At 41.0% G+C, this 72,089-nt stretch overlaps 1 protein-coding gene and 1 long non-coding RNA gene across 3 annotated transcripts; one reads left to right on the forward strand and one right to left on the reverse strand.

The window, feature by feature from the left end:
- Nucleotides 1–642: 642 nt before the first annotated feature.
- On the reverse strand, nt 643–38,252 carry CXADR (CXADR Ig-like cell adhesion molecule). Of its 2 annotated transcripts, XM_052794476.1 has the most exons (8): nt 38,122–38,252; nt 19,854–20,023; nt 18,974–19,178; nt 18,453–18,608; nt 15,070–15,192; nt 14,590–14,728; nt 14,028–14,214; nt 643–1,218 (listed from the first exon to the last, which is right to left on the reverse strand). In XM_052794476.1, the coding sequence occupies exons 1-8, from the start codon at nt 38,168–38,170 to the stop codon at nt 1,177–1,179; spliced, it is 1,071 nt and encodes a 356-aa protein (XP_052650436.1). In that variant the 5' UTR covers nt 38,171–38,252; the 3' UTR covers nt 643–1,176. The 2 variants fall into 2 exon arrangements, with proteins under 2 accessions (XP_052650436.1, XP_052650435.1); XM_052794475.1 differs by lacking the exon at nt 643–1,218 and having other exon boundaries at nt 9,931–14,214.
- Nucleotides 38,160–40,179, forward strand: LOC128144968 (uncharacterized). Its single transcript, XR_008236277.1, has 2 exons — nt 38,160–38,264; nt 38,780–40,179. It is a non-coding gene; the product is annotated as an uncharacterized LOC128144968 (long non-coding RNA).
- The last annotated feature ends 31,910 nt before the right edge of the window (nt 40,180–72,089 follow it).

A 72,089-nucleotide genomic window follows, 5' to 3' on the forward strand; every position in this document is an offset into this window, starting at 1 on the left:
CTCCTCTCAAATACAGAAGCAAAAATAATTTAGTAAGTAACATATTTTTTCAGCATTATAACCACCAGTTTCACCAATGGATTATATGGTTGTCTTCAGACCACTGCATAACAGATATCCCTAGATTAAGGTTTAAATTAGTATCTACATATTTACAATAGTAAAAAACCAGCACATGCACATACACCCAGTATTTCTCAAGAGCACAGAAAGACGTAGTTAATCAAAGATGGGTTTAAGTTTGCACATGCTCCCTGTTACTTCCTAAATGGTGGGGTGTCCTTCAGTGTGCTCTGATTTATGTGGACTGTGACAGATGACAAGTTATCAGAAATGCCCGAGTCCCAGCAGGGTACCAGGCTCCAGCAATGAATTACTATGCTCCCATCCACAAGATCAGTCCACAGTGGTCTCATGCTTACAACCTGGTTAGGTAGACTAGTATTTTCATTATGAAGTCAATACCCAAAGTCTCCACACAGCAGGAGGCAACAAGGACCCTGTAACTAGCCTGGTTTAAAGACCGTGCTCTTCTTCCCTCTGGTCTCCTGCAGGGTAAACTGGGGAGCAGAAGGAATCAGGCAGTCTACAGACATGAATTACCACAACACCTGCATTAACAGATTATGCTGAAGCGTGTGCTAACTGTAACGTTCAAGTACATTTTATTAAGTGTTATAAATACACAATTTTAAAATACAGCACATTTCACACACAGGTTGTAAGACCTCATTGGTATCCCTACAGCATTGAATAGATGATACACTTCCTATCAAATCAGCAGACCAGAAAGCTAAGAAAAAACAAAACTACTTTCAGATTACAATCTCTTTCAACGCCCCACTGCTTAAGGCTATATTTCTACTACCTGAGTTGATTTTGTTAACTTCACAATTTTTTGAACCTCCGGGGAGGTGGGGGGGAAGGCAGAGAGGAGTGATTGTGCATGCTTTTCAAAATACAACTAGCAAGAAAAATGTTGGTAGTCACTTTGTAAACTTTGCATTAAAAATATGTAAAAGAAAAAATTTGGTACTTACAAAACTGAATACAGCCTACTTAATAATCTTGAATCTAAAGTGAGATCAAGTAAAAAAACAGCACTTCATTTCATAATGTACTTCAGTTTCACCACACTTGAAAGTCATGCAAAAAATGATGCCTGTTTCTTCATGTTTATACCACTGTTATGTCACCAATCTTGTGTGCGATGTCATACTATAAAAAGAAAGAATATCATTAATCTATATTAACAAGAGGCTAGATACTGTAATATACAGCAATTAAATGTACGATTCCAATCATCACCCAATTTATGGCCATTCAGATTAGAGTTTATACCAGTGTCTTGCAGAAAACCAGTGCAGTGGTGTAGGAAATTGACTCCATTTTTCAGTGGACTTTAAATGACTATAAACTTAACTTCATAGCAAATTTTCAGTATCTTCACTTAGGTTATCTGAAAATCCTTGTTGATGTCCCAGTGCCTACCTACTGCCATCAATTTTTAAAGTATCTGTCAAAGTCTGCTTAGATGTCTCTCTCCTCAGTTTCATATCAGTAACTTGAATTATCAAAGAACCACACATTTTTGTTGTTTACTGCTATAAACGCTCAGTTGTCTCAAAGAATCCACTGACTGATCCCAATCTGCATACTTGGTTCTTTCACCATTTCCTTAGAAGTCAGTTCTACCTCCTTGGCTATTTTTGTTGACTTTTTCTGGGGACACTTTTTTTCACAAACATAGTAGAAAATAATTCTTTGTTCCAGTTACAGTTCTTTATCAGCTCTGTATTCTTTGACTTAATATTCCAAGACTGATATTGTAAGAAAAATAACTAAGCATTTTTGCTACCACTCCATGCTGCAAAACTGCCTTTTCTATCTATATGCTGCCTGTACTCAAACTCTGCTGACAGTCACCAATATTAATTTTCCAAACATGATATTCTAACAGAAAACAACTCTTCCTAATTAATAATCCACACGTGTATATGGATATATTACATTTACTGGAAACATCTCTCTCTCTTACTCCACCATTTCAGCTTATTACAGGCTTTTGTATTATTATACCAGTCCTCACAGATTTTTAAAACATGCCTCAATGCCACAAGTTTCTCCATAAGACCAGTAATTAAAAAAACTGACTCAGGCTACCTCTGTAACATCTCACTTTCTTCCTTGCAAACTGTCACATTGCAATTAGAATTACACATCAACTAAAATCTTCTAGTTGCACATGACAGTAAAAGTAATTGAGTACCTTCACAAAACCTTGCTTGGAAGCATAACTCAAATCAGTACAAAGTACTGCTTGGCATTGAATCACCACATTTGCCTTCTTTCTATTTAAAGCTACTACCTAGCATGAGAATCTGTTTTACAACTTCATTCTGGCTATTGTTTATATACTTATTCTTTTAAGGAATATTAGAGGCATATTAATTGGGACTGAACACTGAGGCAAGAAGTGTCCTGTCTGTATTCCTGTCTTCGCACCACAGCTAACACAACACTCCTATTTCCCACCTCTTGCATTAATAACTCTCAAACTGGTAACTAGATAATAATTAATAAACATATGCCTTCTAAATAAAGATTAAGCTGCTTCCCACACAGTTCCTCCTATCCCACTGTATTGGAAAAGCCTGAAGAAACAGAGCTCTTACATGCCAAACCGTTTATAAATCTGGCTATTCTCAGGGATTAGGCAGGGGTGTGAGTAAGGGCTCACGTAACAACAGCTCTCCATGAAGCATGTCCTGTTTGCCCCCTTTCATGAATGAGTCAAGAGACAATTAACACACCCTGCTTATGAAGAAAAAAATCTGCTATATGGCACACAGAGATGAGCTGGGATGGGGTGAGAGCTTTTGATCCCCCAGTTGTTTGGAAAAGCAAAAGGGGTTAAAAAATAGTTACTTAAATGAGCTAGAAGGGCAAAAGGGAACAAATACAACATAATCTGTTCTCCTTTGCCTGCACTGTCCTGATACTTTCAGTCTTGATTTTCTTCTTTCCTTCTCATCTAAGTAAATCCCTACCAACAAACAACAAAACAAAAAAAAAAGAAAAAGAAAAACGCAGTCTAGCAAGGGAACCTTAGCATGCAGCTAGAGGTTATTCATGAAACTGTGACAAAGCAAAAAAGAAACACCAAAATTAACCACCCACTGGTGTTGTAACTTATAAACAAGGTGTGGTAACTCTTTCGGATCTTGCAAGGAAAAATATCAATTAATGAGAAACTGCTGGCTGCCCAGGTACTTGCAATCATAACTTTATTACATGTAAGCTGGAAAAACAGGGGCCAGTCTAAAGTACAATACATGTTGTATTTAAAGTGTCTAATGCCTAAACCAGAGACAAATGAGTGAAACCGGTTAGGAACAAAAACTACGATAAAAAAGATCAGTAAAAGGAATGACCTTCCACAAAAGCATATTCAATAGCAACATACTACACTCAGAAAAGGGAAAAACTGTCTAAAAATCCATCCTGCTTCAGTGGTGAAATAAATCCAGCAATCAGAAATAAATAGGTGGCATGTAATGGAAAGAGGAAGGTCAGCCACCAGTGTAAGTGGGGAGCTGTAGGCAGAGGAAAGTTGTATAAAGAGCCAAACACAAAGAGTAATTTGTTGCTGGCAGGGCCAATGCAATGACGACAAGAAGGAGCTTTACGTCTCTACGTATCTCAGCCTGGCAGTTTAAGTATACATGGCTAGATACTTCCAGTATCAGTAACGATGAAGAGGAGTACTCAAGACACCTTGATTCTGTATTTGCAAAATAAATGGGATGAACTACTTTATCCTGAGAATACTTTCCATCACACTAGTAAGCGAGCAGCAGGGAAAAGGGTGGTGAGGGACTGCCAAGTGACCCAGCTGAGTGATGAGGGACCCCAGCCCAAGTGAATACTCTCCTACACGCTGTTGAGTGGAAGGAGAGAGAAGCCGCCTCCTTTGGAGGCAATGCCAAGCAGGCATCCAAGCTGGGATCTCTGACAAAGCCTCCAGAGGAAACATGTTTCCCCTTGCATTGGCAATGGGCTTTGGGGGATCTTTCACCCTCAAGAAGCTGCCTAATGAGATCTACCTTACTATCATTTTTACTACAACTTGAAGTACCCAGGTAGCGCTAGAAGTACTGGAAGACTGACTGTTGTCAGGACAGAATTAAAAAACAGCGAACAGCAGGAGACAGAGACAACCACAGATGTTCTGACCAACGGAACCATCTTTAAATACATATATTTGAAAATTTTCTGTCATTAGGAAAGAAGTTAAAATAAGCACTAGATAGGCAGCTGCTGAAGACGGGAAAGATTTGTCAAGAATAACTTTAAAAAAATGACAGCGCGATGGCAAACCTGAGTTCCAAAAGTCCCTAAAAGTCCACAGAACTATCTCCATTCTAACAGATATGGAAGCTAAGGAATGAGATGTCAACACTTAAAAAAAAAAAAACAAAAAACAAAAAACAAACAACACATGGTTAAGTCATGACAGAGGACATCAACCCTAACCCTCCAGTTCGTTAATCAGACTCCCTTGCCTTAGGATTCTTTTATTATTGTTATTACTGCAGGTGAGTGAGCTTCTATTAGCCATGTCAAGCATTAAGCACGTCCTAAGCTTCCTTGCACATTCAGCAATTTCCCCCCCATGTACAAACCATACAGCCAGCAGCAAGTTAACTAGTTAATAAGGTTGGCAGAGACACAAGATGTTGTCAGAATAAAATTCACATGTGTAATACAATGACCCAATTTTCACTGTCAGCTGGATACCCCACTCAGAGTGCTGATTAAAATCCTAGCTTGCCCAGGTAACGCCAGGGGTAGGGAAATTATTCTAATTCAGGCAACAAAAAGGCTGTTGACCATAAAGGCTCTAAGGCTCCTTCCAGCTCTTTCATCCAGGAATAAAGGATTTTAGTGGGTTTTCTGAGATTCCTGCCTGCCCACCCAGTTCATGCACTATTAAAAAAATCACATTGATATGCATATATCATTTAAATAATACACCAAAAATACTTCAAGTAGCAACATAACCTTGATTTTAAAAACATGTAATTGATGTTTAGAACTTCAATGCCTTTTCAAGTATGCACGTCTAGCGTGATCAGAACTGTACGTTATCTGTACAAAACCAACAATTTTCATTGTCTTGCTCCTAAAAGAAAACTGACAGATACAATTACGGTGTGTCAAAGGAATTTTTTTTTCCTGAATGAGCTGCAAATGAAGAAACATCATTGGTGACCTTAACTTCAGTCTGAGGAAAACAGACATTTTAATGATTAGCTCTAAGCTCTGGTCCATGCTAGTCAGTCAGGCTTCAGTTACGCTTTTTTTTTGGTAAATAAAAGGGATGTAGAGGTATGTACTTCCAGCCTAGCAACAGAGTGTGTAAAGGTAACGCAAATACAGCGTTTCTCACCGCAAATGTTAAAACCTATCATAAACTACATTCATACCTCAGCTGTACATTTCCTTTTAATAATCTCTGTACAGTTACAGCTTTTTGTCAGAGCTTACACAGAAAAACAAAATGTCTTAACTGATGCGGATTACAATAACCGTTTTCTTACCTAAATTATTTTCCTGAATAAGCAGTAAGAAAATAACTTTCCTGCACCTAAGAAGGTTATTTTGCTTTCTGTTGGAAAATGTAACATTTCTCAGCAAGTCACCACAAACCACGGCAGAGCTGTACAGTCCCATTTAGCTGCAGAGAGGGAGGGATGCAGGCTACCCAAGCATCAGCTGCAAGGGGACATTCAGTATTCCCAAACACACAATTTATCACTTTGTTTCAATACAAAGCACTCATATTTAGCCATAAAATGTTGGGGTTTTGGTTTTTTTTTTTTCCAAGTGCGCTGAAGATGTTATGGGAGACCACGGCTTTTTTTTTTTTTTTTTAGTTCTGTGTTTTAAACACAGTGGGTTTTCCCACCTTAAATAGGGATACAAGGTCATTAAATTAAATAGGTTACTTAAAGAGGTCACCCAAACCATAACTCAAGTCTGAAGCAAGAGAAAAAGATATTGCAATTCCTAAGCCATTTCACACTGAATTACAGAATACAAGGATGAAACCAGTGCAAGACCAAACAGTTCATTTGAAGCTGTGCCCTTTTAGTAAGTTGTAATTTTTCTTGTGTACTAAGAAGAAACAGGGAAGAATATATTAAAATAAAGTCATTCAAGCTTTATTTTGTATTTTACAGCTCTTACGGCTGAGATGAACTGTTTCTGGTCTTGACAGTTACAGGATTAGAAGTGACATGGAAGGGCATTTTATTTATCCAGATAAGAAGTTCGGTGCTAGCAGCCACAACATAAGCTTTTTGACATGTTCCACAAACCACCAGCTGTGTCCCAGAGTTGTCATCTTCTTTAGCAGTCACAAGCAATTCAGCAGCTTTATGTGTTACCACCAGTTGTCTCTATTTCTGGTCTAAGGGCATCAGTATCCCTCCCACATGAGCTATTCTACTAGTAAATGGAAATCTTAAGTAACAATTTTATCTTGATCTCCTACAATTAAGTAAGGCACAGCACAAATGTTTTGATTTCATCAAGCATTGTCTTAGAAACATCACCCATTCAGACGACTAGCAAGATGCTGTGAGCTGATGCTGCTCCTGGTTGCAATTAGAGACCTTAAACACCGAGAATGGATGCTCTGCTGCATGCTTTCACAAGTAAAACATGTCAAGTGATATGAAATCGGGAGATTCAGATTCCTGTATGGGATAATAGTTTCCCTTACAAATCATGGAGCAGGCCAAATCATAAGCTATGAAAAGGTGTTACTTCACTTGTACAGCACTGACTGGCCAATCAAAATCCAAGTTTCTTTACTATTCACGTAGAACGTAATTTGCAAAACTGACATAATTGAAAACTATTATACTAAAGGTACTAAATTACTTTTATAGCTCTTTACCATCTGCTTTAGTATTCCGTGATACCACATTCTGAATGAGTTGCTACCTAATCTGAGTGACCACAGCACACACCCCTGGAGATGTTTGTGCCCAGAGCACCAAGAAGCTGTGCTGTCACCATTTGCTCTGTCTGGAGTGTTCAGGAGACTCTAGTCTACAGTTTTTTCTGACTGTTTCTTTATACAGTATTACTAGTAATAATATAACCAAAAACATCACATACAGAAATTATGCGTGGAAGGAAGAGTACAGGACTCTGCAATTTAAGTAATGAAGATATGCTGGCTATACAAGCAACTCAAAATGCAAAAAGGTTTTGCAGACTGTCTGAAAACACCTAAATCAGATGCTGCTGGAAACCAGAGCAGGGAAAGGCTTCAAGAAGTTGGACAGTTCATTTGTGCTTCCAGAATTCGGATCCCTCCTACAAAACTTCACCCACACTGATCAGGCTCGCTGCTTTCCTCTCTCCATTTTGCAATTAGGAAAAATACACCGGGAAAAGAGTCCAACACCCTTCAGGTACAGCACTCAACTTTCATCCTGCCTGTCTGCAGCTCACAGAACCACAGCATCCAGCCCGGAGAAGTGGGACAACTGTCATTGCATCACACAGCCTTCTCTGCTTCCCAACAGACATACTGCCTCCCGAGGTTTTTCCCTGAAGAAAAAATTAGATTACTGAAAGTAAAATGATGTGCTTTCAGATGTTAATGTCTCTTCTAATATTGCCATGTTTTAAAATTGTTACATAATCAAGTTGCGTAACCAACATGCTCAACTTCTTTATAAAGCTACTCCCCGCCCGCCATCTAGCAATCCTGGCATCATACAAGGTTCCTGTATGAGTTGCACAACTTTCTTAATGCTTCCTGAATAATATGGTAGAATTGTCCTTCGTGTGTTTTTTCAGATAGCATTGACCAAAGGAAATTTCAATGACTGTGCTAATGCACTAAAAGTGAGGACCCAGCTAGCAGCTGCTGCCACTTAAATGCTATAGACTTTGCATATTCAAAGCAACTTCACCAGTAGTCCACAGCTGAAAGTTGAAGTCTTCAAAACTCCAGCTTATGAGGGTGAAACTAACATTGACCTACAACAATATGGGGGGGGGATATCAAAGGATCCTTAAAGGATCCCAATTTTCAGAAACTTGACTTTGAATGGAAGTCAGAAGCAGGAACAGTGCAATCCTCCAGGCCAGTTTTCTGCCAGGGCAGTTATTTTATAAAATTAAAGGTTCATATTCTTCTCCTGATAGCTGAGCCTGTACCATTCCGCAAAAAGCCTACAGCAAGTCAAAAAAGCAACAGAATCATCGTAGCTCAAGTACACGCATTTTTCTGTTAAGATGCAAGTCTTCATATTGTGAGCAATCACCTACAGTCACCCCACAAGTGAAAGATAATTTCAGAATAAGCTGAGACTTGGAAAGGTAGGCAACATTCATAGCATTCTTTCACTCTACTCTTGCTTTTGCTCCTTGATCAGCTGTTTTCTTCACAAGCTCTTTTGTTTTATGGATTTTACACACAAGAAAGCAAGGCTAAGTCATTGTCATTAACTGTTTTCTGAAACAGTCTAACAATTAACTGCCTATCAGCATTATCCTAGAGCCTGAAAGAACCCAAGCTTCTCCATCTGAGAAGTAAATTTTAAAGAGTAAGCTCAAAGTACACAGTCAGTCTAAGATGTTCAGAGGGAAAAAAAAAAAACCAAACAAAAACAACAACAGCAAGAGAGACCTTTCAAGAAACTTTATCCAAGGCATTGTCTAATACATATATAAGGACCACAAAGGTTTTGTACAACTACCACATGACAAGTGCCCTCTATTCTTTCAGGACACACTGGGGAAAGCACTAGCTGCTTTGCTGGAATTCCCACAGACAAGCTGGAGGTACACAGCTTCTCTGATTCACAATCACCTCATCTCCAAATAAAAGACCTGGGGCAGCTGAGGCATGCAAGTGCCATCTGTGACAAAACTGCCACCTTAGGAAAGGACTGAAGTCTTGAACTTAAGTCTTGAGGTTAAGGTTAAAAGGGTGTAGAAAGGTTTCTTAGAGCTCTTCAAATAGAGACAAATATGAACCTTCATTTTTATTAGGTTTCCTTTTGTATTTAAGCACAAATCTTAATTTGAAATAGAAAAAGTTCCTGAAGGTTTTTCCACCAGTACTCCATTTAACTTCATATGCTTGTGCACACATGTATCGGGTTTTTTATATATGCACAAAGAAGTGACTGAAACATCTGGCATGGCACAGGTACACATTTACATATGAAGATATGCATACATTATGAACAAATGTAAGCTAATAGGCCTCCAATGATATAAACATAATACATGCCATTAATGCAAACAGAGCCCATGCCAGACTTTTCATTTCCTAAAACTAAATATGTGCCCAAGACGACACTGGAGAAATTGCATTCATCTTAGGTAAAATTACAAGGACAGTAACCAGTTGGTTTACAAGGCCAAGAGGTGGGGAATATCCCAAGTCAACTTCCTTTGAATCAAAAAAGATGCATGTTAACTGACAATATAAAACACGCTTTGAGTGCTGTAAACCTGCTTGTTTGAATTTTAAAAGACAAGAATTTATCAGTTTCAGGAATTTTTGGTTCTACCTAAAATAAAGAGGGAGGAAATTTAAGCTAACATTCTTTTCCAGTGTCATGTTTCAGCGTTAACTGTTGAGATTGCTCCCGTGTGTTTTTAGAGTTGATCACTACATCTGTGTATCTACCATTAGAAACCACAAATAAGTGCATGTTTTAAAATATCTGAAGTTTTACTTCCCTTATAAATTAATCGGGGGAAAAAGCAAGAAATAAAATGATTAATGCTAGTGTGGTATACACAGCCATATTTATTAGTTCACTTCCAATTACATAAAGAGAAAGCTGAAGCCATACACAAGTGCTGCTTTAAAATAAAGACAGACTACTGTTTTCTCCAACAGTTTTATTTCAAAAAGTACACAAGTCTGTCATGGAACTACAGCATTTTAAAATTTTGGATTTCGTTTTTACAAATTCACTCACAATAATTCTATTTTAAAATACCACTCCCCCAAAAGTGTGAATATAAAACCTCATACTGAAATTCATATCAATATTCAAGTCCATGCTTTGTGCATGAGAAGTGTGATGTAACATCATAACATTTTGGATCCCAGGAAATATTATTGCTCCAATTTCAATTGAGCTATGCCTCAATGCTAGAGGACCAATAATCAAAGGGTCCCATAAAGCACCTATCAAGTGTATAAAACAAGGTTTAAGTGACACAAATAGTATTATGTCTTTAGACTGGAACAAAGATCTAAAGTGATCCAGAACAGTACACTGTTAAGAACAAAACCAAAAGCTTATCATGGAAACCAGTAATATACAATATTCAGCATTACAGAAAAACTTGCAATTAATCTTACTTGTACTATTAAGCAGGAAGCATACATCTAACATGAATGCGACTATCAGAGTTGATAAAGATGTATGCATGTACATTTCTATCAAAAGTCATGTTTTATCCGTCCAACAAGGCATTTCTGTGCACTACACAGTTTTGGAAGAAGTATTCATTTTTAGGTAAGAAAGTTTCAAACAAATATCTTTAAATATGCATTTCAGAAAGTTTATGAAAATGTTTGTAATGTATGGACAAGTGTTACGTAACCTCTACAGTATTACAAGTCTAACACTTTATTCACACCATACTAAATTGAGGGTTTTCTCCTATATATAGTAGTCCTCAACAGGCAAGTTTACAGTCATAACATTAACTAGGTTTCTTGAGTTCACTTAGAGTATTTACATAATGGTACCCCCCCCCCCTTTTTTTTTTTTAATAAAATGAGACATTAAAAATGCCACCTTAACTGATATTTCAGCTGCCATTACTTCCTAAAAGAGTTCTGTTAGCAGTTATCTGTAAGATCGGACACCTCGTGTGTTTAACCAGTTCACCACCTACACAGCTAGAAATCATTGCTAAACTACACTAGCTGCTTTTGAGAATCATAATCCAGTGTAAGTGAACAATCTATTGACAAAAGAAATAATTTATAATAGCAGTATTATGTTTTCATAGTAGTGTTCTATCCATTCAAAAAGGCATGATGATAGCAACTTGAGGCAAAGTTTACCCCAAGTCAGAGGTTCTTTATTTCAGATAAGGACTATGTCAGATTCTATTTCTTTTATTTTCCATGCAATTACATAAATAGACAGACACTGTCAAGGCTGCTAAGCCTAACAGCTAGGCTCTGAGGGCACATCACACTGTCTTTCTGTTCTGTCCATTTATTATTTTGTACAAGCTGACAGAGCATTAAGCATGTGTAAACTCTGCTCTGTATGCTTTAGTGAGATAGGTTTCTGTTCTTGAGTGTCCTAGGGCTTACCTGACTGTAAGTGCAGGGTCTCAGGCCAAACAAAAAAAAAACCAAAACCAAAAGCAAACAAACAAAAAAACAAAAACCACATCTCATCTCACATATGTCCACAGAAGGCCAAGAACCAAATTCAGTAGGTTTGTTGCCTGGTTGCTTAGGTTTATAGCTATCTCTCAGTCTGTGATTCAGTTTAGTTTTGTACTCAACTTGTATCTATAACTATAACCTTTTCATTAAGGAAGGCCTTAGTTTCAAGGTAAACAATCAGTGTATGATTAAAATCTCAGAAGTCTCTTCTATCACAATAAGTGGATGCAAGAAGATGTCTCCTCATCTGTTGTTCTTCATAAGCGTATGTTTGGCACAGTTACTAAACCTATTATTTACCACACAAGTAAAAGTCAATCATCCATCTCATTGGTACAACAACTGAGCAGTTTTCAGGAACATAAACATTTAGATCATAATTAGCAATTAAAGGAGTAACTGACATTTTGAAATACAGAACAATACAGAGAGAGACACTGAAGTCACATCCAAAAATAGGCATGAAGAGGTATAAATAGTACAGAAGAATCGAGAAATCAGATCACAGTGTCATGTTTTAAGAACTGTACCATCATCTAAGCACCTGTTCAAACAGTAAGTTTAGGCACCAGAAATTTCATAAAAACTGAAGTTACAATCAGGCAAAGTTTATTGACAAGGCACACATGAAAGATAAAAAAACCTGATCTATAACAGTATCAGTTTACAATCTAAAAAAGTCCCAAATGTGTAAAACTAAGTCTAGAATACTTAATAGTCATTCAAGTTTCTAAATTCAGTATGAAGGGTATGTTCCTTATGTTAATAGTGCCAGCCAAAAATTGTGCACCTAACTACAGGACAAACATTTAGTAGTAAGCCAAAGAATTTATCACAGATCTATAAGCAGCTACAAAAAAGCAGACACTAAACCTAGTAGTTTGGGGAAATGTTTTCTCTCACACTGTTGCTACATACAAATAATCCTAACATCTTTCAACAGGCTGTTCAGGTATTTACTTCATCAACATCAGTGCCACATACTATATGCCTTTAGAGTTTTCCAAAATACCTTGCAGTTTAACATCTATAGCTAGAATAAGCTGAAGGGACTCCCCTGCTCCCACCCCCCAGCACAGGATGAAGAAGAAAGCAGAAAATAGGAAGGAAGAAAAAATATCCACAAAGATTCAAACTGTACTAAGATTTAAATCCAGCTTCCACTGGTATATAGTATCAGTCATCAGAAGCTATCAGAAGTCCTTAAGTATGTGTGAAGGTAAGATAAGGAATTGTTCTGTTCCTCCTGTAATGCTTTAAGTTTGCAAAACTGGGAAGAAGAGTTTTTAATCTTGAAACACAAGATTTGTATCAACAATTCTGGATAACTATTTCCTCTCGGATTCTGGCTGCATGAAACACTTGCTCTTTAAAGTCTAAATGTCTGTTCATAATATTTAGGGCTGTTGAAGAGGCAAGGAGAAATTAGCTTTAAACTCCTTGCAAATTCATACAGAAAGATATTAGCATCTTAAGTAAAGGCTAACTACTGCTTACATGTGTATGGGAAAAGATGTTTCCACAGTGATGCTAGAGCAAGAGACAGATATCACATACCAGTTACTTAACAGCTTTCATTAAAACACCATGGAGCTTTTAGGTAATCAGTTTGGAAAAAAGTAAGAGCACTGCCTTAGAATCTAAACAGGCTTTGGAAAATGCAAGGTACAATTAACTTAAGACCTGTACAAAGACACATATTCATTCTTACTGTGACAGTAACATTTGATCTATAGATTTTAAAGCTTAGATACCACTACCAACAACGTGATAGGACCTCTTGCATCAGATAACATATTAAGTTATCTGACATGACTAGAACTACTTATTACAGAAAAATTCATCTTTCTAAGAGCTTGCAAGATCTCCTGTCACATTTCCACTCACTGAAATTTTAAATTCAGAACAGATTCAATAAATTAATTGAACCAATCAAATAACTGGTAGCCCCTGAAATAAGAGCTCAAGAAGTGCTCCAGACAAACACTACCAGGTTAAAGAACTGCATAAATACTCAGTTTGAACAGAATTCAAAGTCATCCTCAGTATTTCAGCCCCCTGCAACTACATCAGACAGTGGCCAAGTTCAAATATTTCTGTTATTCCAAAATTGAGGATAAAGTTTCAGGAACTCTGATAACTTCACGGTCTACATATGAAATGCTTTTGTTACTTCTCACTTGTATCTCACTGTTACATATTCAGAACTGCACATTAGCTGACAGTCTCTCTTCAACAACCTACCAGAGGTCCAAATACCTTCAGTGTCCGACATGTATTTAGGAACCTCAATGCTTTTAGCAAATAGTTCAACTGTCATATGCTAAAAAGTTTAAAATTAAAAATAAGAATTGGTGGCTTTTCAAACTTGTTCATCAAGGAAAACTGCATGCCATTTTTTAAATGAGGGATGAAACACGGTAGTTTTCTCTAATACTTACAATGAACACTTAAAAAAAGCAGCATTTAAATTAATAATATTTTATACTATGGACCCATCTTTGCTTTGTGCTGGAATCATCACAGGAACAGCTCCCATTCTACTTAAATTAGGTGCAGCTACCTTTGAAGGTGCAAAGGTTGGGTTTTGACCAGGAGTGCGTTCAAAGTCTTCACTTGGGACTTGGCTATATGGAGTTTTGGTATATCCTTCCATATTTGAGGGAGACATTGAACCCAGAGAAGAACGATTGCTGCCTATGTAGCTGCGGGCTGTTGAACTGCGACTTTTTGGAGGCGGAACATCTTCTCTGAAATAAACAGAAAAACAGTTCCAGAACAAGAGTTCAGTCACCGTTACCACGTAGGAGCTTACAAAACAAGCCTTCAGTTTGTTTCTTTCTATTCTGACACAGTAGCCAGAAGAGGCTCACACATTAAGTTAAAAAAAAAAAAATTAAAAAAAAAAATCAAGTATTCATTGCTTTTAAGATCTTTACTGAAATTAGACATGACTACCTACACGGTATTCAAAACAAAAAGTTCTCTGACAAGCTGTTAGTATCTTAATAAGCTTTCCAGATTAAGACAGAAATCTCAACTGTTAAGTATCTTACTTGCAGAAATACACATTTAAAAGTTAATCTTCAAATAATACCACTCAGAAACAAGACATACGTCATTACCTGATATCATGATGTACTTCTTTCTCATATTTCTTCTCTCTATGTTTCTTACAGCAACAGAAGATGAGAAAACCCAGTACACAAAGACCCAGCAGAGTTCCTATAATAGCTCCAGCAATTATACCAGCTGTATTTATAGCTAGAATAGATAAATAACAATACTGTTTGTTAAGTGTCAAGTTTCTATGACCAACTTTTTTCTTTTAACTCAACATTAAAAACAGTATGTTTCCACATGATCCAGGTTAATAGCATATCACTGAATCACAGAGGGCACGCTTCAATCGTGCATTTAAAACAACAGTAAGAGTTATGGCTTTCTGCATAAAAAGTAACATTTTGGGAAGTAAAGACTTGAAGTGGCAACCATCAGTTACACAACAGGGTTGGGTTTTTTAACCTTTTAGGAATTTAGAGAAACAAGATTATTCAGTTTTAATACGCAAAGTGCTATGTGACCATTACACAGCAAACACTTACGAGGGGTGACATTCAGCTCAACAGAACATTCATCCGTGCCAACTCTGTTTGAGGCAACACAATTGTATGTACCAGAATAGTCTTGAGAGGCGTTTTTCAAGAGAAGTTCCCCTGTATTTTTATCTACAAACAACAAAAGGTAGAGGTTTACCATTTTCCAAAATTTAATTCCATATTCAGTATTATAGAATTATTAATCCAGCACATAGATGAAATCTTAACTAAAAAATGCCATATTAAAAATATCCAAATAAAAACAAAAGTATATCATGCTGCAAAATACTATTATTTGTAACAAGGTAGAAGACTTTTACCTTAAATTTTATTGCACAGCATTTGACTTTAATATTAAGCCTACAGTCTAACTGCTCCATCAATGGATAGGAACAGATGCTTAGAACGGCCAATTCTCTCATCCTAACATAGAATTCTAAAATACAAAAGATTAACTGCATCCCAGAAGTACCTCCTTCTCTTCTTTCTGTCTAACCAATTCTACACAACCAGTTCAGATGCCTGCAGAACCCATGCTCAACATGAGGTGGATCTAACCTGAACACCGCACTCCAATGGGTGACCAATTAAATCTAGTTATGCTGACAGTGTAGGAGACAATCCATGAAAACAAAGAGTATTTCCCCAGGGCTTTCAACGCCATTGACAGCTACCTTTGTGAGATTCTACTATATGAACTTCAGTTGGCTTGCATGCTTTAATTGCCAATAGATTTGCCATCAGCACTGCCAAGAGACTACATCACAGGAACAAAGCACCACACAAATACTTAGCTCTTCCTCCTGAAGAAGTTAGGTAGTGTCTAGATTCTTGAGAACATGTTCAGTGTCCCCAAACCTACATTCACAAGTCCAAAACAAACATTGTTTTATCAAGTTACATGCCACTTCTGCATACTTCCTCACTAATTCTTGTCCAGCACTGATATTGTCAATTGATTTTTTTTGTTACCATGAAACAAAATTTGGGATGTGGAGAAAGAAGGGGCCTAACAACAGAAGCTTAAGGTCTTGACTGCTACAGAGAAGGACATTAGTGATCAACTGTTCACTGTCAAAACAAGAAATAAGACATATCAAACAGCACTACCAGGAAGCAAGTTCAAAATGAAGAACAGTATGAGGTTCTTCATATGTAGCTGATTTTGAGGGATCTGTGTTCAAATATACTACAGATTCTAATAGACTACAAAAGTTTAAAGGAAACTGGAGATGTTCACAGATGTCATTTTTTGTTTGTTTTAAATCAATTAAACTGAAGCCACATCTGAATTTCCTGAGGCATAAATTACAGGATAGGAGACGCTTATGAGGAACAACCACACAACTTATTCTCTCTACCCTAGACATCCACTTTGGCTACTCTTAGACACATGATACCACTTTGTCCTGTATGTCCTACACAACCCGAGTTAAAATACGTGTATTTGTAAGCAGATTCTTAAACTGCTTCAACTGCATGGAAACCCACCATCTCAAGGTTTAAGGTTTTCGTAACTACAAAGAAGATCAAAAAGAACCTGTACTGAGCAGTACTCTTCCAAAACATATTTCAGAATAACTTTTACAAAGCCAAAACTCATAAATTAACCTTCTACAATGAAGTTCTCACAATAAAAATCCAATACCACCACTATAATAATTTGGAAGCCATCTGTCAAAATTCAAAATATGTAACTCTTTCCTGTATGTCAGTGTATTGGCTTTGTGTGGCAAGGTTTTGGTAGCGGGGGGGGTTACAGAGGTGGCTTCCGTAAGAAGCTGCTGGAAGCTTCTCCTGTGTTTGGGAGAGCCCATACCAGCCAGCTCTAAGACGAACCCGCCGCCGGCCAAGGCCGAGCCAATCAGTGATAGTGGTAACGCCTCTGTGATAACATTTTTAAGAAGGGAAAAAAGTTGGGACAGACAGAAACGGCAGCTGGAGAGAGGAGTGAGAACATGTAAGAGAAACAACCCTGCAGACACCAAGGTCAGTGAAGAAGGAGGGGGAGGAGATGCTCCAGGTGCCGGAGCAGAGATTCCCCTGCGGCCTGTGGGGAAGACCATGGTGAGGCAGGCTGTCCCCCTGCAGCCTAGGGAGGTCCACGGTGGAGCAGATATCCACCTGCAGCCCGGGGAGGACCCCACGTCGGAGCAGGTGGGTTCCCGAAGGAGGCTGTGACCCCATGGGAACCCCGCGCTGGAGCAGGCTCCTGGCAGGACCTGCGGATCTGTGGAGAGAGAAGCCCACGGAGCAGGTTTTCTGGCAGGACTTGTGACCCCGTGGGGGACCCACGCTGGAGCAGTCTGTGCCTGAAGGACTGCACACCGTGGAAAGGACCCATGCTGGAGCAGTTTGTGAAGAACTGCAGCTCGTGGGAAAGACCCACGTTGGAGAAGTTCATGGAGGACTGTCTCCCGTGGGAGGGACCCCACGCTGGAGCAGGGGAAGAGTGTGATGAGTCCTCCCCCTGAGGAGGATGAAGCGGCAGAAAATAATGTGTGATGAACTGACCGTAAACCCCATCCCCAACCCCTGTGCCGCTGGGGGCGGTTGGTAGACAGTCCGGGAGTGAAGTTGTGCCTGGGAAGAAGGGAGGGGTGTAGGGAAGGTGTTCTGAGATTTGGTTTTATTTCTCATTACCCTACTCTGGTTGATTTGTAATAAATTGAGTTCATTTTCCCCAAGCTGAGTCTCTTTTGCCCGTGACAGTAGTTGGTGAGTGATCTGTCCTGTCCTTATCTCGACCCACAAGCTCTTTGTTATATTTTCTCTCCCCTGTCCAGCTGAGGAGGGGGAGTGATAGAACGGCTTTTGTGGGCGCCTGGCGTCCAGCCAGGGTCAACCCACCACAGTCAGCTCTTGTAAGAAGAGGGTAAGCCTTCTCTGTTACTCGACAACTTTTCTTCTAAAGACACGTACCCTTTTTTAAGCAAGAAGTTCTGTCACTTGATCAGGAAGCGAAGACCTCAGTTCAATCTCTAATAAAATTCAAGCTTTTATCTCCACTACCCTGAAGACAGCTCTAACCACTAGTCTAGACTCTGTCCTGACTCTTCCCTACTGTCCATTTGAGCACAAAAGCAGCCAACACCAGCAAACAAGAGAACTCGCAACACTCAGGCATGAGCAAGCATAATTCTGCAGCCTAATGGTAAGAATCGCAACTTAAAGCTTGAAACATTTCCCGTATGAATAAAAAAAAATAAAAACCAACTTGTTTCAAAGTCAGTTACTCACTGTTACTCAGTGAGAGGGCAGAAGTGACACCTATCTTGACTACTCTATACTAATATTAAGCAGGAGATGCTCACAAGTCAAGATAAGCCAAAAATACCAATGCAATCTTCCTTAAATATTTCAGAGTAATAAATAAAGTTTGACAGTACTCAGCATGGAAGTGGCAGGAAGTTCCTGTGTGCCAGATACTCTCCTCCAGTCATAAGACAAAAGTGGGGATCCTTCTTGTGATGCACATTTCAAGATAACGTCTTTTCCAATCTCTTGTGATCCTTCAATGGAACATTTAGTTCTTGCTGGCTTTACTAATAAACAAAGTATCGTTGAATTAATAACAGTCACAATCAAAATGCTTACTAGTTGTGTTCTAGTAGGTCAGCCCATTTTGCTAAAGACAAAGCTTGTACAACAAACAATTTCTATGCATGGAAAGATTTTCTACGAAATACAAGCCAGGCATAGAACTTTTAAAAATTGCTCATTATTCTGAATATTATTCCCTTCATCCCCCAGAACAGAATGATGTCCACCCCTCCCAAAGCCTCAATAATGGATGCATCATCATAGATTCAGTATGACTTTGCCCAACAGAAGTTTTAATTTTAGACATCAAAGATAGGATAAACACATTAAAAATGTCACTGAAAATTCAAGCAAAGCATTATCTTACCAAGTACAGTCAACTGTATTTTTTGGCTTTGAACTCCAGGAGCCTTCTTCACTTTGCACTGGTATGTGCCAGTGTCTGCTGACTTTAAATTCAGGATATCCAACGAACCATCACCAGATCTGGGATCAGGATTAGTAAACTGCATCCGCCCAGTCATAGCAGCATAATAATGATTATAAATCCTGTCTACAGCATACATAATTATCTATTAAAAAAAGAAATATGATTCAGAAATCCACTTCACATGTAAACATTCAAAATAATTTGGTACCTTCAGATTCTTGACAGTTTCTTTCTACTGTTTTAAATAATCCCAGAAGTATGACATAGCCAAATATCTCAATCTTCAAAATACCACCACACACAGTACTCTACTGAATACTCCAACCAAACGCCTGCCCAAGTAGCAATATGTCAGCACTGACCTCTAACTGAAAGAAAACTGTTTAAAATTGCTCTAATTTCACCCTGTAAAACCTGTCTACTAAAAGGAGTCATCTCATTGATAAGGCTTTGAAAGAAAGGGAAGAGTTAATAACTAAAAGAATTAGTATCTTTAAAAGTAAATCCTCATAAATCAGTTTTCAATCAGGAAAATAATGCAGGTACAGAAGCATAGTTCGTTTTCTGGAACTGAAACGTATTTGAGAGTTCTTCTTTAAAAGACAAGTTTATAGTGAGAAATTTCTTGACATTTCATACTTAATCTGCTATTCCAAAACTTCCACAATATTTCAGACGACTGGTGCTTCAAAGTAATTTGAGATCACAAGCATCCCAACTTGAAAAGGTAGAAGTTTATAAAAGTCAGTAACAGAGTTCATACATTGACCTACTCAAACAACTGAATTAACACTGTCCAAAAAAAGTCTCTACTTACTATTTGTTCCTTCTTTTGATTATCTGCTGGTATCAATACCCACTCAATATCTAGTGGGCCTTCATCTTCTTCTGAGAGTACAAAAGTACATGGCAACGTAACTTTCTCTCCTTGTGCTTTTTCAAATGTTGAATGCCCAACTGAAGTTATACTTAGGCTTCTTGTTAGACCTATAAAAATATATATTCATGTTTTAAAAACACTTCACATGCATTTGTCATCATAAGCGTTCTATTATATATTAGTATATATTCAAGTCCATCACATACTTTTCCTGTACAGAAATCATGCCATTAGTCAGACTTGTCACCGCTTAAGAGATCCTGTGCAAGTACAGCACTGAACACAATGCAAATTCATGTACTGCTCATTTGGAATCATATCCAACATGCCATTACATCTTTCAAACCATACAATTTTTTTGTACAATTCAAGTCCCATACAAAGCTAAACCAAAAATTTTCAGCAGCAGGTTTTTCAAGTTATTAGATAATCACCTTACCACTACTCCCTCACTGTAAAACAAAAGCATGGAACAGCGATGAAGTCTGCTAAGATGGACAGAATTGTTGTGAAGTCCTGAGTTAGATCAAGTTAAGTTATTCTGCCTTGAGGTATAAGGGCTCTTCTATCTACAGTGAGTAGACAAATGAATCCTTTCCAAAAATCTCAATGAGTTTTTTAGATTCGTTCGCCCTTTCTGCTTGTCTTGCTCCTCAAAAAAGTCTATGAAATCCTTATCTGCATGCCTCTAAGCAAAACACGTTTCCAAACCACAAATTTTCCTCAATTCAGCCCTGAAAAAGGCTCTATGCAGTGACACAAACAGACTTACTCAAAAGGCCCGAAGCAAGATTCCCCCTATTTTACAACAAACATAGGCTTCCCTCATCAAGCATATAGACCCATGCATCACAGTCAGGAAGTGGAAAGCTCCCTTTGCTCGTTATGGAAACAGGTTTGGCATTTGTACATCCACTGTTTTGTCCACCTTGCTGGGTACCATGCTCAGATTTTCACAGGCATTTAATGTGCGTAGGTTGCTGCCTATCATAGCTAGACAGTCACACCGATGTTACCGCAACCACAACAGATGCAAGGGCACAAGAAGAGCGGGCAGTGTGAAGAAGATAGATTGTTTTGGTGCTTCTGTAGAATCATAGCCTCAGATGAAATAAAATTAAAAATTATTATAAACAGTGCATTTGTGCCTTAACTTGCACTTCTGCGCTAGCTCAAGTTATTATCTAACTATTTCTCCATATAGTAGAGAAGCTGTAGTGCATTTCTGCAGTAGATCAGGCTGCAACAGCTATCCTTCTACCTTACTAAAATTCTGCTCTGCATCAAGTCTTTGGATTCTCTTCCTGATGTCAAAACAAAGGGATCTTTAACAGCTATTTAAAAAAACATAAAATCATTCAGAAAGAGAAAGCACCTGACATACTAAATTCCAGACAATAGCCTACAAGAAAAGACCTTCACAATTGTTAATTACAAACATACAGTAACAAATTAGGTAGGATTATTTCTCTTCCTACCATTCATGGTATTACTTTGCATGGTATTACCTTCATTCCAGAAAAAAAAACCAAAAACAAAACCAAAAACCCCCAAGAAACATCAATTTGAAGTACGAAAGAGATTTAGGTGCAATGTTTCTTACCAACCCATGTACATCTTTTTAAAGATAATTCTAACAGGTTCTATCACCTCTTTTTTGACCACAGTAAACATAGCTGAGCAATTAATTCTCTGCTACTAGGTTGAATTGATACTATTTCCTAAATGATACTGATCTCCATGAATACTGGTTGACTTGCCACAGATGCTATCCCCTTCTAAAGGATCCTTTCAGGCTTCCAAGTGTAAAACTAGCCATTCTAAACCTCTTAAGAAGGTCATCTGACTAGTGAAATATATTACAATGTAATCCTTAAGTTTGGTCAGCTTTGCATAAACAAAGGCAATATTACTACTAGCCATCCTCTCTAGAAATGGGTGGTATCAGAGTGCATTCATGTTTCCATAAAGCACAGTAGCAAAGAACACAAATTCCTAATCTGTTTTTCAGTGACTACCATACACTTCTGTTCCCCTCTCCCCCACTGCCTCATTAGGGAACTGTAATACAATATTCTCAAGTTCATCTCCAAATTGCATTTCTGCATTTTCATTTTATTATATTAAAGAAATGAGACGGGATGTCAATATGGGATGATAATGAAATTAATGATGTTACCTCCTTAAAAGCCTCAAATCTAACCCAGGAAATTAAAAGCTTTCATTCTGAAGTAAGAGTTAATCACTGAAACAGTACTTCTGCTCTGTGACAGCATTTCCAATAACAGCTACTTTGCCATGTGAAGTTCCACAACAGATAACCACAGAACACACATTTGCTTTCCCCTCTCCACGAGGGGACCTGCTGAGGATTTCACAAAGTGTTCAGTAATTCGGGTAAGAGGAACACAATGACATCTGCCTCTTCACAGTGGGTAGTGGGTAACAGAATTCATACTTTGGGGATACTACGACACACCTGTACTACTAAAAAGTATAAAACCTCTGATTTACACACAACATGGCCAAAACAAACTGGACAGATGAGTATTCATATGTTGACTTTTGACTAATTTTCTAAACAAACAGGACTTGTACAATCAATGTTTTATTTCTCTCCTTCTTCTACCGTTACTTATTCATCTCTTTGACAATTTCAAACAAATACAAAAGCAGAAATAGCAGTCCAGTGCAACCAGAAGTCCCTGAAGTTATTCATTTGTTCTGACATAGCTAAGAAGCATTAGATTCTTCAACTATCCCTTGCCTCTTCATTGCCAGACAACTCCATGTGAGTATAATTTCAAAGTGGACATTATACAAACTGTTTCTCATTCAAATGGCAGAACACTGAGAAAGGAACACTGGGAATAGGGAAGAAAAATAATGTTAAAAGCTGGAAGTACTACATTTCAGAGACACACTCCTAAGAAACTAGACTCCAATAGTCCTGCCTATGACATGGCAGCTTGCTTAAAGTGCTTTAAAAGCCACAATTAGCAAGCAGTTCAGTGTCAGCTTCTACTCCTGCACTCATTTCTCTGATCCAAAACATATGAAACAACATAGCAGCCATAAACCAAATAAAAGCAGAACCCAACAGCCTAAAGTGACTTGCTGGAAATTTATCCCGCACAGAAGATTGTTACAAAAATTGAAGTGTGAGTACTATGTTCATGCACATTGACTGCACGTAAACATGTCAATGGAAAATGAAGCACATGAACCTCAGGATAGCTCTCAACAATCATTACTGCATGTGAAGCTTGCAGCACAGATTAGCTAATATGAGAGGTACCCAAACATTGGTCTGAGCCTTCTAAGTCTCAGAGGTTTTTCATAAGTCTCAATTCCTTTCTTACTGCACATCTCCCAACACCTCATTTTTATTATACTAGGGCTCCACAGTCTCTTTCTTACGCTAAGAACACAAGCATATAAAGCTTTTTCCACATTCTCCTTTTTTTTTTTGTCAACATCAGAATGACAGGCAGAAGCAGCAAGCATCTCAATTAAGATAGGTGTCAGAGCTGGCTGGGTTTGACCTAAGCATTAGTAATATGAGGGAGTGGCAGGTAATACTAGTTGGAGATTCCCTTCTGCAGAGGAGACACACACAACTGCTGCCAGATATGCTGGTGAAGGAGGTTTGGCCAGAGTCAGCATGTTAGAGAGATTGCCAAGAGTCCTCCGACCTTTGGACTATTAACTATTAAACTACTACCCCTTATTATTATTATTACCACTATTGCCTCCCCCCCCGCCGCCCCCCAACTACTACTATTACCTACTCACACAGGCACCCAGGCTATTAACAAAGGAGACCTGGAGCACATCAAGAGTGACTAGAAAACTCCAGGGGCAAAGAAGGACATGGGACCCCAGGTGACATTTGTTCTCCTTGCTCTTTTGTGTACAGGGGAAAAGGCTTGTGAAGACACATCCTGCAAGTTAACAACTCACCACAGGACTGGCACTGCAGGCAGTGTTTTAATTTTGATGGCCACAAATCGCCCTGAGAAATGAGGGTTGCTAAGTTAGAGATAGGATCCACTTGACAAAGTGGGTTAGGAACATCCTTATCAAAACTGGTAACAAGCACTTTAAATGAGAGGTCTATCAAGGAACAGTGATGGAAATTTGCAGTTAAGGGAGGGAATAGAGATTCAGACATGTTAAGTACACGGGTCAGGTTGGTGGGAGGAAGAGAGGCCTTGGCAAGGATTAAACATGTTGGAAGAGGAACTACGTCAAGTACCTGTACACAGAACTATGACATCAGAGTAACCGAGACACGTGGGATAGCTCACACGACTGGAGCTTTGTCATGGATGCATACAAGCTTTTTAAGAAAGCCAGGAAGGAAAGCACAGCAGGTGAATTGCCCTCTACCTGAAGGAGCAGCTGGAACACAAAACACTGTTCTAGAGGACAGACAACAGGGCTGGTTAAGAGCTTGTGGGCTAGGATTAAAGGAGAGGTCTGTACGGGCCAGTCAAGTTTTTCATCACAGTCAAGTTTGTTACAAATCACCTGATCGGGGTAAGAAAGCAGATGAAGTCTGTTGCAGCAATTCCAGAAGTTCTCTAAAATCACAGAGACTGGTTATGGTGGGATGCTTTAGCCTCCCTGACATCTACTGGAAGGGCAACACAGCAGGACACAAACAATCTAGGAGGCTTCTGGAATATTTCAAGGAAAAAGAGATGCTAAATGGGTCAACCCCTTTGACACTTTCTTGGAATTGCTTTCAACAAAAAAAGGAAGAACGTGCTGGGGATAGGATCAGCAGCAGCCCTGACTGTAGTGACAATGAAATAGCAGAGTTTAAAATCCTGAGAGGAGGGAGGAAGGCACATCCAGTACAGACCCTACACTTCAGAAGGGAAGGCTGACTTATTCAGTAGGTAGAATTCTGTGGGACCCAGTTGCGAAAGGCAAAAGAGCTCAAGGAAGTTGGCGGGTATTTAAGGACAAGTGCTTCTAACCACACAAAAAGTACACCCCAGCACTTGGGAAAACAAGCAGATCAATCAGCAGCTCGGCCTACGGAGGAGGAAGCAAGAACAGTCTACCAAGGGGGGAATACAGAAATACTGCCCAGGCATGCAGTGCCCCTGCTAGGGAAGCATTAAAGTATGTAATTCTTAGTTGCAGCAAACAAATCACTGCAAAGCTTAGACTCAGAAGCATGCAACAGATTCTCAAAAAACTACTGAAAACAATCAACATAGAAGTGCAATTGGTCCAAATGCATGTATATTGTTCTCCAAATATGTTGCAAGGACAACACGTGTCATATGCAGTTGGGCCAAAGAAAAGAATGAACCTTTGTGACTGGGTGAGAAGAGACAAGTACCATACTTTGATAAAGAATAATCAGTATTATCCCTTATAAAAGTTTATATCTGAAGAAGGTAAGAGCTCAACACACATTTTGGTTTCTAAGCATTCAGATTTAAGTTTCTTAATGTGGAATAAAATACTCTTTCTCTGGGAAACTGACCCTAAAGAGCATTGCAAACTATATCTGCATGACTGAACAAGTTTTTTTGCATGATTTCTGAAGGGGTGCGAACCAGTATACCATCTTTTGAGAAACTGTATTTCCTTTTGAATATCTGGACATACCTTCAAATACCACTCAAGTAGAACACAGCTTAGCGAACTACGTTAATATTTTTAAGAATAATCTAGGGGAAATGAAATGTTTGATAGAATTTGATGGAAACTGTTTTCTACTATAAAAAGAATCTTCTACACAGAAAGCAGACAAAAAATTAAAACGGAGCAAAGCTTTCTCCATTTCAACACAGATACAAGCAGAGTTGTGATATACACTAACAAGTAACAGAAAGCAAAATTTTCATTAGATTAATTACTTATGCACTTAGTATTTTCCTATTTTAAATGAAAAAGGTTCAGGATACACTGAAATTCTGGACTGCTGGCTTACACAAATTTAAGTGTAAATTTAAACTTGGCATGAATGTTTCTGGCATCAGATAGCGCTACATTACAGAAGTGTTAGGTAACCCAATAGACACAGTCATTCCCTAAATGGGTAACACAGGGGAGGAATACAAACAGCTAGAACAGCAAAGTATGGCAGCTAACATACACCGAGGGTCAGGAGTAGGGGATATGTACCATGAAGGCGGGACTGCTGCCAGGTTCAAACTGAAGTCTGAAATGGCAATCACTAAGGAGCACAACTGCAAAGAAGCACAGACTGCTTCTATATGGGTAAGAGTTGAGTTCAGAGATGTTGCTGTACTTAAAGCCATACGTGATCTATCCTCAATCTGCATTTGCACAGTACCTCAACTTTACCAGCAGGCTCTCCAAAAACCATCCTGTTTGCCAATACCTCCTTGTAAACAAGGAATGCCTGCAAGTACATAAATGCTTTTCTTCACAGAATGAGGCCTTAAGAAGTAACAATGACAGCCAGAAATGCACGTTAATGCTTTGAGATATGAGCTGTAAAATTCACTTGAGACAATTCAGCTTAAACTCCTTTCAAATACAGATTATAGACGTCTCTGTGATCAAATCTTTTCACTTGACAGACTTCAGTCTCAAGAACCACCTCCCCACCATCCCCATTTTACTTCTGAATATGCCTCTCATCCACAGTTCATCTCCTGCTTTTTATTATAAAGCAAAGTTCCCCAACTCTCCCCTTTCCCACCTCCACTCAGACAGAATTTCTACGTCTTATTTCAAAACCACATTTCTGAAATAAGGCCCTGCAGAACTGAGGGAGTCAACTTAAATTTACACCCTTGGCAAGTAAGGAATACACACCAAGGTAGGTACACACTGAGGAGTGCCTAGCCAAGGGAGACTTCCCAGTGTTTACCGGCACAATCTAAGACAAACATAAGTCTCCTTCATGGCTGAAATCGCCACAAGAAGCCACCATCTCACAATCTTCTCCTGCTTCCTCACTACACAAAACTTCAGCATCCCTCAAGTGATGCCAAAACAAGCCTCTGCAAGGCAGGGTGCTGCTAATGAAGTAACCAGATTAAAAGTTGCCTTCGCAAAGATAAAGGGAAGAGAATATTAGACATTACTCATTTTGGTGATTTTTACAGCATCCAGGAGCTCAGTCACATCAGCACAGCCAAGACGGCCACAAGCTGCAGAGTTTCCTTATGCTCTATTGCCACAGTTTATTGTAACTGACTGCACCACAAACTGAATCCTAGCCTTACCAGCAAGACCCCCCAAAAGCCAAAAAAGCCTAGCTTCAGATTTGGGTTCTCACGGTTTCCAGTATCTCAGCTCCCACAGCAAGAGCAAGGCCCCATTACACTCATAGCCTTCAGGAACTTGGACCCAAAATGCTATGAAGCTCTGATGCATCTAACTTTCCACATGTCATAAGCCCTACAACTTCTGGCAAGCATCACCATACCGCAAAAGATCCTGAAAACATGGTGTCCCTGGTCCTGATGAGGTCTAACACAGATTAAGGCAGAGTTAACCCCACTTCAGTTTCTGTAGAAGTTCTATCAGGAATTCAGGCTGAGCAACTTGGGCGGACAGAGAGCAAAGGGAAGAGAGTCAATTCCAGTTTTTCAACCAGCTCATCATACTTACTTTCTCAAGTTCACTGTTTTTCCATGGGACACGTGACATGGAACAACATACAGAAAGGTCACTGAAGAGTCGTCTTTAACTTAGTAAACATTGAAGGAACAATGGCAACACAGAAGAAAAGCAGAAGTTTAATAGGATAAAAAAATTGTCTTCTCTTTAGAAAGCAAATTCAACACATCTGTGGACTTTTGAGGTGAGAATGAAACTCTTAAATTGTCTTTTACAGCCAAAGTACACAGATACTCTCATCAAATGTTTCAGGACAGAATAAAAAATACCTATTAGCTCAATACACGTCCTATTACTTTAGTCAGGCACCTAGGCACCGAAGAACGCTTAACATTCACAGCAACCTCACCTGAGGTAAGAATAAACAAGAGACGAGGGAAAGGAACAGGCAAGCAACAGGCAATGAACTTCCAAAAGCCAGATAATCATGCAGCAGTGAATAAAACAAGAAAAGAAAAAACAGCACAGCGTTACTGCACCTGAATCTATAGTGGATATGCATGCAAAGAGCAGGTTCGGTTTTAGTATGTAATAATTGCAAAACTCTGCAGAGAATTCAGATTTTTAGGATAATCCACTGCTGATAAAGGCAAATTGCAAAGCTTTTTCTGACAAAGTACTGTCCTGCTAGTACCAAAAAGCATTAAAGAATTAATGTTTAATATGCTCCACAGACCACATTTTTCCCATGCTTGACACTGTGGTAATCATACAATGCTACAATACAAATTTCATAGAAAAGCACAGTTCACAGTAAGTAGTAAAATATCCACACACCATCTTAGCAAAAGCATCAAGCACTTCTAAACCTAACATTTCCAAAGCTATTCACATTAACATACTACATATCCCTCTACTTAAACCTCAAAAAGGCCCAATCCAAAAAGGTTAAAGAGAAGATAAAAACTTGCCTCTGTACTAGCCTAAATCCACTAGGCAGAACACTGATTAATCCCTGGAGAGATTGAACATTCAGACAAAAGATGTTCACACCTGCATTTCCTACCTCCCAGGATAGTGCTCTCTAAGCTAATCAGAGTCACAGATCTTAGTGAAGCCCTTCTACTGTGCAGAAAAGATGCAGTTTATGGAGCCAGAGAAAGTAAAAGACAACCCAGGAATAAAAGCAGTCACCTAGAAAAAAAAGACATTTGGCTCCTAGTCCTTGCTCCAAGCACTGTCTCCTGCTTCCTAGTCCATGTAGTCCCAGACTAAATATAAAAATAGTTCAGGAAACTAAATCCACAAAGCAATTTCTGAAGAAATTCTGAAGCCTGAGTTTTATATGGAAACTCAGTGTTAGTAGAGGCAGGATCTTAAACCCCTCTCTTTCACATTTCATCTCAGCTGCCTTACCAATAGCATGATGAAGCTGAGTGACGAAACTCCCAGAGCTCTGGTCTGGTTAAGTTTCCAGGACACTTTTTCCACAGGTGATGCAACTAAAAGACTTATGTGCATGGAGAAAGGTTCTGCCATAAGCTACAAAGAGAAGACTGATGAAACAGCAGGAGCACTTAAAGCAAAATACAGAAAAAAACCTGCATGTCAGAATAAGCCTGGCAAAGTTCTACCACTTGGATAGTCAACTCTGCTGCTGGATCTCAAAACAATGCGCTTTTATTTCCAAACTTCACTTCCTTTGAGCAACAGGGCTGGGGGGAAGCACCACTCTTCTGAGGCACATTTACTGGGCAAAGTCTCCCAGTTGTACTTACCCTTAAAGTAACCAGAGAGACATTACTTCTTCAAATCACGGATTTACTTTCTCCCTGCCTATTTCTGACTTTTCTTTTTTCATCTGCTTCCACAATTAGAGAGGACTCCACTACTAAGTCTTATATTCCTTTCTACTGTCAGATCCCCAGACTCACAAAAGAAACATGGTCTTCAGCAACCACTGAAATCTGACCAGTTCCAAAAATGGAAGTTACGCCACTCTAAGCTCACAATTTCTGCAGAACAGCTTAAAAAGACCTATTCCCCTTAGGAATACCACAAACACCACCTTAAGGTGATCTGCTTTGAACAGAAGCCAAAGCTGAAGCAATCCTGCATTGGTCTAGCCTGAAAAATCTGACAAAATACATCAATTCAACAATAACTGTTAAGTTATGAGTATCTACCAGAGTTCACCTGAATCCACAAATCCTCTCAAATCACAGGAAAAAAAAACCAACCAAAAAACCTAAAACAACAGGAAACCTGCTAAGCATACTTCTTCAAAGACAGAAAAAAAAAATGCTCTTTCAGTCTGGATGTCCTCAGACAGCATTAAACAAATAACTACCTCTAATTCATGTAGTGTTGCATACCCATGCCCCAGTTCAAAACGTACCGCACAATTAAGTTAGAATCTAACAAAAAAATTCCTAAGACTCATATAAACAGAAGTACAAATAACCTCAACCCTGAAAATACATAGCATGAATGAACTTAATTTCATTCACAGTCGCGATTCACTGAGATCAGCTAGAATAGTTATGCATCTAAGAAAACCTACAAATCACTGGCTAAAGCTTTACTGATCTTTTATTCCCCCCCCCGTAACTTTCACTTTTTCCCTGACATCCCCTTTGCTTTCAGATTCTATCCAACATCCCTTTCCTTTTACAACTGTCCTTGTGCTCCTTACTTGTTCAGCACATTCTTGAAGCTTTTTTGTTGCTAAACCCAAGTCACCAGCCGAGTATCCTAGCAACTGCAGCAGTTGATGACCTTACTCGAGAGGGACCTGCTCATCAAGTTGAGAGGGAACATTTGTATCTCATTACTGAAGGAAAGGATATGCTTTTGGAGAAGGGCAGCATAAAGGGGGAGGGGATATTGTAATGCAAACTGGGATTAAGATTAATTTTAAGCACCAGACTACTGTAGATGTTTAGCCCAACATCTACAGAAGATCACCGTGAGTTCTGAGTTTTAACGCTTGGTCACATTTAAATGATCCGGCATGACCTAATTCAACCTGCAATATTAAGGGAATGACAACTAGAACAGTTTGGACTTGCAGAGGTCCTGCCTTCTCGTCCTCAGGTTTGATCCCATCACCTCCCTTCACACCAGTATAACACTTCATACAAAAAGGCAGAAAGCCAGAATGAAGAGTTGAGTCCACTAAAAACTGTCACTGCACGAGAAGTTTTGCTTTTTCTCTCCTGGTGGGGTTCTCCAAACGTGGGTCCCCCAAGCACAAGCTACGTGGTGGGAGCAGGAGGCCAGAAACAAGAAAAGCTGTGAGGCTGCCCTAGCCTCGATAAGGGCATGCTTACATTGCCAGGGAGTCCCACCCACAGACAGCAATTTCACCTCACACCTACACCAGCCACGCTGCTGCCAGCTCCCACAGCGAGCAGCGCTGCGCAGCCACAAAGTGGTTTGAACTGGTGAACTCGCCCAATAGGAAAACAACCTACTCCAAAAAAACAAGTTCTCTTTTGTATCAGCTGAAGGGACTCACGCAGCAGCTGCATGACGCTGCTCTGACGTGAGGAGGGAAGAAGGAACCCGACACCATCGCTGGAAGTAGGAACAACCTTGACGGACACATGAAGTTACACCAGAGGTAACCGCATCACATCTGTAATGCGGCTAGGTGTAACGTGAAACTGTACCTTCAGACTGCACTTAAGAGCCATTAAAGAACCATCTAGAATAGTATTAAGAAGCGTAAAATGAAATGAGGGCCAACCATTACAAAGACTTTTTTTCAGCCACAGCAAAAAAAAAAAAAAAAAAATCAGAACCCAAATCCTGACAACTTACACAAAAGCCTGCCTCTTCTCTACCATGTCTACATCAACTGCACAGGTTGTTTTTGCTTTTAGCCCTGCAAGCCACTTATTTTTCAGTTATAAACTGATATTGAAGGTTTATACAGTCACTAAGCAATCAAGACACATGATTCGATTTTTTTTTTTCCTGCCACTTTGATAGCATTTAAAAGGAAACTGAATGAAGCAGCTCTTTTGCAGTGTGAATGCATTAGGCACATCTGTCAGTCAATGCATCAGGGAGTTAAGTACAATTAAACACTTAACTGAGCAGCCATATTATTTTCACTTGAGTAAAGGGGTTTTGGCTCTTCCAAGCTACTGAACAAGCAATGCTTTTTCCTAGCACATGCAAGTTTTGCATTAAGATTGAAAAATATTTCATTCAGTAGTGCAGGGTTGGGTTTTTTGGTCTTGGGTTGTTTTGGTGTTGCTGGTGGTTGTTGGTGGGGTTTTTTTTTTAAATAAAAAGGTGAAGCATCACAATGACGGAAACAAGTGGCTGTCTGCCCACTTTTGCTTCCCTCTCTGCCCCCCACCACGTAAGAAACAGCCAGAAAGGAATAAGCTCAAAGAATTAGGATACCCACCCTAAATAGCCACAAAGTTTACTAGCCATTTAAAAATGTAGGGAGGCTTTAAAATATATATGCACACACATTATTTTTACATGCCTTAAAACAACTGAGATGAAACATTCCTTGTAGCTTATGCTGTTATTACATCTAAAAGGAAGAACTGAAAATGCAGGCTCAGTGAATATATGAAATTTTAATTCCCTATACAAACTTACTCTGCTCAAGTTAGAAGAGTTGTCAATTTATGAAATTCTCATCCTTCCTTCTACACACACCAAATATTTCTTGTTGATTAATCATCTTTCAACATACTAAGCGTAAGTTTTAGCTATAGGGCATGAAAAACATCACCTATTAAAAAAAGGTAGCAGCAAGTGGAACTGCAAAACTTGTGACCATCAAGTACCTCAGATGCTTCTTAACAGTAGCTAAAGGACATCACAGGACTGGTGAATGGCTCCAGCCTACAGCCAACAAAGCTCCAAATCTTGCCTCTCTATCACATTACAAGTTTTGAATATATGATCCAAAAAATAAGTGACATTAAAAAAAAAAAGAATCGATAGTAATGTACTCCAGTCACGTGGGTTTGAGGTTCCAGCTGACTCCCTTTTGTTATAACTCAGACTTGATCTCATTGAGTTGGATCAGGAAAAGGAAGGCAGAAAACTGACCTTACAAAAATTTAGTATTTTTCTGACTTTGAAACTCCCTGAACTGTCTTGCCACAGAGCCAGATGAATGCCAAGTACAACATGAAATGGGATGCAAAAATAATCTTGGAGGTAACATCCAGCCATTGATTGCCTGATGTAGCGATGTAGTCAGACTCCCCAACTAAGCTCCCCCCAGGCCAAGTTTATACAGCCATTTCTCTCCTATGGGAGAATATTGATCAAGCAGAATGGGTTTTCCTTCTAATGCTCTTCTGCCACCCTTCTTGTCACTCATTCCTGCTCTGTACCAGGACAAGTTGTCAGCAAAACTCTTTCTTGTTTCAAATCATGCAATCTAACCAGTTAAAAAAAATAACAAAAGTTTTAAGCAGCCTTAGCTCAGACCCATTCACCACCCACTGACACAATCAAGGCAGTTGTGCAGTAAAGGAAATGACCAGCAAGGGTGCAGGGGCTGCTGATGTTCAAGCTGCTACTGAAACATGCTTCCACAGAACTATAGCTTCACTGCCACTTACTTCCATGGCAACAGGCTGAAGTGGCTCTTCTTATAACCATCCCCTGAAAGATGCAAACTAGTAAAAAGAGGAATTCACTAAAAAGGAAGAAAGAAAGAAAAAAAAAAAGCAACTAAATTGATGTAATGGGAGGTGGTGGGGGCATTCTTACAGGCTGGTGAGCCACAAAATTTGTTGAAATTTCTCCATATTTATAATGTTTCACACAGCACCTAAAAGCTCCACGAAATGAACCAGAAGTTGCAACAAGAGCAAAAAGAGAATCCCTGCCATTAAGAGCTTATGAATGCATGCAATCAACAAATGATTAAATTAGTTAGGAAGTATGATGAAACAATACTGGCCCCAAAACCAAGTTACCTAGTCTGTACAAATCTCTGTGGGCACTGTGGCAAATGAGTTTTAAAACGCTCCAATACTGAGGCAGATTCAAAGACATTTACAAGGAACTTCTTGAAGCATGAATGGAATCAGTAGCAAAGCATACAAGTGCTCATATGAAAATGTATTTTTTATAAAGCAGCAATAGAAGCTAAACCAGCCATTTAGAAGTGGCAGTTTCATCTCTGTATTAAGCAGACTTGGCTTTGCAAGAGGCTGTGACAAGCACTGGAAGTGAAGAAAGGCAGGCAGCTGAACTTTGAGGCAACACCGGGGAAGCCAGTATGGTGGGGTGCAGTCAGAGGAGACCAAAGTGACAGCTATAATAATCTCTGCAGTGGCATTCTGAATGCATTAAATACCTTCTAATAAACACAGATTAGTTAAGGCAGAATTACTAATTCAAATCTCATGGTCAATGTCACAGCAGTAACTAGTTGACTAAGTCATCTCTGGTTAAAGTTTTTCATACTTCTCAAAACACTAAGGTCCGGGAAACCTAGGAAAGGAGTCCTGAACTTCAGGTAACTTTTCATGTCAACAGGCACTTAAGAAGAACTTGAACCCTGCAACTTGTTACAATTACTCCGCAATGGATGAAGCATACCAGGATTAGCGATTAAGAGACTGGGATAGGAACTATCATTTAACTCCTGTGGTAGTCAAATTTATCCTAATTTAAGATCCTGTTGCATGCATAAAAACCTGAACAGGCTTAAGTTCCTTATTATACGTATTTGACAAAGTGCACTAGCCACCAAATGCTGACTTACCACATATGCATTAGGTTCTGCTCCTGCATGCATATTATTGGAAATACTTTTGCAAGTTTAATGAAAGGGCAATAACCACAGACTTTTCTCAAAGCTTACCTGAACTTTATTTTTATTTAAAAGCTCAATATTCTAATAATAAAGCATCCCACATTGCAGAATTTCAGTATAGTACAAAAGTACCTCCTACTACTATTGAAAAAAAAAAAAAACCCCACACAACAACAAAAAAACACTGCCACAAGAGCAACAATAAGAGATATCATTACAGACTAAAGAAATTCCTGCCTAGTTGTTTGCCTTAAAACTCTACTCAAACCCTTATCCTCAATTTGAGCATTTGGGTGCACAGCATTACTATTTTGTATAACATACCTTCTAAAGGCTAAATGGATCACCGCATATGTAATCACTTTTTTATACCCATACAAAGATAGATACTAATCTGGCTATGTTAACATTTCATAGTTATTGAAAATTTGTGTTCTGCCATCACGCATTTTTAGAAGTTTAACAGCCAGAGGTCACTATCTTATTTGTTAAATGAGGATCACAAGTTAGGCACCTATATTTATTCTCAGTCTCCTAAAACCCTACATAAACTTGAATTTGTTCCAAACGGAATGAGATGATTTCCCTAACACTGTATAGCCAGGAGAAGGTTACCAGTATGTACACAGTCCCCCTGAAGTCACAGCACAGGCAAACATGTGCTCGGTGCCATGGACAATGAGAAACAATAGACTTTCTTTATATTAGCTCTTGAGATGACCACGCATTCTGGAAAGCTTAGAATTAATCAAAAAACCCACATACACCAGTTTACACATCTGTAAGACCTAACAAAATGAACAGCCAGCACTTAACATCATGACTGAGCTTTCCTCTTCAAACCAGAATTCTGTATTGCCCTTTGGAAAACAGTTTAATATCAGTTATCTGAATAAAATATTTCAAGATCTGAAGAGGTACATAATTTCTATTACCCTAGTCCAGGATTTGTTGATGCCAGCTAAGTTAAACAGAATTTGCACATTTTGGGAATCCCCAACTACTTAAAATGACTGGTCATGCGCAACTACAATACATCCCAACAGACCCTTCAAATGGCCATCAAGTTCTCCCTCACCACAGACTCGGAGTGCCTTTTTAGACAGAGAAGAATTAGTACAATTAGAAGAGCTGTTACGAGTGCAGAAATAGCCATCCAAATGTAAATTCATACCACAAGTCTGCAGACAGCAGAAGATTTAATTTCACTACACCAACTTGTTTTGTGGCCATCTTCCAAAAGTACCAATGCGAGGAGAAACTGCCACAAGTTATTTATCAGTTGCACAGTCATGTAATACCAAGGCAGCCACTAGAATTAATTCATTAGTAATTACAAAGATAAAACAGAAAAGAAACATTCTCCCCTAGTACCCTGAAATGCTCAAGGACTAACTCTTCCCTTCCTGCATGGGAAAGGGAAGTTCCCAATTTATTTATGACTGTGAAATTGACCTTAACAGAGGGATTAAACCCCTGAGCAGGGTTCAGGGACAGCTTAAATCCAAACACTTTCCTATTTCAACACAATGTTATAGCCCCATTGCCTGCTGAGGGTGTATTTTGTACAGTCAAGATAAGCCTTCTTATTTATACAAAACCAGTTATTTTGAATCCTCTACTTTTAGTGATAGTGAAACAAGGAAAATGAGGCTTGGGGGGGCGGGGGGGGGCGAAGCTGTGAAAATAGCACATAGTGCAAGTCTTAAAACAACACAACAAATTATTCCAGCACCACAAACCCAAGTAAATACTTCAGCACCTAGACAATTCTCCACTGCCAACAGCTTTCACTCAACTGCACAAAAATTAGCTTCCTGTAAGTTTGGTCCACATGGAGAACAGCAACTTACACACATCCATTCCCTCAGTGAAGGAAGTAATGTCTATCTGGAACACAGACCCAGAAATACTAACTCAATCTGATGGGGGAAAAACCACAAGCAAGCTCAGAGGATGTATCAACTCCTATGATACATAGATTATTAAATTATTTCCTTCAGAGGACTGTGTCAGGGTACAGTCACCCAAATAACCGTCCAAAAGCTATTCCTAATCAAAACACAAATATATTACTTTCTTTATGAAGTCATCCAATTTCACAGTGAAGTCTGAAGACACCTGTATACTTCAGTAGAGCTAAAGTGTAAAATTTTGTTCTGGTTTTACATTTCCTCATACATTAATTATTCCTAGCTTTATAGTATCACAGCCTTTTATATCCCAGCTCATTTGCAGTACATATAATAATTCTACTCACAACAAACTTTAGTTACATGAAGCATTTAAATATAAATCTTAATCACTAAGCCTGTCAACTAAATACTAGTAACCCATAGTTCTTAAACAGCATCTATCTTGTTTCTAACTCTGCTTAAAGAAACAGAGTTAAAGCAGAACTGTGATAGCCTTTCATGCAGGAGATCAGAGCTTATCATTCCACTAGAGAGAGAGTTTTGATCCCATGAGTAATTTCCCAAAACAGCAGTGACATCAACAAAGGCATTAAAGTTTCAACAGGAAACAAAAACTGGCCTCCTGACACCACTGATACACATTTTACTGTGAACCTGAACCTCCATAGGTGTTTAGTCATCTTTTGTAGTTACACATAAGTTTGGGTCAACTCTAGTGGAAACTTACTTTTTTTTAAAGATAAGTTTAGGAAATGTTAATATGGCACTCCAAGTAAGTTCATTACAGGAACTTAGTAACACCTAATAACGTTTGAGATGAAAAACATTTGTCTACTTTTTCGTAGCCCAGGCATGTTTGGTTTGCTTCTGGTTTGTTTGTTGGGGGGGGTGGGGTGGGGGGTTTGTTGTTGTTCGAGAACATCTATTCCTTCGTTTTCTCTCGGCAAGAAAAACAAAGGAGTTTAGATCCATCTAATTCAGCTCCTTTCCCCCACCCTCAAATTCTCTCATGTCTTCTCCACAGAGTTCAATTATGGCCATCGAGTCTGGGACAACTGGGTTGCCAGGGCTCTCGAAGCCACCCGCCCCTTTCCACCCTGTCACAACAAGACCAGCCTTCAAGTTAGATCCAGATACTAAAGAGGCATTCCTCGTGCGCGGTCGGGGTTTGGGTTTTGCATCTGATTTTTTCGCTCTTTCCACTTCGGTTTTCACGCGTGGCGCTTATTCAGCCGCACGCCCGCTGCGGAAGCCGCTCCGGCCGTCGTCCCTGCCCCGCCGCGGGCCGCCCGCCCCGCCGGGCCGGCGCGCATCCAGAGGCGAGACGCCGGGAGCGGCACCGGGCGGGCACCGTCCCGCCGCCGGGGGCCGCGCGGAAAGCCCGGCACGCACAGACCCCGGCACGCACAGACCCCGCCATCGCCGCCGCCTGAGAAAAGAGGCACGCCACCGGAGCCCGCAGCGGGGCGGGTCGCCCCCCGCCACGCCGAGGGCTGCCCGGGAGGGAGGCGGGCGGGGGCGGAAAGCGACAAACCGCGGCAGCGGCGCTGGCCGCCCCGCCGGCGGGTGGCGAACAAAGCCCAGGTCGGCCCCGCGGCGCGCCCCAGCCGCCAGCGCCCGCCCGGGCACCGCGCCTCAGGCGCCGCTCGCCACCCGGCCGCAGGCGGGCAGGGGCCGGGCGGCGACGCCCGCCCGGGAGAGGGGCTGGCGGAGACGAAGCCCCGCGCCCAGCCGCCTCCCCGCCTCACACACACGCACGCCGAGGCGGAGGCGCGGCGGGGCAGGCGCCCCCCGGTCACCCGGGGAGAAGCCGGGCGGGCAGCAGCGCCCCGCCGCCCTTTCTCCCAACCCGACAGAGCCACCGCCGCCGGTCCGGTCCGGTCCGGTCCCCTCCCCTCCACCTGCGCCCGGCGCCCACCTGCGGAGCAGAGCAGCACGAGGGACAGCAGCGGCAGCGGCGGCTCCATGGCGCGGCGCGAGCGGGACACACCCGGCACCGGCGGCTCCGTCCCCGCGACTCCCGGCGGGCACCTCGCCCGCCCCACGCGCACCGCCCAGCAGGTGAATCAGTGCGTCCCGTCACTTCCGGCCGCTACCCGCCCCGCTGCCTCCCCCCCCCCCCCCCCCGGCCGCTCGGCGGCGCCCGCCCCCGGCAGCGGCACCTGCTGCCGCCGCCCCCCGCCCGCCCGGGGCCGGCGCGGAGCCCCCGGCGCGGCAACACGTGCCCGCGCCCCTCGGCGAGGGGCAGTCCCCGCCGGCCGGGGCTCTCCGCGCCTCGCCCGCAGACCGGGCTCACCGGCGCCGGAGCCCGCCCCGCCGCGCGGGCCGCCCGGCAGGAGACACGGGGCGGCGCGTTGGCCCAAGCGGCCAGAAGCCCGCCCGCGGTAGCTGAAGTGACGGCCGGGGTGCTGAGAGCGCGGGGCGGGCGGGCCGCGGTGGCGGGCCCCGCCGTGAACGCCGGGCACCGCTCCCGTCGGTGGTTTTGGCCCTCGCCATTGCTGCGAGCACCAAAAAGACGGGTCTTGGTCCGTCCCCATGGCAACGCCGTTGTAAGGTCTTGTGCTTTTCTTACACAGAGCATAGGTCTTCTGACTGAAAGATCTGGAATTGAAGAAAACGAGCAAGACAAAAGGAAGATCAGACCGTCTGCGAAAGGGTACAATCAGACTTTCTTCCATAGCGCGACACAGCTGCACGACACCCAAAATGGCAGCCCCAGCCGGTTCCAGAAAAACACGGTTTGTGCTCCACATACAGCAAAACCATCAGTTACATTTATCAGAAGATAAAGCAGACGTGACGAGGCTTATTCTCCATAGTTGAGTGCGTTCTATGAATTTATTGCTATGCGTGTTTTGCTATATACTGCAGTAGCAAAGCTGTTAACTGACGCAAATGTGTTTCGGTCCCTGTGGTTTATTCTTGTAAAGGGGGAAGTTGTATTGGCACTATCTCCTTTGTTACATCCACAGCTCTGTCTATATTAAGAAAGCACCCCCATAACCAAATATTTACACAAATGCAAAAGCTATGTAGTCCAGATTTTGCAGTCCAGACAAGTTTTGAAAGGGATCGTATTACTGTTCGTTATTTTTCTTTGATGTTCATAATAAATAAAGTTCAAATACATTTGTATACAATTATGCTCTGTATGTACGAGATGAGAGTTTAAAAAAAAGTTCTTTCTGGCCTTGTTGAAGACATTAGATAAATGGGTGACTACTCATAAGGATATTTTCCCAAACAGTTAGCTAAAAAGGAGGTGTTACGCCTTTCATTTAGTGAAGGATTCCTAGTGATGAAATCAGCAGTGTCTCCATTTCTGCTGGAATTATGAATATATGAATGTACACTGACGTCTTTCAAAATGGTTGGTTACTCTAAGTAAAGCAGCAGCTTTTACCTGCTAGCTCCGAATTAGTTTTTTGATAAGGAGGGTAAATGCATTGTCATTTTCCATGACGGTTCAGATAAGTACCGCTTACATCTTGTAAGGACATGACCATTCACAGTGTCTGTTAGATTCGTTTTAAAAACAAATCTACCCAATAAGATGCTGGATACTATATGTAAAGCATGGAATTTTAAATCAGGAGATTACAAGCATTTTATTTAATGACAGAACAGAACTGTCGTTCCCTTCTATGAAGAAAGAAAATATCATTCATGTAATATGAAGCTAAAGGAACCAGAACCTCAAAGTAGGGATATTAAGATTTTGGGTTCTTCTGTTGTTTTATATGTGCTTTAAAGGGTAATCTGACTCGAGTATCCTAGGCTGACTGGATGAGTGAGGTTTTTTGCTGTACATCCACTTGTGTCAACACAGAAATTATATACCATGGGAAGTATAATGAGGCAATCACAGTCATTACAGAAAGAGAAAATGATTTGTCATTAGAATGGAGATGCTTACCCTTCTGTGAAATAAATCCTAGCTAGTAATTAAAATAAATACTGTACTGCATTTAGAAAACAGGAGGTCCACACTTTGTCTAGCTGAGACAGACCTATTCCTGGTCTCATTTAAATCAAAAGCAACACTGGTACAGTCATGTTCACACTCCTGAAAATTAAGAGTACATCAGAGTACAATGTTTAAATAATAATTATTTTTAAAAAGAAAAAAAAAATACAACGCTTCCCCACTGCAAACATTGGTCCGGCTAATAAGGCATAAAGCTACCAGATTTATTAGAGGATGTGACATTCTGTAGATTTTGAGTGGCCTATACTTCCTGGAACACTAAACACAATGAGGGAAAAAGATAACTCTGAAAATGACCACTCACAGAGGAAAAGGTCGGGTTCAAAAGTTTTGGAACAGATTTCTACTAGTGCCAACATTTTGGATCAAGCCCAAAAGAGGCTCCAAGGTGAAGGCAGAATCCAGTCAACAAGAGATATCCACTGGAGCAGAGGCCTGCAGTCTGGACCCACATTTTGTAAATGGATAGTTGTTTGGCATTTCTTTTATGGAAAATGCTGTCTCATGCTCAGGAATCTTAAAATTTATGTTAAATATAAAAAATTCATTTCATGTGTTTAAAGTTAAGAAAAAATTCAGTATGAGAATCCCTACATCAGTGTCATCCTAAATTTATGGATAGCTTGAAATCAAACAATAAAATCAACACAATCTTCTTAAATTTTTTTACACAAAAAGCACAAATTCAGAAGTAATTTTAAAATAAGTTTACAAAATGGTGTGGTGGGACTGTTTGGTGTATCCAAAATTAAACTTTTCAGAACCCGAATAAAATGGTTTGCATAATTCTACAACTTCCCTCTACTTTTTGAAGGGAAACTATCCACGAATTTCAGCCTCAGGTTGTAAATAATTTGTGTTCCCTGCTTTGGAAATGCTTGCTTATCTGCCTGACCTTCCACAAAGTGAAATCATTATTGGTTGGTTTTGGTTTGGGTTTGTTTTTTTTTTTTGAGGGGAAGGGTAGAAGAGTATCAAGTGCAGTTACTCACGGGCTTGACCTACAGAAGAAATGAAAATCATCCATACTTGCAATACACAGGTCATGCAGGACGTGACCATGCCACACAAGGAAAACAGGGTTATTTTGTGTTTCAGTTTCTATCCTGTACTGGAGGAGGTACTATGGTCAGCCACTGCCACTCTTGAGGGAAAATTCCCCATAGGGCTGTACAGTTCCTAACATGGATAATAACATGTCTCAAGAAGGGCAAGAGAAAAAAATAGGGAAGAAAGATAAAGAGAAGGAGCAAGTAGTACCCTTGGGACTTTGGGTCTGGATTTCTACTTGTAGGAGGGAGTCATTGCATTTTTTTCTGGGACACATTTTCTTCTGGATCAGCAGACTCCATCGGTTTACTCTATAATTCAGGCCAGAGCCAGCACAAGGGAGGACACAGGGCTATTTGGCCAGGAGAGGGGAGATGGGGTAGGAGGATGGGACCATTTCTGTTCAGCAGTTGCAGGCTGCTAGTGTTAGGTGCAAATCCACCGGGAGGTTGGTCATTTAAATTGGAGGTGCCACAGTCCTGCTCACCACCCAAACCCAATATTCCTACATGTGTACTTGTGCTGGCACTGGAGCTCAGGACACTAGCTGATAAGGTAGTTTGGGAACCCAGGCTAGCTAAAGATTAATACCTTTTGTTTTCAGCCAGCTGAACTCCCTGAACTGCTCTCCTGCTTATTTGCCTGAGTGCCAGCTGGCATAAAAAAAGGGGGGCTGGGTGGCAGGCAGGGAAAGAGCAGGACTGTGAATCAACTGAGATCAGTTTAAGCTGCTGTGGCAGCACATCTAGAGCTGTGAGAAGGGGAAGGTTTAGCTTGTGCAACCATTTTTTCCAAAATAATTTTCAGCATTGCTTATACTGGTGTCCATGCCCCCATGCGAGGAGCGGGCACTTTCATACTGCTAAGCTTTTTTTGGCGCTAGCTGCCCTTCTGTCAGCGTTAGTTAAACTAGCTCAGGGCAAATCAGGCTGATATGCTGAAAATAGCTGCCAGAGTCAAGAGATAGTCTACATTAAGGTCTCATCCACATGGGGAGATTACAGCAAAAGATTTTAGAAGGCAACGTTACAGAGTGCTAAGTATTTCATAATAAAGCTTTGAGCACGGGCTCTCACGTTACTTCCCAACTGGCAGAGCCCAGAGCAGTGTCCCATTCCTGAGTCCAGGGAGTGCAGGCCTCCAGCTGCCCCACTGCGACAGGTCCAGCAAAGTATCACCACCCCCTTCCTCCGCTCAGCTCAGCTCCCACAGGGATGCCTTGGAGGAGTCACTGATCTGCACCCGTGGGGTGACCGGATGACCAGGTTCTGCCTTTTTCTTTAACAACCTTGGGCTCTTTCCAATTAAGCTTTCAAGTGCTTGCTACCTTTTTATAATGATAACTAAATGCAATCCATTAGTGGGGAAAATAAGAAGTAAAGGAAAAAATTATCCAACAATAGCTGAGGTTTAATTATCTTTAATTTGGGTTAATGTTTTTTCACAGACTGTCTTGTTCAGAGTTAAAATAACAGCTTTCACATTTAGCACCTCAATCAAGTAACAGTTGCTATCAAGGTAGGATTCACACCTTGCTATGCTCCTCTTTTTGCAGAGACAATTTTTGGCAAAGATGTTTTAAGAGGGCAGCAATTTACACCGTTGTGTCCCTGTGATATTAAAGTTTAGAAATGTGATTTGCCTTGAATAATTTTCTCTCAGAGGTTACTTGAATGTTTGCATCCTTTACATGCAGAAACACCAGAAACAAGGAACACCAGTCCCGTACCGATGGCAGTTAGAGTTGACCCAAACTTAAAGCTACATATTTATCCTGTGAAAGGGAAGCAAAATCCATGTAATGTAAGATAGATTTGGGTTGTTTAAAGTCCAGAAGAGGAGTGCATTGTGTGATTCATCTTTATAAAAATATTAATGCTACACATCTTTTATTAGTTATATATTGGAGGTTTATTTGTATTCAAACTTTCATTGTATATGCACGTGGCAGTAAAAGTGCAGTGTCTGTTGGCTGGAACATTAATACAATTGACAATACAGATCTGCCCTTGTAGCAAACTATTTTTCTGAGCTAATATTCACCACAGTGACACCTTGATTGAAGAAAACTTCCCTTAAGAGAAAAATAGATGTGATTTACAGCTTTAGCAGCTGCTCTGAAGGTTTCCTGTCTCCCAAAGAGGTGAGATTCACACTCCTCTCTCTTTTCTCTGTCTCTCTCTTTGCATTGAATTTCAGCTGTGACATTTGCTGATGCCTGTATGACCCAGCAACAGCATTTCATAGAAAGCACAATCCTAGTCTCCTCTCCTCACTTTCAGCTTTGCAGTCACCAGACTTTCCCTTGTGCCAGCTTTCATAGAGCTTTGATAATCATTTCACAACTTAGTGAGATAATTCAGCTCACCAGACTAGCAAATAATTACTCCCCTCCACTTTTATATCAGCTTGGTTTACCTGCAGAATAGATTACTGACCATTGCTAGTGCCACCAAAGCAGCACAAGCACAAGCTAGGAGGAGAACTTGTGAGAAAGGATTGGAAGAACAGGCCCGTGCTTGTTGGTTGTAGCGATAACTAGATCTTCTCAGCTGCCTCACGAAATTTGGCTTTTAGAGTGAAATTAGCTGTATCACAGGGCAGTTGCGTTGAAGCACAACTACACTTGTGAAGAAGTGCTGCATTCCCGCTCCTACAGCTGGCTCCTTGTGGAAGGAACTCAGCATCGACACCCAGCATCCATCCAGGGGTTGTACCCCTAACATGGATCTTTAAAATTACAGCCAGAGAAAGACAGCAGTTATGTGCTTCCTCACAGGGTTAGCATGGGTTATGCTTCCTTTGGGTTGTACTCTCCAACTGGAGTTGCTCAACACTGGGGGGTTGGATTCTTGCATGGCCAGGCTGGAAGTGATCATTTGAGAGCTGAAAGGCAAAGAAAAATATGGAAACCACCCATAAATAAGCGGAAAGGTGTAAAAGCTGACATCTGTGGATAGAAGGAGGATGTTTGTAATTTGTTTTTCTAGTGCCCAGAAAAAAAGGGCTGGTCTTGTGAGAATTGAACAGGCAAGACTAGGAACAGGATCCACACTTGCAAAGGAGAGAGAGGAGAAACTGCATCTGAAAACCAAGAGCATTCATGAGCTAAGAGTAGCGGGAAGGGGTTCCCCAACGCTTTAGGTAGTACAGTTGAATGGGAAGATAATCACAGATATGCCGGAGGCAATGGCATTTCATACTTAATCCCCAAATTAACTCAAGTCAGTTTTAGTAGTGCAGAACTAGTAACTGATGGTGGCTTGGACTGCATGATGAACTTTCAGATTATTTTGTTTGTGCAAGGCATTTATAAATGGTGCTTTAGCACTTACCAGCCTCTTTGGTGCCTCTATCTATCACTTAAGACACCAGTGACATTTTCTGAACTCAGCTGCCACTTTCCTAGTAGGCAGCCAAGTTTCTCCTGGTTGTCACTGCTGACATTGCCCAGTCACTAGCAAGCTGCTCAAAGCCCTTTCCCGAGATGAAATCCTGGAACCCCTGAGGCAAGATCCTCCATAATCAGGGGAAATTACCCTTTCATACCAAGCTTGAGGCATACCTGTTAAGTGGTATAAGGGACAGCCTGTGACCTGGAGTGCATAAGCCTGCTATGCAGTACTTCTAGTGACTGCCTTAACAACTGTGTTGTCATGCAACCATTAGCCAGCGGAAGAAGCAAGAAGGTGCATTAAGACAGGAGCCAACTGCATGTAATATGAAATGAAAGTCATTTCATCTGACATTCATTTGCTTATTCTGCCAGTGAGACCAGATCCCACAGGCATGCCCAGATCACTCCTAACGTCTGTGGCCTGCCAGCTCACGTGCCTGAAGGTCTGGGTACAAGCTGACGGTGGATGGAAGAACAGAGTGTCAGCACAAAAGACAGTGGGAAGAATAAAACAACAGGGCAAAAATAAGAGATAGGGAGTGCAAGTACAGGATGGGAAACCAAAGTGTTACATCTGGTACTGGCAAACCAATCTGTGATGCTGATGTAAGGGAGGTGTTCGTAGATCTCAAGAACGGGCAGGTAGGTGCCATTTCAAGTCTGCCAGCTAGTTATACAGAGTCAGTAGCTTAGATGCCTACACTTTGCTCCTTGTCCCACACTCCACCTTTCACTCTTTACCAGTGTGAGACACCCTGTGCTCAGCTGGCTGCTTTCTGAAATATTTCTTGCGTAGGTGTTTGATATTCCTCTTCTCCAGGGAAGCCCAGTTCGTTAGCTCAGGGCTGTAAAATCTGCTTGTCACAGGAGTTCAGGTGTTTCAGGGTAACTGCAACAGTTCTTAAAGCCAAGCTCCTCAAAAGCATGTCAGTGTTAACTGCTGTTGTTTCCAACAGAGTAGTTAAATAACACTGAGGATCTGTATGTTGGAGCCCACAGTTAAAAGGATTCTGACAGTACTTCCATCAAATACCTATTGTTGCCATACATGAGATCATTGAAGAATGGCAATTTTCTCCAATTTGTTTGAAGCCTTGTGTTGCTTAGTCTTTTAAGCATCAGCTTCTACTGTCATGAAAAACAGAACTTTCATTAAAAATGAACAAATATCAGAATTTGTTTGCAGCTAATAGACTGGGAGGAACAACTGTGGAAATCACAAACAAAACCCAAATAAAAATACTGTTAACTTTATTTTTTGCAAGAAGTTGTTTTGTTTTTTTTTTAATGCAGCCTCAGTATTTGGGAGTGTGTGGAGAAGGGACTTACCCATAAGTCTTTGGTTGGCAGTACTACATAGTAGGGTTTCCTAGCTCCTTCTGAGATGGCTGCCACCTCCTCCTCCTCCTTCTCCTCATTTCCATACAATCCTGCCTCTTCTGCTTAACCCTCCACTTTGCCTCTTCAGGCTCCCTTCCTTAAATTCCATTTTTTCTCAGGTGGACATGTATCCAGGATACATTTAACTACGGCAATCCCTAAAATCCTGAAATTTTGTCTAGCAGTGCCTAGGATCTTGAGAATGCTGAAATTGCTTTTGTGAGTCACTTATAGATGTCCCTGCTCTAAATTATGCTGTGTATCAAGGGGGTTCTGCACAAGCAGAAGAATAGATGTGACTGCCTAAATAGCAAACTGTGAGTAAAATAGCCATACTGTTGGCCCCATGGTTCTTCCACTGCCATTATGTCATCCTCCATTTCCCTTACCTTGGATACTGATCACGCACCCTCAGAGTAGGTCCAGCTGACTGATACATTGGCAAGTGCAACATAAACAACACTTTGCCCTCCATTGCTTCCCTCATCACAGCCGCACCCACTGGGTATGGCAGGGACTTTGGCCCAGGGAATCCACATTTTTTTTCCAGACTAAAGTTTCTGATTGTCCAAGCTGGAAGTTTGGGAGAAGCCTTCCCCCATGGAGGCAAAAATAAAGGTCTAACAACTTTCAGTGCAGAACTTTACCAGTTTCTGGAAGGGAGCACATGACATGGCTGCTCTAGATAGCAATGGACGTTGCTCGCTGACCAGAAGAGAAGCCCTCTCAAACATGCAGGTGTCCTTCACTGAGATTTGTCTTCCCTGCCCAATGCATTTAAACAGCGTCCTGTTTTAAGGGAGAGTTCCAGTTAGTGTTCCAGGTTGACCTGGATGCATTTCTAGTTGCTGGATCATTTAACATCACACCACTGTAAAAATTTCACTTGGTAAAGGGTTTTTTTGGGCGGGGGGGGGGGGGGTAGGTAGGGTTATGTAATTTTCCTTCCTACTGTATAAACAGGTTGGGTTGGTTGGTTTCAATAGTGCTTTGTAATTACATTAGCTCAGGAAAAAATGCTGACAGTGTAAGGAATACATATTTTTACTGATAACAACCATTGTAATGTCTTGCGTAACTATTTACAATGAAACCTGTTTTAAATGGCCTCCCAGAGAGCCAGTGAAAAGTATTTGCCCAGTAGAAGTAGCCCCTTCCAGTAGCTAACTGGAAGTCTAGCACTGTTAACCTAATGGCAAACTATAATAATGACATTGCTTATTGCAAGTGGCGCTTATTGCAGAATTGTGGTGTATTTGGGGACATTCTGAAGGTAGTCCTCTACAAAGAAATTAAACTACTTTTCAAATTCTGCAATTCGTTTTTTCTGAAAGCATTTCCCTTTCCTCCATGGTTTTAGCTTACAGCCTCTTGTTAAGGCAGATTTCAGTGGTGAATGTCATCCTGAATTATATTTTAATCTTTCATCAATTAGTGAGATGCTCCAGGAGGCTGAGCAAAATGTATTCAGGAGTTCAAAGTCAAATGGCATGACACGGAGAGGAGAGTGGGGAGGCAGGACAGCCAGAGTCTTAGTTTTGCTGTTTGTTGAAATCTCTGGGCAATTTGCTCCATCTCTCTCTTCCCCAGTTGTTTCATCTGAATAACTGTGTAATTAAATATTTGCTTGTCAGGGACAGTATGAAAAACTAAAATCGGTAACTTATACTTGGGAAAACCCTTTGTCCTACTCCTTCATACAGGAAATACTGAAGTGTAAGAAATGTTATAGGTGCTATAATGTTCATTTCATAGGACAGTTTAATACATTTTATGACCTCACACTGAAAGTTCAGAGATCTGTTTGCAGTACAGGGTGGCAAAGGCTGAAGCTGGGTCTGCAGTGACATCAAAAGCAGCAGTCCTGGCCCTTCCCTTCCCTCGTGCTCTCATTGCTCTGTGCTACTTCTTTGTGCTTGGGCAGTGTTCATTGCCTTGCAGCCGCTGGGGAGATGGGATCAGGCAAATCCCACAATTTAGGAGGAGGGAAAGAAGCATCAACCCAGGACAGATGAGGGTTGGGGCCTGCCTCTTTCAGCAGCAGCAAACTTTTAGATCAGCTCAGCTGTTTTGTGAAACCTTACCTTGAGACAGCATGTATCAATGAAAGCTGTTGATACTTCCCGTAAGTACAGGCTGCAAGAGAAGTCCTGGCATCACTGGAATGAAGGGCCCAGCTCCCACCGAGCTCAGAGAGGTCAGAGCTTCCCCTTACAAGGTGTGGCTTCCTATCAGCCCTCAAGCAGCAGCTTGGGATGGCATAGGCAGCTGCCAACACAGCCCCGCTGTTGGCAGCAGCAGTCTTTACCCCCTTGCTGAATCAGTTCCTGAATCACTCACTACTGGTTATGAGTATGCATATGAGGATTGGTTATGAGTATGCATATGAGGATCAACATATGCATTCCTGATAGCATCATTGCAGGACGATCGTTTTTGCAAAAAGGCAAGGATGACCATGTGGATGACCATGGGATTACTACATCAGCTAAAGTGATTGTCATTTTAGTTAAATCTGCTATTAAAAGACTGTCAAAACTATGTATACTATTGTCCGTCTGTGCTACAGTGGTGGCTAACAGCTCCAGTTATGAGTAGTGACTCTGCTTCACTAAGTATGCTAAGTATGCATAACAAAATGTTGATCTGTGTCCCACGTAGTGTGTCTACTCTGTTCTCTGAAGCTAGTGTTTCTTTTTAGCACTCCTAAAGGCGTGCAATTAAACTGTCATAATGAACCCAGCTATTTCAAGATAACATTCTCAGTGGAAATACAGCACTTTAATTTTACCACAAAGTAATATGACTCAGATGATAATTGACCTGGTATTGTAACCTCATCCCAGGTCAAACATGATTGATTTACAACATGACTTTATTTCATAATAGGCCCTTCTTCTTATGGCTGTAGCCTACTAGCATTTTTTTTTTCAGTCATTTAAGATGGTACGATTCCTAATGTTTTTCTTTTCCCTCTGTTGGAGATTACTACTCCAATACCAGAAGCAGCAAAACAGCAAGCGTATCCACACATCAGCTTCTCCAGTTTACTGTTTGGAAATCCATCAAATCAAAGAGTTTTCAGCTCATCAGCTTCAGGATGAAGTGACCAGAGAAAGGGAAGGAAGCAGAACAGCCCTTCTTTTTGTTCCTGTTTTTGCTGCATGCAATAACTTTCAGTGGCTGGAGGCTGGGGGGCGGGGCATATCTTAGTGGAGGAAGTGGGGCAGGATACTCCATACGCTATCCTTTCTTTTTAAGCAAATGTTTATAATTTGCTTTAGCTGGGCTGAAGCTAAGTATTTTATACATACTATCCTTTAGCAGTGCAGACAAATCAGAACAAAACCCAAGTATTTATAGTCTTGACCAGAACTATGGAGAGTACACTTCTCCCTACAAATAGACTTAATACCATAAATTAACTGACCTTTTTTTTGACTTGTAATTTAGTCAATGTATGCAAAAAGTTAAAAGACATCTAGTGAGGAAAAATACTAAGTGCCTCTAAGGTAAGTATGAAACAGACAGAAGGAGATGGTTATGATACAAGTAATAACATGTAACTGCCTACCTAATAGCAAACTATTTATGTTTCCTTGGAAAGAGAGGCTTTAAACAAGGATGTGGAATAAATTAACTTAGCGGCCTTTTTTGGGGGGGAGGAGGGTATCTTTTGATGCCACTGACGATCAAAAGAGAAAGCAGAAATGTATTATGTGCAATAAAAGATGATGCCACGGGACAAAGCAGAGGCCAAGAAGGTGAACAGATTGCAGGGATGTGAGAAAATACAGGTGGAGTAGATCTCGACCAACACAGGACCCAAACAAGTAGTATTTTTGACACGGTGGGAAAAAGCGAATACTGGAGAGACACAAAAGTAGACATAGTATGGTCAAAGTGATGAGGCTGGAAGAAAGATGTGTTTATACTAGAATTTAAAAACCAAGATTGTATCTGCTAAACTGGTGGAAAAGCAATGGCAGCAGCTTATCTACATGACTTTGCCATAACATAAAAAGCAAACACTTTGTAATTTAAAAAAAACCTAACCATGAAGTTCCGCAACAATTACTTAAAATGCAGATAGGATTTGCCACTAGTTGAAGACAGAGAATAAACTGAGCCTCAAGTGTGTCTTGGGCTATGAAGACTCCCGTGGTGCCCTCAGAAACAGGATAAGGCTTTGTGCCACCTCTGCCTCATGAGATCCTTTCCAGATGCCTTATACTTTCTTCTAATAAAATCTATTGCCTTTCTCTGTAGGTGTATATCTTTTACAGCACTTGAGAAGTGACTAGTATCTCTTCAGACAGTCAAAACAATCCTGGTGTTTTGATGGGCTTACTTTTTGTTTCATGGATTTGAAGTGAAGACTGCACAGTCTTCCCCTCACCAATTTGTATACAGGTATCTTTGCCCCTATCATGTTCCGCCCTCTCCTTGCTCACATATAAATGGGAACTGGGTGGCCTATTATGAATATAGCAATATGTGTGAATTTCCCAGTGCACAGCAGTTACTCTCACCAACCTTCAGGACCTCCGCTGCCACCGGTAACAACCTGTTGCTGGCACAAGGACTGCTACCTTTATGCAGAAGAAAGATTTTTCTCAGGACCTAGTCCAAGAATCATTCCACCAGAAATACTTCAAACTTGCCCATGTTGGCACAAATTTAAACCTCTTTTTTTTCAGTTTTTTCTTCAGTAGCGCAGATGAGATATATATTTACTAAAAACCCAAACGAAACAAAACCCCTCAAATGCTATTCTTTCTTGCCAGAGAGGAAAAAGGTTGAGCCAGATGCTGATCTTTATGTTTCCACTGCTTATCTCTTATATTTGTTATCTCCTATATTTGTTAAGGGTTATAAAATGATCAAGTACCTTAGAGCTGAGCAGAACGTAGCCATGTTATAAACATCAAAGGCTGATCAGGTTGGAAACAGGGATTAGGAGATTTTGACACTTGTTTTAAATGCGTTGGAAACACACTATGACCCTGTGACACTTTCCCAGATGGAAAGAGCTGCCCAGGTAGCAGTTGTGCCACCAGCCGAGGACCCCCCCGGGAGAGGGCAGGCTGAGGAACGCTGCTGACTCTGGGCAAGGGCTCATCCCGGGCTTTCCAACGTTCCCGTGATGGTTATCCCACCCATTCTCCCTCTCTGGCCACTACAACTACAGGCATAGGATTCAAGAAGATACTTTAGAACAGAGATAGACTTCACTCTCTGGAGGTTAGGCTATTGACATTTGACAGAGGAAGGTGCAGTTCAGTAATGCTGAACAAACGCCTCCCGGGCCCTCTGGTCTTACGCCGCACCACGTAAGACTTAGCTCTTCTTTAGCTCATGTCTTGTCGGGCAATTCTGTTACAAAACAACAACTCAAAAATCTGCCTCAGCACCACCGTGGGGACAGGCAGCCGCAGGACCGCCAGGAGAACCAAACGGCAAGAGGGAAGAGGGCAGAGGAATGAGGAGCTTCTCAAAAGGGCTGGGCTGGGGAACACAGCGTATCCTTCAGGTGCAGCGAAGGAAGAGTACACTGACCTGAGCACGGGAGAGACTGGAAAGAGGAGAAGAAGAGACGCAGCCTGAGAGACGGGTTTGTCCCTGTTAAAGAAAGTGTCAGCGACAATTTTTAATAGATGTGGAGGTAAGGTACCCAGTTATAATCTCTCGTATTTGAAAATCTTGACTGCAGGCGATACAAATGAAGGATATATTAATAGGAGCAAATAAAGCTAGACAAATAATGTTTGACACTTCCCTACATCCTTTGCTCAGCTTACTCGGTACATTTCTACATTCAGAGAGCTTATGTTTAGGGATACATGGGGGAACAATCACAGCAAAAAATGCTTCAGGTAAAACAGGGTGATAAAGGCAAACTGGACCGAGTTCAACAATTTAAGTGAATTTTAGGCACTAATAAATCCGTAAGTGCTGGTGAAGACATAATCTTTTAACAAAGTGAGGCAAGTAAACAAATGTAAGAGCTAGGTTTGTAGTTACCCTACGGGAAGAAATAAGAAACAACCAAATGAATAAAATAACTCTTTGAGTTAAAGAGCCTGCAGGGACCATTTAAATTCAAGCCAACACAGATGCCAGCTTCAGTTTTTAAAGACCAGGAGGGATTCATAGAAATGCAAACCTTTTTTAAAAAAACATGATAATATTCAGAATAATTCATTTACAGAGCTCCTTTTCTGAAGGTCTTCAGGTTCTTAATTGTGTCTCTGAAGTGACCGAGGCTATTTAAGGAAAAAATAAGATACAGAAGCAGAGAAAAAGATATTGTTCAAGAAGGTAATAAAAAGACAGCCTTTAAAAATGTAAAAGAAGCCCAACCGTCCAAGAAAAAAATACCCAGCTCACAAAAACATTCCATTGCATGCAAAACAAAACAAAACAATTCTCTGATACAAGAATCAAACTGTGGTGCTGCTTAATTTGTAAATGTAACTTTCAAAACAAAGGGATGCTCTAATGATTTTTTTTTTTGTTCTTACTATCATCATTAACATGGGCAGAAAGGATTTTTTGTAAAAAATGTGCCCGTTTCTTTACATTAGGAATTCACTGTCTACAAAAAAGGCCCTTCAGATTTTCCAATATATGTTAGGAGTTCACAGCAAATATTGTTTTAAAGTCCGTTTTCTTCTGAGAATTAGTCAGCATTTTTGTCACTTTATAGTGGCACTCTAATTACACTATTTAGTGCCAGTGTAACTGCATTCAGACTAAAAGCTACAGTGATGCAAATGCTCTTCCTCCCCCCAAGTGCCTACATTCAAAAATTCCAGACAAGACAATTACAGACAAGACCAAAGGCAGGGAAAAAGGAACATTTAAAATAAAAGATACATCTAAAAATGCAGGCCTTACCTATACATTATAAAAGAAACAAAAATAAATAATTATATATAAAAATCCAGAGTGCTTTTAAGATTCTGAAATAACTCAAGCAGCGTTGCTAGCATGAGCTAGTTCTGTCATGAACTACAGCAAGAAGCGAAAGGTGAAAGTTACAGCTGTCTTCCAAAGTAACTTTTTTTTAATATGAAAAAAATGTTTTTTGTGAATTTGAGAGATCTGGAGAAGTGCTTTCTTCAGCTAAAACCAGAAGTCAAGAAGTAGAATCAAACTCGAAGTAAATCAAAGGTAGAAAAAAGTGATTGTAGGGCAGCAACAAAAAAAGAATGAAAATTAATACAATGGATGAAAACATGGAATTAAGCATGGCGGGGGGGAAGTAGCTGATTTTTTATATATATTTCTTTTCCCTGGTCTTTTTTTGTTTCTCTTTTTCTTGGGATTAGTCTTTCTAAGTATTCAATTTATTTTACCAGGCAAAATCAAACACAAACAGAATGCAGGGCAGTCAGGAATGTAGCACTTCAACACCGAAATCTGATACCACCAGGCTGGACGTGGCCTCCGTAAAGCACTTCGTGGTCAAAGGAGGAATGATTAGCAAAACGAACTCTGAATCACATTATCACATTTCATTGTGCACGGTTCAGACAAAAAAAAAAAAAAAAGGGGAACACCACAACAAAAAACATTAGACCGAAAAGGCTACTAACTAACAGCTTGGTGGAGAAGAACAAAATGAAAATAAAATATTCAAGAAATATCACTGGAACAGCATGTTGACCATGTGAAGTTATTAAGCAATTTCTCAGATTTTTCTCAGACTTTTTTGCACATAAACAAAACCAGCTCGTTGAGAGCCCAACGTGCAGTGGCTATACGGGACTCTATATACAGAGATAAAGCTGACCACACAAAAACTGCAACAGCCTGCCAAAGCGCTATCATCTTCTAGGAAAACAAATGGCACAGCCTGAAACCAAAGAACTTCAAGCAAATCCTTCCCCCCCACACTCCCTGCCCCTGCACACCCAGACACAGCCTCGGGCTGGCAATTCAGCCATTGAAAAAGTGCAATCCATAGAATAACAATGCTGCTATTTGCCTTTGGTGCTGGTAATGAGATACGAGGCTTTCTGCGAATTTTTATTTCCGATCAGGGAAAACAAAGATATTCCTGCCTCAGCAATTAATTAACGAACTAGCTTATTTTAAAGGAAATAATTGTCTCTGCTGTATGTGCTTTTATAAATCTACATGGATTAAAAATAAAAATAATCTGCTAAAAACGCATTGAGTAACTACCCCAACACGTGTCACAGTAAAACGGACCAGAATAACGCCATTAGTGGTAACCCAGCATCCAATTAGCATACATCCAGCTATCTGTTCCTCCTTCAGATACTTAAGAAAAAGGAGGGCGGTGGTGTGACTTGAGGGTTAACAAATGCAGCCTGCATCTGCTGTCAAGGGAAACACGCGAGTACCTGCCATGCATTATTTACCACGTATTAACTATGATAACCATGTTTACAGACTGTCACTCAAGGTTTGTCTCTACTAGCGCTTTTTTGGCCTCTCGCTGTCGTTGGTAGCAGTTTTATTGGCTTTACCACTCAGGTACCCTTTCTTGCGAGCCAGCTATAATAAGCATCAGAGGGGCTGCTCCTATCAGCCTCTTCCACGCAGCTGTCTGGCAGCAGCAGGGCTGTTTGCAACAACAGGAACTCGAGGCATTTGCTCTTTACAGCATCATTAGCACCAGATAACAGGAACGGGGCCAGGGTCTGGTTGGCTCTTTCTCTCCACCTCCCCCCCCCCCCTTTTTTTTTTTCTTTCTTTCTAGCGGTACTGCCCAGAAGACCAGAAAGAAAGAGCAGACAGAAGCAAAACGTGGAAAAGGAAAGAGAGATCAGCGATCAAAATGTACAGGAAGAAAACAAATGAGGAAAGAGGCAGAGGAGGAGGTGCCTTAAGGAATTAAAGAAATTCACACTTCATTCCTACTGTATGGGGTGTTTCTCTATAAAGCTTTAATATATTGCATAGATGCACCCATGTCTCCCACTGTCTGGTAAACTGCTGCGTTAGAAAATACTCCTGTCTCAAAAAAAAAATGAAATGCTCTTCTTAGCTAGATTCGTATTTCACAGTGCTATAAACCCATTTAACAATTTAGGTTATGTATTACCATATAAATGCTGAAAGTAACCCAGGCTGGGTGTGTATACCTTCATTTCATTTAACTGGTTCATCGTATGTTGCTGCTTATTTGCTCTTTGGGTGGAGTCCTATGAGAACTGGTTCTTTCACAAACTTCTCAGTTCTGCTGCTTGTGAAATGTATGTAACTCATCATACGTACGCATTTACTTTCTAAATATACCTCTATGCCCTTTGTTATTCATCCTAACCCAGCAAGAACTTCCTTGATTTGTAAGGCTGATAGTATGATCCTTACTTTTAATGGTGATTTCTCATGTTTACAAACTTTCCCAGACAACCTTTATGAGTCAGAACCAGGGATGAAAAACAGCCAAGTGCAGTTCTGCTGAGCTGCTGGTGATAGTCCTGCCAGCCAAAGACACTAAGTGTGGCAAAGAAATTAGAAAACATAAAGCAGATCAGGAGGAATGGGGACCTTTATTGGTTAGTGTCAACATCCTTGGGGTTGTCTATTAATAGAGAGTGCTCTTGAGTGATCAAGTAGTTCTGCATAAATACATTTTATTAAGCAAGGAATATTTAACCTCTTTGTGGGGCATATTTGTAAATACTGGAAAGCCAGTCTGCAGATTAGAGGAAAATGTGGGGCGTCTAATACCTAATGGGTAAGAATGGGAACAGAGGTGGGGAGGAGAAGAAAACTTTATGCTCAGCCGCTGGTGGGAGGCCAGCACAGCACCTGTTTAAGGAGCACAGCAGGAACGCAGCTAAAGAGTTGCAGCATGAGAGGTAGCACTGCCTTTCTGCTGTCAGTCCTGCAGGCTGGCTGCTCCCTCTGGGCTGCTGTGTACGTCCTCTCTGGGCTGTAGGTGCTACAGACCACACTGAATGCCGGCGTTCGGGGAGCAAAAGCTGCCTCGCTGCAATTGCCTACGCTGCCTGGCCTCCTACATGGGGTCTCTGACCTGTGGGCACCTGGGCTGGGCTCCTACATGTTTTGCACGTAGAGGTTTGGGAGGCAGGCACCTTCCGCTGCAGCCGGAGACTCCTGAAGTCTCCAGTCATTGCCTGGGCAGAGCGGCCTTTTGATTCTGCCTGTCCAGACACGCATGGCTGTTTAACACGTGGAGACCTTGCAGTCTACGGGTTCTGCACGTTGAAGCAGTACTACAAAGGGACTAGGTGATGAGATGACACATAATCTTACAGGCTTGTTTTCTTCACGCTGCAAAAGAGTCTTTTAATGTTGGAAGAAAATGCCAGAGGAGAGATTGCTGCTGGTGGTGTTTCACAGCTCATCATTTGTTGTGGTTTATTTGGTCACTAGATCAACAAGGAACCTTGCTCTCTATTCTGTCAAAATAGGTTCAATTACAAAAGGTCTTGCTATGAGGAAATGAGTGCTAGTGTTTGGGCAGAGATTGCTGAAACAGCCGGTTGGCTACACACCAATTAAAACCATCTTTGTTCAAAAGCTCATGTGTAGGAGTTCCAGGATCTGGATAATTCCCACTCATCAGAAGGCTAACAATTTGGCTTCTCTTAGGAAAATGTACGAACTTACTGACTGACATTTAGACATGCCCAGTGTAGCTGCTGTACCATGTCAGAAAAGTGGGAATAACATACAACTGAACTTCAGGTGCAAAGGAAAGGAATGCATCTCACTGAGTTGACAGTACAACTTGAAGTTGTCTAACTTTCAGTTTAGTTTATTCAATATCCTCCTTGACACAGAAAGATTTAATGAGACACTTTGCGGAACTCTATGTTTTTTAACAGTTTTGTCAATCAGTTTCCAATTACTTAGAAATCTTTATTAGACAAAGCAATTTAGTAATTCAGGTGATGGTTGAGTATTTTCAAGTAGAATCAGGAGATAAGCAAATCTGGGCAATTGCAGCTGGTACTGATGGGATTGGGGAAAAAAATGGACACACCTAGAAAACCTCTTACTTGGGAAAACTGCCCCATAAGACTTAACTACTCTGATAGCTTTCAGCTAAATACCTCTATCGTTCATCTGTTGAAATATACTTTTACTCCATTCACCACAACATCTGAGTAATTCATGAATATACTGTTATTGTTTCAGACTTTTTTGGATTTGAGAAGTCCGTTTTTTTTTTTTTTCATTAATTTGCTCATTATTCTGACTAGGATTTTTTGGCTATTTGTGATCACTCATATTTCCCATATTTCCTCCTTTTGTTCACTACTGAAGTAATATTGCCGTATATGTTCCCACACCCATGCTTTCGACATGGTTCATTTCTTGCATCAGCTCCACAATGACTTTTCAGGAGAGTTCAGCTGTAGGCCATAATTTGCTATAATAATAAAGTTCAGGGTCAGAAAGTTAGATGTGTGTGGAGCACAGGACTTGACATTTTCAGTGCTCAACACCAAAGTACAAAGCTAGGGAAGGAGGCCTGTGACAGATTTGAAACCTGATGTATTGTGAAACACCAGGAGTGCAAATAAACATTTTGTATCAGCAGGGAGCATACGTTCCTGGGCAGTCTGCTGTAGATGCCTATGGTTCAGAAGCTGCGTGATGTTAGTATCACGTCCTCCTGATTTTCATCGTTTGTTTCCCAATTAACATTTAGATGTATTTTAGTCCATTGATTCTTTAGAAGGACTGATTTGGGATGGCAGCAACAGCTGTCTCTGGTTAAAGCAGTAATTCTCAGTGTGGACAGTTCACAAAGGGGAGTGAGTTAAATTAATCGTGCAGCAAAATGTATAACACTGCAGAAGTCAATGGAGGCCCTTTGCATGTGCACCACTGCTGCCGAGAGCACATCTCTCACCATTATTTATAAATGACATGGAAAATTCCCCTCCAGCAGCATATTGATTTAACAGCCTATAAACACACACAATATAATACTTTCTGTTGTTCTCAGTCCACAATCAGAGCAAGTTCAAGGACGTAAACCCCATGTACTATCAGCTAGGTTACTCCAGTGTATTTACACTAGATCCACTCATGAATGCTTTTCTACTCAGCTTTGTGCAAGAGTGAAGTATCACTTGGAGAAGTTCAGGTCCCTTGGAGAAGTTCAGGACAGCATCACATATAAATGAAGTGCCATAACATGCCCTAGAAATGTGACCACTGGCTGTAGCCACCAAACAGCAGCCAAACAAAGGCAGACCAGATAGTCCAGTATTTAATCCTGTTTGATAGGCACTGGTTTCTAGACAGTGTTACTGCGAATAAAAAAAGCAGCATGTACACCTACAGGCCACTCAACCAGGGGAGAACCAGAACCAGGGAAACTTGATTTCCTGCGTATTTGTCATATGCATGACTGACTGGGGTGCTTTTGCTGCTGCAGGAGGGTCCTGCTCTTTGTCTCTCTGCTTCCTCTCAGCTTTCCCAGGTAAACTCAAGTGTATTGTAAGGTACGAGCTCAGAGAGCAGTTTCAGAAGGTAATTACTGGAGTCTTTATATGTTATAGTGACACTTAAAGCACATGAATTATTTTTGAGACCTCTATATGTATCTCTGAAGTTAAACTGGCCACCATGTCCTGAGCTACTGAGGAACAGGGAACAGCCACAGGTAGAGATACACAGAAACTGGAAGTATGATCACAAAAGGATTGTTTCTGTAGAAAAACAGCTAAAAATGGGAAACTTCATTCAGTAAGTCCCTGAACTTATGTCCTTTTTTATGGTAAAAAGACACCAAATTCACAGAACTGCCACAGTGTACATGTTGGTGATGTCAAGTGCAGGGAATGATGGTTTTGGAAATTTGAGAACTTCCCATGGCACTGATACAACAGCAAATAAATCTTTATTCTGAAATTACACTAGAATAACTTGATCAAAACCACAAAAAAAAAAGAAGAAAATAAGCACAAATGGATGTGAAATAATATTAATTTTTTTATACTTTATGCACACACACCTGAAGATGGACATATTACTAGGAATTTCATTCTCTTGTGACTAGTTTTGAGGAATTAATTTATCTTTGCTTACAGATGGGCTTGAGATTATCAAGTTAAGAGCGTGGGAAATGCAAAATCTTTTAGTATCATTCAGTTTATCAAAAAGATTTACAAAATACTTTCAATCAAATCAATTTTTTCTGGATGAACCCATCTCTTTTGTTGATTAAAATAGTGTTTCTTATTTTTCTTTTTGGCAAGAATAGTTTTAAAGGGTAAAGATGGTGTTACTTCAGCTGTTAATATTAAAATTGTAGAGTGTGTACTTTTAAATGTCTGGTTTTTAAATGGAGGTCAGGAACAGGAATTGGGAAACACGAAGTATCAGTAGGTAGACTGAGCTCGAGAATCTAGTTTATAAGCTTTTGGAACACTGACAGTAGAAAATCAGATGGAAAATGCAGTCCCAATCCAAAATTCCTCTTGTAAAATTCCCATAAATCCATTTGTTTGCTTACTTCAGCAGCATTTGTTTGCTGCTGAAAAGGTCAAGGTTTGTTTTGCAAACACCTTCCCCCTGCCCCATACCCATCCCCAACAAAATGATATACAGGCAGGAATAAGGGATATCAACTGACCCTAAGAAGTCGGTCTCCCAAAGCAGATGCAGTGTAAGTCACTGCGGTAGCAAGGCTGTATTTATTTTCTTATGTCCCAGGTCTCACAGGCTCTGATGAAATTACTCAGAACTGATTGTTTCTGTAAATAAATCAAACTTTGCTGGTTGCAGTACAGAGGCAGAAAGACCTGAGATTTGAGAAGCCAAATTTAATTTAAAAAAAAGAACAAACAACAAAACACAAAAAGAATTCATATTTTCATCATATGCACACTTACATATGCTTGATGAAAAAAGGAAAATAGCTTTCATTATTGCTCCCATTCATTAAAGACTCGTAACTTTTTCTTTTCTCTTGGAAAGCAATTTACAGCAGATACAGTCCATGGTGTTGGTTGTCTATATACCTTCCCCTTCTTAAGTTTATTCCCAGCCACATTCTCTATGAGTGGTTGGCTCTGACTGCCGGTGAGTCAGCCCTCCCTCCTGCCCAACCTGTGCCTCTAGGCAGGAGGAGGTGTTCAAGACGGGTGCGACTTTGCAGCCTGGCACTCAGCAAGAAGGGTTGAGGAGAAAGCACCACAGGTTTTGGTCCTACTGTTAATGAAGACATGGATCTCAGCCGGTCTCCAGCCTTCCAAACGTATACCCTAATACCTACCTCAGGGTGTTTTTTTCCCCTCCCCTTCTGTTTCAGGTAGCTCCCGTTCCTTTGCAACAGCTCAGCAAAAGAGAAGCCATACCAAAATAGCTGATAACCCTCAGGCTAAGATTTGTCTTACAGAAGTGCAAAACAAGTTTTACAAGAAAGTTGTTGCTCTTACTGAATTTTGTGGAAAATCCTAGGCTACTAGTTGCATAATATGGAATTAGAGCATAGCGGCAGATGGCCACTAGGGAACTATGTGGAGATATTTCTCCACTGGTTCCTGAAAGCAGATGAGGCTTTGTACTGGGTTTGACATCAGCCTAACTTGTACCTTTTTTGAAGAATGAGGTGCTGTGGTTGCAGAGAAGCATTTCGGTTCCTGAGGAGCCACACCTAACCCAGGGTGGCAGCAGTCTCCCTGGTCAACTAATAGTTGAATGAGATTTCTGAATAGAGGGTTTTAGTATCCTAGTTTCAGATTTAGATGCCTAACTTCCGCTGCTTGAGAATCTTATGTCACATATGTCTTCTCCTCAGCTCTGTTTCAGGGGGCTAGTATTTATGCACAGATAAATTTTTTTAATACAAAAATCTCAGTGTATACACATGAATAGTTGCAAAGCCAAAATGAACTCCGCACAGTTCTGCTGCTGTCAATTGCATTACCTGGATCTATACCTTTAAATTGTGGGCTGAATAGCTTTTGACACATTCTGCATAGGCTTCTTACAGAATATTATTAAATGCAATTAATAAAAGCCTGCTAGCAAATCTTTTCAGCTGTAAAATATTGGAAAATATTCAGTTTGCTTACAACATGGCGCAATTGGAAATTGAGAATTCTGAATTAAATTCCCAGCTGGGAATTAAAAGCATTTGTCCCATTTATTTTTTCAGTACTCCTTTTTGTTGTCCACAGTGAGAACTGGTCCATTGCTAAAGGCACATAACAGATGGTAAACCCCCACTACCATATGACTCTGTTATCATCCCATTCCTCGGCATACCTAATCTAATAAATTGAGTGTAATTGACTATAAGGGTTCACCCTACATGTGAACGCATCCTAGTATGTCATAGCTCTAACAAGAAGACTAAGCAGACTCTTGGAGCTGATGCTGCTTTTCCCATGTCTATTTACTTACGCAATCTAGAGTAGTCAGGGTAATTTAAATGGGAGGTTCAATAGGAAAAGTAAGCTTTTCAGAGCACTGGAAGAACTCCACTTCCATCAGCTCCTCCAATCCAAAATTAAACAGCTTATCAGATTTATCCAGTTCTGTTAAAGCACAATAAACACCACAAACAGTAAAAAAACCTGTATCATCACTTTAAAAAAAAAATCTTGGGTTTAATTTATATAATTTCATTGTCATTGAATAGATCTTTGTGCTATCACTTTCAGCTTGAAATATAATGACCCAAATACTTCCTTAGTTTTTGAGGTTTTAATTTTATTTTCTTCTTCAACACTACCTTGATAGCTTTCAAAATAGGTTAACTTGCATGGTTTTCAGTCTCTAAATCAATGTCCCCATGCAGGAAAACACATAGGCATATGTTTAGTTTTAATCTCAAACTTGAATCCTAGTGCTTTTAGTGAAATTCAAGTACGTGCTGAAGTGCGTTCCTGAATGAGGGCACTTTCCTCAACAGAAAATCATCTTTCTCTGGATTAAAGTGGGATACTCACATGGGCATCAAGGAACACTGCTGCATTCCAGAATTCCAGGCTGATCATCATCTGCATCCTTAAGCAGTAATGATTCTCTTTAGAGTCCTCATTTATTTGACCGTTATTTAGTATTCACTGCTTAATATGGTCTTGCAGGCCTAGTCTAGATGAGGGTGTTGTGTTAATGCAAAACATATCCTTATACTATCACAGCTATAGCACCATTATTGTAGTACTCTGAAACATTTCCCCTTAAGCTCAAATTCATAACTGAATTATCATGGCTTAACAAGTTACTGTGGATCAAGTGAGCCATGATAACAATCCACATGAATGCTTTTAGTCCATGGTAAAGCTGAAGTGATACGACTTGGCATAGCTTTCAATGCAAGACAGTACCTTGCATTTGCAGCAATGAGACCAGAGTTACTCAGCTGACATCATGGAATGTGTATATGAAGCTGATCCTTTTTTTGTGCTAGAAAAATGTAAATCTTTAAGTCTGTTAATGTAATTAAAATAGTGCAATCTTCCTAGTTACAGTATATTTAGTACGATATCTATTTAGCACACTTAATTATAGCATAATTAAAACAGCACGTATTTCCAATCTGAATTCACAATTAGTATAAAAAAGTTTTATACCAGTATAGCTATTTTCAGAGAGAAGACTAAAGAAAACCTTGTGTACTTTCACCTGCAAGTGTAGCTACATTCATTCTAAAAGTTTTTCCTCACTAATTATTTCAGTGTCTAAAATTTGCAAATGAAAACCAGGCATACTAAAAACTACCAAAGAATGCTATTATGGGTAGAAGCAGTCATGGTAACATTAGTTAAGGTTATTCACAATTACCCTCTAAATTCCTGGTTTTGGTTGTTTCTAACTTTACCAAATATACACTATCCAAGCTCTGATTTTTCCAATCCCAATTTTTCCATGTTGGATATATACTTCAGGTTGAATTACAAGCAAATTAACAAAAAGATGTTGACAAATATAGCTGCTCTGAGAACGATACTAGAAGAAAATAAACTTTATTTCCCATGTAAGAGAACAGATTTGTTGAAAAGTCCTGCTATTTCTTTGCCCAGACAGCTGAATACTCTCTTCCTCTCTCCCACCTCTCGACCCAGAGAGCTAGGCTGCTCTGCAATGGGTCCTGTGAGTCTGCGAGTTTGTTTAAAGGGGTTTGCCCTGGCACTGCTTTTCTCCTCCAGCAGTTTGCAGACATTTCTATTGCAGATTTGGCTATTCCTGCTTCAGTGGTGGCATGAGTCCAACCTTGGAATATTCTGTATTCATTTATTATTTGGGAGACTGACAGTGTGTTTCTCTGGCACGCAAGCCGCAGAAGCGAAACCAGAATGGAACTTTATGAAATTAAGTGAGTTGATTAAATCTTATGCATTTAATCCAAGTTTATCAGCAGTGAGGGGGCACTTTTCTAGCCTATGGGCTTTCTCTTTGTTAAATTGCAAAAGGCTGTTACACCAAAGGCAACAGAATTTTGTAAAATGGTTATAAATTTTTTTGAGTTGGAAGTATGTAAGTCACTAACAGCCCACACTTGACACATGAAAGAGAAGTCACTACCAGCCACTTCTGTCATAATGAACACATCGACGTTTGTATGATATCACAAACAGGTAAAGTATACCTTCTCCTAGTCTCAGCAATTCATTTTATAGATGTATAATAGCAAAGGCGGGTCTGAAGGAATGATTTAAATGGCCTTACAAATCAGGTCAGGGAGGATTTTCTCTGTGTGAGCAGTCTTTGCCGGGTTAATTTAGGTAATTGGTGAGGGCAGCCATTCCACAAAGCGCTACATGAGTTACTGTGTCAGCACTTGCTGGGATTTCTGGGGATATATCCCGTGGCTCTTTCACTCCATTAAGATGAATTACCCTGTGATCCCAATGAACTGTGGGAAAGTGTTTCCTTCTGAACGCCTCTAGAAGACTGTCTGCACTGAAGTTGTTTAGTACTCTTCCAAATCCTGAAGAGGTATATTACAATGCTTATTAAGGTTTTTTGCCTAGGCCCCAGGGCAGGTTAGCAACTGTGGCTGAGAGCAGCATCATTCAGGTGACAGAGAATACTGCTTGTAAAAAAAGTGTTTAGGAAGAACACCTAATAAGTCTCACTTTATTTCAGTGTAATTCACCTAAGTAGTTCTTGCATTAGTATTTCTATGAGGACATATCCTAGGAGGCCCTGTCACTGGGAAGACCAAGCTCATGTACAGATAAACCTAAGGAACAAACAGGCAAGGCTGGCATCTGCAACAGAAGAGCGGAGGCTGTGGGGCATGGGATGGGAGGAAGCAGGTAATGAAGAACAACAAATGGAGGGAAATACAGTTGTTGCTTTTCTGAATCAGAAACAAAATGCATGCCAATATTGGGCAGGGTGATATCTGCACCAACCAAACAACGCTCAGTCATGTATGTATTTGGGTTAACCTCTCCCTGAAAATCATGGAATTGCCTACCTTTTTCCACCATCTACTTGTTCCTGTACATGTGATCAGAGGCCACAAATATGAGCACAAACAAAATATGGGCAATGTAATTGTTTAAAGTCTTGTAAGTCAGGAAGCCAAAGCATGATTTTCTTTGCAGCCGTGCATGCCTTTGATGTCAGCTGAATATATACATAAGCCCAGTTTTGACCTGAGTGTTAACAGACACTGCTTTCCAAGGAGGAATGTAGGGCTAAGATCAGGCTAGTGTTGCTTAGTAACCTCTAACCAAAAGCCCAGCCACAAATGAGAAACCTTTCTGCCTGTTTGGCTTTTTGCCTTGTGTGATACTAAGTGAACAGCCATTTTTTTCCCTAATAAAAAAATGAGGAATAGCTATTTCTTATCTAATATTTTGCAGTGATGGTGCTCACAGCACTTTGCAAGAAGGCCAGGACAATTAATCCAATTAATACAAAAATGACTTATTAAACATTCTCTTGATTAGAGAGGGAGGGATGAAGGAATTCTCATATCACCAGTTTCAAGGCAATCGAAGACGACTCTGGACTTTTTCCTGCAAGGGAAGCGATTCATCCTCTCATTCCCACCTAGGGTCCTCCTAATCTGTTTCCCATCCCTGCGCATGGCAGTTTACTGTATCTGTGCCAGGATGAATGTCAGTTTGCCTGGTAGATTTCAACTAAACATCCAGTCTCACTTTTTCCCAACATGAATGTGTTTGGGTTTTTTTTTTCCCCGTTGTTAATGGTTGTCCCCTGTCTGTGAATAGGATACAGAGAACACTCTTTGTGAGTCTCATATTTCTAGAGTAGTAAAGTAAGGGTAAGAATTTTGTAATGGAAAGGAGGCATCAAATCTTGACCACCTAGAGGGAGCTACGTTATTTCAGATCTGTAAGCAATTGCAGGAATAGAGAGGGAGAGCTGGAAGAGTCTTTTCATTACAGCAGTGCCAGGATCTCGTGTCTGTGATGGCCAAGATTTTAAAGCATATGGATAAGAAGGATTATTCTACCTAATCTCTGCCTAACCAACTTCTCTACAGAACAGAACAAGAAAAGTGGTCAGAAAATGAGCAACCATGACCCCAATCCTCATATGCTGCAGCTGTGCTGGATGTCATTTCAGTTGCATGTACTATGTCTGTGGTCTACAACTTTCCCACCATGCAAGTCTGCTCAACAGGTAGCCAAGGAAAATTGAACAGAGAAGTGGGCATCCTTTACAGAAGAAAAAGGAATGACACAGACTTTATTTCATCATATTATTTCCCAATCTCTTTGTCTCCTTTGGGGTCTATGTGTGTGTATGTCGTGAGGATACAAAGGAAGATTGTGGTTTTGTTCTTAGCGCACACTATGGTAAAGACAACCTTTAGAAACAAGTGTGGAAATACACACCTTGGCTGCATGTAATGATGAATTCCCACTAATCCCCAGACAGATGATGAATTTCCACTAATTTGGGTAGGAGATAAACTACCTAAATACTTTAAAATTTTAAAACTTAGAAGACACCTCACCTAAGCAAAAAAAAAAAGTGACAAAAAAAGACAAGACTTGATTGATTAACACTGTTTTTTCCTGTCAATAGAATCTGAGGTATGAACCTCATAGGATTTATGACTTATCAATGGATGATAGAAACAAGCTGGGAAGGACTTTGAGCGGGAGGGTCTGTTTGCCATCCTGCTGGCCAGGGGAGGATCTGGTATGCCACAACCATTCCCATCAGACATTTGCCTAACCTGGTTTTTCAAGCTTGAGCACTGGACTTTTTACAGCCCTGCAGTGCATCCCAACACGTCCTTGCTTGCCACGAGAAACTTTTTTCTAGTACCCAAGTTTCACTTGTTGTTCAAGCCTATTACTGAGTCCACGAAGAAGGAAAGACTCATTTCCTCCTTTGTGGCAGTGTCTCTCCTCACACGTCTCCTCTCCAGACTAAACAACCCAATCCTTTCAGCCTTTCTCTTATTGGCCATGTTTCATACAGCTGCTGTCATCCACTACCTTCTCTGGGCTCTGCAAATCCTTGTGAGAGTTTGCGTGTGTCTAATGCAGCTGCGCTGGCAAAGCTGACCCTCAGCTGCACAGCCAGACCCCACTGGGGCTGGCAGGGAATGGGCTCAGGGCCCTGACAGTTATGTATATACCTTTACAGATCTTAGTATGCTGCTGTGTATCTCTGAAGGGTCAGCTTGCACTTCTAGTGTGTACAAAAGCAGAGGTTTCTCCTGTGAACTTTTCTCCCTTTCACTGAAAAGTCCATGTGAAACCGAAAGTCCAGCTCCCCCAGGAGCCGTCCCTGGCACTTCTGATATGCCAGACACAAACACATGCATGAGAAACAGAACAACTATTGGCAGGCATTTAGCAAACTGGATAAAAAAATAGTTAGGTTTTAACCACATGTGATTTTCCCTCCTAACCAAAGATTTGGGTTTCTGGCTTGGTTTTGGTGTTACAACACTGCCTTGCTTACGTATTTTTCGAAGTTGGTCTGGCTTATGTTAGAGTCTTAAAAGACACTGTCTTTGCATAAAGAATACCATGCAAAGGGGTCTATCTTTATTGCACTCACACAGGATGAGGGGCATATAGTTAACCTGAAACATCCACACGCATGTGCTGCCTGACTCTGGAGACACCTGAAATCTGCATTTGATCCTAAAGTCGCACCAGGTTCCCGGTCAGATCCAGAAGCACTTTGGTTGTGACAAGGCTGAATATCAAGGCTGAACAGCTCATGCTCAAGTTCCTGAAACTATGGGTGAGATTTCTTTCACCTAAAAACTTGGAGGTCTGCATCTCAGTAACAGTTCGCCCTGCGTACCCGTTATGGTTAACAGAGTAACACGGGCACTCAGTGCTCACAGCGACATGAACCATCCCTTGGAGGAGTCTATTTCTCTCCTCAGACAACAAAAACATTTAGATTACTCACTCTACACAGAGGTCCATATTTTGCCACCTGAAAAGCGCTTCCTCCCGGGTTCTCTGAGGACTGCACCTACTAAGTGTTCCCAAAGGACGCGGGGCCCATCCTGCAGGACAGGAGGCCTCGAGCTCAGTACCTGCACACGCACGTGCAGTCTGGTGACTGTGATACAGAATCACTCTTCATTTGTGAAGATCAATTACGTACCAGTTTCAGATGTTCTTCAAGCTGGGAAACACTGTTGGAAGAAATACCGTGTTGTAAACCGAGGCAGAACCTCAGCCAGGAGAGGCCTGTATGTTAGCACAGCTGCTTAGGACACTCGGGTGTGCAATTAAATGGGGAGAAACGGATAGACGGGAGCCGCATGCACCTCTTAACCAGGACAGCTCCCGCCTGCTCTAGGCGCCGGCTTTGCAGTGGGGAAGCGGAGAGTCTGTCTCTGTGAGACACTGACCTCCGCTGGTGGCTTTCCCAATTACAAGCTAGATTTCCACACTCCCGCCTACAGTTACATCCACCATTTCAATACGGCTGGTATTCCTAATTCTCTCCCAAAGTTTGACTTGAAATCCTAGGAGATCCTAGTGTACAACAGAGCAGTAACTCTGCCACGTCCTTAGGAGGTCCCAGGCTTGTCACAGTACCTCTGGAAAAAAAAATAAATCGCAAACTATTACAAGCCCTGACCCAAAATCTGCTTCTTTGCCTTTAATCATGATATTAATAGTAAAAAATACATGGCCACATCTTATGTCTTATTCATTAGGCAGAAGACCATAAGAAATACAACTTTCTGCACTATGGTGATTCAGGCTGAGGAGTGCAATGCTTTATCTCTGAGGATTTCATACCACTTTGTGAGCATATAAAACCACTGTGCAAATGAAGTCCTCTTCTCCCTTCCCCACAAACCTGCTCATGTGTGCCCCTTTAACAGCACCAGCGTTCAAGATGGGCAAAAAAGTAACAGTAGGTACCTGTGCTTGTACTACTACCACTCACATCGCAGAAGCTTGAAAGGACCGGCCCCTGCCAAGACTGTGACTAGCATGAAATGGGAAGCCCTCGGGTGCCAACTTACTCCTCTATTACTCACCTATGAACTTCTGAACTATGTGGGATTTACTGGCACATTATCAACAGAACAGGCCAAGCAATACTGCTTGAGCGGTACAGTGATGACCAGTGGGTGACGATGGGTATCGACAGGCTAGACTGACCCATGCCTGAGAACTGCTGTCAAGCACAGTTTGTGATTTGCCTCTTTTGCCACTAAATGTCTTACTTTGCCTTTCCATTTCATGTAAGGGAACAGCTGGACTGAAAGGAAGGGAACTTATGAGGCTAATCTGGGAGAGAGAAAAAAACCTGCAACAACGACAGATTTCAAAGAGAGAGTCTTAAATGGAGAACCACAGTGTTCAACACACTTCTGGATTTGCCCCTACCTGATCCTGCTGTGCCATGGCTACAGGAGTGCAAAGCCCTGTGGCCTTGATATCCTCCCACGGAAGCAAAGGAACAGCTGGAGTAGCGGAAATTGTCTACATGTGGCAGACTGGACAACTGAGGCTGAACAGACATACAGGCATTATATATTGACAGGCAGTGTCTCTTGCTGATTTTACCTGCTTTCTCTCAGCTTTTCTTCTCTTTTTCTGTAATCTTTCCTAAAGCCAGGAACCTTGCTAAATACAATCTTTGTAAACAACGTCATTCTATCTATGAGAAACAGAGCTGGCTCTTGGCAGAAGCAAAGTAGAGAGCTGCTAAGGAACAGATAGATGGGCGTAGCGCATGAATTATGGCCCAATGGCTACGTTATCAAAGTGTGGTTGCTCTTGCCACTGCAGGGGAAGAAGAGGCGTGTGACCGCAGCAGAGGTAAAGGGCCCTCTCTGCAGCAGCAGTCGCCGTCCCCTGCATCCCCCCCTCCCTCTGCCAGCAGCCAGAACCATAACTCTGGAGCACCCATCTTCTGCCACAGCCTCCCTCTCCCCTGGCAGGAGCATCCCAGCCCAGGCCTCTTTGCCTGTAGCTGTAAGACCCCGAGCTTGCTTTGACCAGAAGCTATATACATGGAGTATCAAGGCTGTATCAGTGCCTCCCAATTAAAAGTCTGTTTACAAATAATTTTGGAGCATTCCCTACATTAGAGGCAGTGGTCATGCTGCCATACAATTTATTAGGCTAAAGGATAATTCCTGTATATCTCTTAGAACAAGTCCACACAGTGGAATACGGCAATGTGTTAGAGAGCTCCAGTTTAATCCCGTACGGGCTGGTATGTCTACATGACGCAGGGCAATGTCACGTCACTGTATTAGTTCAGGTCTCAGAAGCAGCATGGACTAGTTAGCCCTGTTTCTCCATCAGATACCACTCTGGTATTTACGCTCCAGCACTTGCAAAAACCCAGGGAAGAGGTGCTTCTTCAGGAGTCCCTATGAGGAGCCATGTTCTCCTCCTGTGCTCCATTTCAAAGTCACCCCTATGCCTGCATTTAGTGGTCAGAGCGCACAGGCACTGAGCAACTTGATGAGGTGGAAGCCAAAAACCGGTTCTTACTAGAAGGTGTCTGTAGGACACCGATACCCTTGTACTCTGCCCTTGCACTCTGATGTTCCTCAAGCAGAACAGCAATTCTTTCTGCAGTGACTGTCACAGTAAAGCTGGCAGCCTAAGCAAAAATAACATGAAAAAGGAAGTAGATCACTTGCATAAAATCCATAGCATCCAAGTATCTACTAAGACTTCATTTACGCAAGTGAGCACTGTCTATGCCTAGCATCCAAGGACACTCCCACTCATCCGAGATGTACTCGGCTGATTTCCTTTACAGGAGTTAATAGTCTGTTCTTTGGCACTTCATCAGGTGTCTCCACAGTATTCGTAAGTGCCCCACTGATACTCTGTTATGGGGGATCTGCATGAGATAGTAGTTCTGTGAGCAGCAAGACATAGAAAGCCTGCCCTCTTCCATTTTTTTGTCCTATGTTTTCTGGATCTTCTATGGTAGCATATTGATTTCCTCTTCTTGTCCCATACAGCCAATGCTGCAATACTCCCAGGTTCTCTTTTCCCCCCCCAACCATCTCTGTACTCCAATTTCTCCTGTGCTCTCCTAAGTCAACTAAGACACTTAGCTCCCCCCTGTGTTGCCTAAAGCCTCCTGCTACACTCATCTCAGCTCTCATGCCTTCTGTAGCTCTCTTGTAATACTCCTATTCCAATTGTTATACATGATGGCTGTGCAAGATACATTATATGCTGTGGCTGATTCAAAGTCTAGGCATGCTACTCATTCAACTGTCTGACAGGTATACCAGAAAGAGTAACAGCTGAACTTCACTGAGCAATAAAGCACTATCTGCTCACCAGTCTCCAAGAAACCTGTGGGACACAAGATTTTTAAGATGCAACGCTATCTGTGACATTTCTATGTTATGGCTTAAAGGGTTTAAAAAGGCAGTGATGACAGCGTGGCTGCACAAGCCTTATCTCTGTATGAAATCTGACTAAAAACCAAAAGCCATTCTGCAGCACCAGACAGCAGTGATAATGGTGGCATCAAATTGAAGCTAGTATAAGGTAGGCTCTGTAGTTGTCATTGCTGCTGGCAGCTGCTGCTCTCTAGGTATGGATATTCTACTACAGCAAAGTCTTAAATTACAAGGCTACTGGGAAGTTACACCTTGTAAACCCTACTAATCACAGAGTGAAAATCATAACAACAAAAACTCACTAGGAATTAGTCCACTAGGAATTAGTCCACAATGCCCAAAGCACCTCAGAGACCTTGGCATGTCCCTTAAGAATAAAGAGTGAACCCACACAGGACAGATCATTCCCTGACCTGGAGAATGGGGATCTGCCTTCTCCCTGGGACCTGGAGAAAGGGATCTTCCCTCTGCCCTGCAGCAGGGCAGAGCTGATTCCTCACTCTGGAAAGGTCTGGAAGCCACATGACTTGGGGGCCTGGATTTTCAAAGGATAAGTGTTGATGACTTTCGCTTAAACCTGGGCTCAGAAGGACCAAAGTTGTGTTCGAAAAAGAAATTTCAATCAGTTAAGAGCTCTTGAAACAATTATCATTGTGCCTAGCTCTGTCTTGCCTAAACACAGCAAGTGATGAAAAACAATTTGGTGTTTTGAGAGCTTCTATTTTTTTCATATTTTAATATATTATTTACATTTAATTTTCTTTAATGTTAATTTCTTTAATCTTTAATTTCTTTAATCTTAAATCTTTAATTTTCTAAATCTTTCAAGATGTCACTTAGGACAGGAGAAGGGAGATTGCTGAAATGTATAATCAGAGCTAATCTAGATTCACTTTACAGCCATAGAGAGAACTAAGCATTTTTAATATACAATCCATCTGAGTGAGGGGAGTCCCAGCCTTTTCCAATGACAAGCTCTCTGAGCTCTATCATTTTTCCAAGCTCAGACATAGCAGTCTTTGAAAATTGGCAAGATATGAAATATCTTGTTTACTTTCTCCTTTGTTTGAGCTAACCTCTCTCCTGCCTTGCTTAGTTCAGGTTGTGTCTAGAGTCAGATACTGGCTCCTAATCTGGAGGTAACCAGAAGAGATGCAGTGGTCTTGCTTCTGAGGAGATTCTCCTGCTCTTAAGCCTTTGAGTTCTCTCAGAGAAGCAAGGTAGGAAAAATGAATATTTATGAGAGCAGCAGGACCAATGCAGCCTGGTCTTCTATGGCTTAATGTTGCA

The sequence above is a fragment of the Harpia harpyja genome, chromosome 8 (genome assembly GCF_026419915.1).
Source record: "Harpia harpyja isolate bHarHar1 chromosome 8, bHarHar1 primary haplotype, whole genome shotgun sequence".
Lineage (NCBI taxonomy): Eukaryota > Metazoa > Chordata > Aves > Accipitriformes > Accipitridae > Harpia > Harpia harpyja.

Excerpts from the sequence above, each read along its gene's own strand:
- CXADR (XM_052794475.1), bottom strand. The coding sequence starts at position 38,170 with ATGGAGCCGCCGCTGCCGCTGCTGTCCCTCGTGCTGCTCTGCTCCGCA. Across the intron at positions 19,179-19,853 it reads ATCAAAAGAAGGAACAAATA|ATAATTATGTATGCTGTAGA; the intron begins GTAAGTAGAGAC and ends TTTTTTTAATAG. Across the intron at positions 14,729-15,069 it reads TGAGCTGAATGTCACCCCTC|CTATAAATACAGCTGGTATA; the intron begins GTAAGTGTTTGC and ends TATCTATTCTAG.